At 41.7% G+C, this 72089-nt stretch overlaps 3 protein-coding genes across 5 annotated transcripts; all 3 read right to left on the bottom strand.

Moving 5' to 3' along the window:
* Nucleotides 1–5484: 5484 nt before the first annotated feature.
* si:ch211-117k10.3 (uncharacterized) lies at nt 5485–13970 on the bottom strand. Its single transcript, XM_004559890.3, has 3 exons — nt 13797–13970; nt 10099–11275; nt 5485–7903 (listed from the first exon to the last, which is right to left on the bottom strand). Exons 1-3 carry the CDS (start codon nt 13933–13935, stop codon nt 7735–7737), a joined length of 1485 nt encoding a protein of 494 aa, XP_004559947.1. The 5' UTR covers nt 13936–13970; the 3' UTR covers nt 5485–7734.
* A 3366-nt stretch (nt 13971–17336) lies between these two features.
* Nucleotides 17337–31033, bottom strand: slc45a3 (solute carrier family 45 member 3). Of its 3 annotated transcripts, XM_076883676.1 has the most exons (8): nt 30925–31033; nt 29200–29642; nt 28205–28446; nt 25039–25151; nt 24114–24583; nt 23770–24035; nt 22233–22502; nt 17337–19210 (listed from the first exon to the last, which is right to left on the bottom strand). In XM_076883676.1, the coding sequence occupies exons 2-8, from the start codon at nt 29357–29359 to the stop codon at nt 19067–19069; spliced, it is 1665 nt and encodes a 554-aa protein (XP_076739791.1). In that variant the 5' UTR covers nt 29360–29642; nt 30925–31033; the 3' UTR covers nt 17337–19066. The 3 variants fall into 3 exon arrangements, with proteins under 3 accessions (XP_076739791.1, XP_004559995.3, XP_076739792.1); XM_004559938.4 differs by lacking the exon at nt 30925–31033 and having other exon boundaries at nt 29200–30171; XM_076883677.1 differs by lacking the exons at nt 28205–28446; nt 29200–29642; nt 30925–31033 and adding an exon at nt 26432–26697.
* A 13279-nt stretch (nt 31034–44312) lies between these two features.
* Nucleotides 44313–69852, bottom strand: nucks1a (nuclear casein kinase and cyclin-dependent kinase substrate 1a). The gene is made up of 8 exons (XM_004559889.3): nt 69522–69852; nt 57013–57062; nt 55511–55595; nt 54517–54563; nt 54270–54419; nt 50196–50345; nt 48778–48927; nt 44313–46995 (listed from the first exon to the last, which is right to left on the bottom strand). Exons 1-8 carry the CDS (start codon nt 69536–69538, stop codon nt 46742–46744), a joined length of 903 nt encoding a protein of 300 aa, XP_004559946.1. The 5' UTR covers nt 69539–69852; the 3' UTR covers nt 44313–46741.
* Nucleotides 69853–72089: the final 2237 nt, after the last annotated feature.

Raw genomic sequence — 72089 nt, 5'->3', positions numbered from 1 at the left:
AACATCTAGATTTCAGGAGTAAGACTGCTGAATTCCACAGAAGCCTTACATTCTTTTAACATTTGGCACTGAAGCAAACCCAGCTTTTATTATTAAATATATTTTTGTCACTAGAGGGCAGTGGAAAAGGCAAAGGTCTACAGTTGTGGTAAATGGTCTTGTGCTTTTCTACCCCCAACTGAACACTCAGAACTTTTTGCTACAAGCTTCATTCACCCAATCACACACCTTCGTGCTTTTAAGCACTTTGATCTAATTCAGTTTAATTTATATATTTACAAATTACAAGAACAGTTACCTCAAGGTGCTTTATATTGTAATGTAAAAACCCTGCAATAATACCCCAATAATCAGATGACCCCTATGAGAATTCACCTGGCGACAGTGGGAAGGAAAATCTCCCTTTTAACAGGAAGAAACCTCTGGCAGAACCAGGCTCAGGACAAAAGACATACTGTTCACACAAACAGTCACATTTCAATGAATACATGGGAGAAGGGGGGGGGGGCACTTATGGTTCAGAATCTTGTCCAAAGATACTTTGAAATGTAGACTTGGGGAGCCAGGGATTGAACCACCGAACTTGGCAGACAACCCGCTCTACCACCTGAGCCACAGTCAGGTGGTCTGTCATCTCTGTTTATCTCACTGTAATAAAAGTAATTGCACACCACTGTGTTGGAATAGTCCAATCACAAGCCCCTAGATGGGGTGCTGGTGAGTATTTGTATATGTTCAGAGCAGCTGCCTGCTGCTAAAAGTAAGTAGATATGAGCTGTTAGAGAATCAAAACAGCAATGCTGAAAAGCAGGCTGTAAAATAAAAAACAATGTGCTTAAAGACACTAAAACAAGCTGCAGAGCTCAAGGGATACAATGATGAGAAATGTGTCACTGTAAAGAACATTTCATCACCCAAACTGGGAGGCTATAGGGTTTTTGCAGAAACATGACCGCTTACCACGTGACAAGGGTTCCCGGTTTAGCCGGGGCTATTGTGCTTGTGTCCAGTCACAGCCATCAGTGATGGCCCATCATGCACACCAGATGTGAGGATGTGCACCAGATGTGTGATTCATAAAAATAAGGTGCCGTTTGGTCCATTTTGGATGTGTAATAATCCTGAAATACGGTTTACTAAACATAGTAAACATATACTCTCTTGGAGGAAGTACATTTTCTTGACAAGCATCTTGCTTGTTATTTGGAAAAACTCGGCAAGGCATATGGATAGCCATAATTTTCCATCAGTGTGTTCTGCTGTTAGCTCCTGTTCACCGGTATTCACGGCTGTTACTGAAACTTTTTTTGAAATGGATTTGACGTTGGCAGACTCGTACTTAGCAAATAAACTCTTGTGATGTGAAAGTGAAATCAAACTGTTAATCAGAGGGAAATTAAGTTTTAGGATGCTAGAGGCTAATGTTAGCTTGCATGACTAGCTTGCATGGTTAGCTTGTTACGTTGTCGCTTAGCCATCTCTTGTTACCTGTCCAGAGACGGGAGGGTCACATCTGCTGACAATAACTCATTGCAGTAATATCAAGATTAAATAATTATGTTCATATGAGACTTCTTATGTTAGAACCCTAACGTTAGTTTAGGAGGAAGAGGATGAAATGGAGATGAGAAGGCGAGAATTGTGCTGGAGGAGGCAGACGAAGAAGAAATAATGAAAATATCAACGTAAAAATTTTAAATGGTACATATTGTTTGAAACAGATACTGGTTATTTAAAAAATTCAACTAACCCATAATTGTTATACTGTTATACTATTTATCTGATGCCTTTATTCATTTATTTTTTTTCTCGTATTCTTCTATCTAAAAAACATGATTAGAAAAAGATTTTCCCTCTGTCCTTGATTGTCCTTGATGATTACTGCACCTAACCCCGCAGCATGTAGGCGTTGTGAGGGAAAAGTAGTGATAATTTCTACGTAAACAACGGATTAGTGATGATTACGTCCAACATGGCAGACAGGTCTTGAGTGACGTGCGCATGACGTCCTCTGTATGTAACGCCTCTGTATGATTTCAGAATCTGCAAAACGTATTATTAATATCACAGTTGAAATTATCCTTATTATCTAGGTTTGATTAGTTAGCTGCATATTGTTTGTAGTATTCAGATCACTGACTTTCACTTGTGTTGTCTATTTTTCACACATCCTCTTAAATTACACAGTTGTTAAACACTAATCTTTCCTTAAGCTGTGTTTTTATCCCAGCATGGATTCTATTTAGTTTCCACCTAGGCTGGGTGATGAATGAAAGAAGGTAAGAAGGAATAAAAGGAGTAGTCTTCAACAAAGTTTCTTGTTAACAGTCACAAAGAATTGCTGCAGGCATCTATTGAGATAAACAGAAAGCCTTCTTCTGTGTTCTTCAGCTTCATGTTCTGGTCCCATTTACTGATCATAATAAATCTATAGCTTTTTAAAGGCCAAACTGTTCTGTTTTAAAGAGCAGCGCAGCGCTTTGTCCTACAGTAACCTCTGGTCATGACTGTTGTCGACTACTCTTATTACATTACAGCTTGTGGGCACATTTCATTTCTAACAGGAAACTCCCTCCTTGCTTCTCTCCTCCTCTTCAGCCCTACGTTCTTGCCAGATGCCTGCCTACAGTTTAGGAATCAAAACAGGACTCAGACGATCAGCATTTTTATGACTGCGTATTCAGGCCACATTAGCAAAAGTGTCCAAGAGCAGAGCAGGAAAGGAGGAAACTGTTTTTTTGCTTTGAAGCTGGTCCCAGTTCCTTCCAGGTGTTCCCCTCCCATTCCCCATGCAGTCAAGCACAGCTAGAAAACACTGACAGCCAAAACATGATATGTGTAGAGAGCTGTAGCTTCCTCTTAGCTTTGTAGATTACCGAAGTGAGAGGTGGTGCAGCATGCAGCAGGATTCAGAGTACTGGAAAGTAATTACAGGATTGAAACCTGCCTGCTGCTTTTTTTTTAAAGCCAGATTTACTGTGCTGTAATCCCTGCTGTCATTTAGCACTGCAGGAAATTCAGATTGGTGTCACTTCTATGAGACAATCTCTGGTATTATCAGAGAGCAGGTGACTACAGAGAAATGAAAGGAGAGAAGCTGGTAAATTTGCCTGCCAGTACCGCAAAACTGTCGATATTTGAAGATTCATGTTTCTTTCTTCCAAGATTTGTTGGGGAATGTTGTGCATCTGTTACTATCCTTTTTCAATCACTGTTTCTGCATGTGTATTTTTATATCGATGCTAATGTTTCCTTGGACTTGACAATTTTTTGCTGTGTTTCTTGTTGTTTCTTTTGATGTGAATCAATGAATGTTAGACGAGTCAAATGAAGTCTACTCATAACAGACCTTTGCATGGACACCGGACACAAAGGGAAATTAGCATTCAATTTGACATGTGATTCTGGCCAAATGGTGAATTAAAGTCAAACTTGTTTCCTATTTACTTATTTGTCTTCAACAAGAACATAAAAAGTCTCATTTAGTGCCAGTAAATAGATATATCAGACTATTCATGTAAGCTGGGACCCAAAAACAAAAACCCCAAGAAGACAGCTCCAAATAGCCCCTTAGCTTTTTTAAGATACCTTTGTTTCCCACAGTGCATTCGAAACTATCACTAAGAACAGTACTCAAGATTTCTGGTTTCTGTACTGTACACTGTACACAGATATTTCACACTATAAGCTTGTTATAAAAAGACTGAGTGTGAATAAAAATACTTTCACACCATTTCTATACTTGTTATTTTCTCACATGCTGGTACATTGTCACTGTAAACCTCGTAGCAAATGTTGATCTACAGTTGTGGTCAAAAGTTTACATACACTTGTAAAGAATATAATATAATGGCTCTACCGAGTGTCCCGTTATTTCTAAAACTCTGATTTTTCTATGATAGAGTGATTGGAACAGATACTTCTTTGTCACAAAAAACATTCATGAAATTTGGTTCTTTAATGACTTTATTATGGGTTAACAGAAAAAAGTGATCACATCTGCTGGGTCAAAAATATACATACAGCAGTGCTAATATTTGGTTACATGTCCCTTAGCCATTTTCACTTCAATTAGGCGCTTTTGGTAGCCATCCACAAGCTTCTGGTTGAATCTTTGACCACTCCTCTTCACAGAATTGGTGCAGTTCAGTTAAATTTGATAGCTTTCTGACATGGACTTGAAAACATGTGGACAATGCTGAAGAACAGCATTGTCCACATGTTTTCAATGGGGTTTAAGTCAGGACTTTGGGAAGGCCATTCTAAAACCCTTATTCTAGCCTGACTTAGCCATTCCTTTACCACTTTTGATGTGTGTTTGGGATCATTGTCCTGTTGGAACACCCAACTGTGCCCAAGACCCAACCTTCGTGCTGATGATTTTAGGTTATGTTGAAGAATGTGAAGGTAATCCTCCTTCTTCATTATCCCATTTACTCTCTGTAAATCACCAGTTCCATTGGCAGCAAAACAGCCCCACAGCATAATACTCCCACCACCATGCTTGATTGTAGGCATGGTGTTCTTGGGGTCAAAGGCCTCACCTTTTCTCCTCCAAACATATCGCTGGGCATTGTGGCCAAAAAGCTCAATTTTTGTTTTGTCTGACCACAGAACTTTCCACCAGAAGGTCTTATCTTTGTCCATGTGATCAGCAGCAAACTTCAGTCGAACCTTAAGGTGCTGCTTTTGGAGCTAGGGCTTCCTTCTTGCACGGCAGCCTCTCAGTCCATGGAGATGCAAAACACGTATGACTGGACTGTGGACAATAACACCTGTGTTCCAGCAGCTTCTAATTCTTGGCAGATCTGCTTTTTGGTGATTCTTGGTTGACTCTTCACCCTCCTGACCAATTTTCTCTCAGCAGCAGGTGATAGCTTGTGTTTTCTTCCTGATCTTGGCAGTGACGAAACAGTGCCATGCACTTTATACTTACAAACAGTTGTTTGCACTGTTGCTCTTGGGACGTGCAGCTGCTTTGAAATGGCCCCAAGTGACTTTCCTGACTTGTTCAAGTTAATAATTTGCTTTTTCAGATCCATGCTGAGCTCCTTTGACTTTCCCATTGTAGCGTTTGTGGGCGTTTGTATCCAATGAGCCCTATTTAACCTGTCTAAGAGAAGTCAGCAGCTGTAGTCACTCATAATCACTCACAAGTTAAGAGGCCATGCTATGAAGCTCAGTTCACTGACAACTTTGTAAGTCACCAAAATTGCTAATTCATGTTGCTGTATGTATATTTTTGACCCAGCAGATGTGATCACTTTTTTCTGTTAACCCATAATAAAGTCATTAAAGAACCAAACTTCATGAATGTTTTTTGTGACAAAGAAGTATCTGTTCCAATCACTCTATCAGAGAAAAATCAGAGTTTTAGAAATAACGGGACACTCAGTAGAGCCATTATATTATATTCTTTACAAGTGTATGTAAACTTTTGACCACAACTGTATGTCTGCCTAACAAGCATTACTAGAATAACAACATAGCAAAAGGATTAGTGTTTTTCTTTTTTCTTTTTTTTAATTTTATTTCTGCAAATAGGAAAATAGCATTTCTGGTATTCAAAAAAAACAAACAAACAAAAACAAAACAAAAAGAAAATATCGCCTGTGCTCAGGCATCACAGAGAGAGAGAGAATTGGATGATGATGATTAGGGAATACAGGTCTGGATGTAGGTCAGTAGAAGCAGCCTGGGGAGGCTCAGACACAAAGACAGCACTGGTTCAGACAGATAAACACGTCTGCCCGTCTGTTTCTACGCTACAGAGCATGGCTGCTTGGAAAGAATGAAACCTAGGGTTTCCAGAATGCTAAGAATCACAGATATAAGAACGATTGCTGTGTAAATAAGTGCTCTATTTTTGCGCTTATCCATAAGCACCAGTGTTGCTCCAGCTAAAGTTAAGACTGCCGGTAGTTATAAGTGCCTGTTCAACAGAGATAATCCAGCTATGTGAGGTGTTACGCTTGTAATTACAGCCTATTTTGTGAAGCACCGGTAGGTTAACAAGCACCACAATGTTGAGATCTAATAACACACGGTAATACCGACCGCCACGGGCAGTTGAACCTTCCTTACAAAAATTGCTTCACTATTTTTTTTTCGCATTTTGCTGTTCCAGTGCATTTTATGGAACTGCCATAAGAGCAGGAGTGTTTTCTGACTGTTTCTCACTTTTCACTAGCACAAGTGCACTTGAGACCAGCAGACTCAGCTTAATGGTTTATGTGAACGGGTAGAGCGGGACTCCAAATCCCAGAGCATAATCAGTCCGACATTCCACAGACTGATCGCGCTACAATCAAACTCACATAACAGACTGAAAACCTCTCCAGGAACACCACTGAATAGCTTAATGCGCTGATTGAAAATCCTTGGATTTCAAAACAAACAAACATCTATATAAAGGCTACAAGCTGTACACGTCATCTGTGTCCTTAATATTCAGTACACATTATATTGAATATGCTAATACAAATGATTGGATAGATGTTAGCTGCCTTTCCAGCTATTCATACTATTAGCTTTTCTTGCTGCTATAACCAAAAAAATAAACGTTTACAGTAAGTGCTACTGTAAATTTAAAAAAAGAGCAAAGTTTCACATCACTGTTGCACCTTATAGGCCCATAACTACTTTGTGTGTGTGTGTGTGTGTGTGTGTGTGTGTGTACGTGTATTTTTTTTAAGCCACATCAATGGGCTGCACAATGATTTCCAGAGAACAAAGAGCTTATAAACCGTATAAACGAAGGTGTCATTTTCATCCTTCCACAGAGGGCCAGAACAGGGATTTCAGGTTTGGCAACCCCGTGTTCAGAGTCACAGTTAAATAAGAGCAGTCATATGATAACAGCAGGCTCAACAGAGGTTTTGTGAAATGGACAAAAGGCATCGATAAAGAGATTAGGACATACTGGGACTGAGAAAAGGCATACAGGTCCAAAGCATTTTGGATCACGACTGGATGAATGCGATCAAGGCCAGAGGTGTGGTCCAGAAAACAGTGAGTTTTGCTCAACTTGGCCAAATTATCAGGGACACCAGCAGTTCAATACGACTAAACTATCTCTGCTGTGAGGAGCCTCGGCATCCCTCTGAAAGTACTTTCAGAAGAATTCAGAAATTGGGAGCGGGTTTCCGAACTCTCTCGCGCGTATCGCGTTAACGATTAGAACACATAAGTGCAACAACGGAAGCTTCATCTGAACCATTTGAACCCTGAAGTTTACCTTTGAGGAAGCAAATCGATTGCAAAAGTAGAAAAAAAAAGATTCTATAATTACAGATGCTCCCATTACTGGTTAGCACTCTACTTCCCACAGCACCTGGCAGCTTGGTAACTGGAGCAGTGGGGCACGCAGTGGTTACAAGAGGAGCCCTTATAAGAATGTCTGCTGCTCTGCATTCTGCCACGCATGAGTGCGCAAAGGCCAGGAAATCCACTTTGAGCTGACTTTTTCCTGAGGTGGCTGCTAGCTCGGTACAATATGAGCAGCTCACAAGGAGCACTGAAGGTAAAACAGAGGGGAGGAAGAGACGGGACAGAAACTTTGAAGTGAAACGGCAGCCAACTCCCGAGATTCTTCTGAAAGTCCAGCTCGTAAAGCACCAAAAGTCCTGAGGAGGCCCGGACCCTCACCGCGCTGCCCAAATCGAAGCTGGGCAAGGGAGGCACGGCAGGTGTGGGTGGGTGGATGCTGGGCAGGGGTCAGGTCAGCTGAGGGTATCACACGGTGGCTCTGATAATCCTGCTGGGCCTGGAGCTGCGGTGGACCTTTGTGTGTTTGGAGAGGTGGTCGCTGCGGGCAAACTTCTTCTCACACAGTGAGCACTCGTAAGGCTTGACGCCCGAGTGAGAGCGGCGGTGACGAGACAGTTCGTCGGAGCGGGAGAACCTGGAGACACAAGAACAGAGGGGTGGTGTTATCCACAGCTTGAAGGAGGTTTAGAGACACACCAGCTAACATATCCATTAATCGGGACATACCAAATCCCTTCCTCCCAATGATGGATAAGATTACACAAATTAATATTGGATTTATTATATGAATCAAATCCATTCTCATGTTTTGCAGTTAAAGATGAAATATTTGTAGAACTTCTGCCAGCAGATCTCCTGTGTGGGAGGTACAGTAAAGGTTCAGGAACTTCTGGGGCCGAGCGTGCTGATTGGTCAAATGTTTTTGTGCTTTTGTAAGTTTTTTTTTAAAAAAAACCTGCAGGTCATGTTTAGCATTCACAGAATAAAAGTGGGAACTGTGGCATAAAGAGAAGGATTTATCTTGTAATTGCTCACAGTCTGTCATTTAGTCCTGTAACAGAGAGAGTAGAACAGCTAAGAAGTGACTATTATCTTCACTGAGCTTCAAACTTAGATAAGGAGTTAAAACAAGTCTCAGTCCCTTTGGAAGTCCCTGACATCAATCCTCAAAGCTAAAAGGCATTAAAAGTCTTTAATGACACAAACGTAATCACCGTTCCTTATTAAGACTGAATAAGCTGGCAATGGGTAACAGGAGACTGAGAGGCTGAAATCAATATTTAGCAGATAAAAATGAGAAAATGATCATATGAAACAGTTTCCGCACGCTCAGTTACAAATGATTCTTTATTAATATGAAGCACTCCAGTGCGTTAACAGCCCTGGAAAAATCAGATTTTTTTACCTCAACAATCATTTAAGGCACCACTTCAGCAGCTGAGGAAGGCCTTGTGCAGACACTGTAGCACAGGCTCAAACACCCCTCTCTCTTCATATCAGTGAGACCACCCGGGGAGACCAACGTTTCATGTTTAATAACTACCATCTCAGTCTCATCGGTGATCACCATCACATCTCAGCTCACCTCACAGGTACTTTTCAACCACCTTTGCCCCGCCCTAAAACACACAATATCATAATAATGTATGTATGATCCCTATCTTACAGTTAACTGAACGCCGAATGGTGACCTTACAACTGCGTTCACCATGCGCATGCTTGTTGACGTTTCATGCACATTTGGTACGTTCATCTATTTTGTTGATGTTCTATATTTGTTAACGGTTTTTATCTTCGACAAAATAAGCCAGTGTAAAACTGCTTAAAAGTGCAGCAGAGCAGGCGACATCAGCATGAAGATAAGATCCCGAAGGCTGGGTGAGCATAATCATATCATGAGACACTTTCTGAAGCAACCTGCTGGGTATTAAATCCTCAATATCTATTTGATTATTTATGTTATTCATATTATTTTGATGCATTCCAAATTTCAAATAGTTTCACTGTTCATAATAAATTTGTTATATTTTTACTAAACTACATGCAGGTCTTTGCTAGCCTTTTAGATTTTTTCGTCAAGACGTCAAGATGAACATAATATAAAGAATCTAACATCATGCTGTTTTGAAGAATACTTGAATCTCATAAACTCATGAGCTAAACATTTACTAAGGCCACAGATCAAGAGTCATTTTACTGTGGGCTTCAATATAATCGGACTTCATTTTGCAGCCAGAGGTGCTGCCCCCTACTGACTGTTAGAAGGAATGCAGGTTTTAGCCACCTCTATACTGGCTTCACTTCCCAGAACTGGAAGCTTCACACATCTTTTAAGTAAACTGTTTTTACATGAAGGTATTCATATAAAGTTATGCTAATTTATGTGCATAATATTGTCAATTGACAAAATAGCTTTGACATTTGACTGCTGATTACCATCAAACCTTTGGAGCCAAAGGGAAAAAAACACTAGACAAAAAGCACTTCTAGACACAAAGCTTAATGGGCTGTTAACCAGGAAGATGCTTTGTTAAACTCGTAAAGTATAACCGAGATGGAAACTGAAATTCTTTGTTGCTATGAAAGTATTCTGTGAATGCATAACAAACCCTTGTGAATAAAGGAGCAGCTGAAATTGTTTATTCTTCTTCCGTTTCCTCATATTGTAATAAACGTACCGTGGCGTGTTTGTGCAAGGTCTGTTGCTCTAACTAGTCTTGCTGGATCAGGCCATCTGCTTAATCAGTGCCAACAATCAATCATGGGGAAAAACCCCTAAAACCTCATCTTAACTGTTAAACCTGCTACAGTCTGCATCATGTTCCATACCTCCACCCACACTCGGGCCAGCTACACGTGTAGGGTTTCTCTCCTGTGTGACGGCGGAAGTGAGCTTTCAGGTGGCTGCTTTTGGTGTACATCTTCCCACAGCCTGGGTGGGAGCACTTGTGGACCCTTTCAGTAGGTGGCACCCTCGTCATCCGAGGAGCCATTGCTTTTAGCACACCGCCTCCATGGCCCCCGACCCCAGTCAAGCCTGTGATCTCCAGAGTCCTCATAGTGATTGGCAGAGGGGCGATCTTTACATACTTCTGGTCAGTTGGCTTGTTATCACCACTGTTTAGTGATAACAGAGTGGTGTGGGTGGAGGGCACCTGGGGAGCCAGCAGGGTTACATTTTGTCCTGTAGCACCTTGAAGCCCCATGACCACATGGGTGAGCAAAATCCCACTTTGGGCCCCTGCAGGAGAGCCTGCTGGATTCTGGGCCTGGGCCAACGGAAGAGGCTGGAGTTGGAGCACCAAAGGAGCACCCAGGAGCACCGGTGGGGACAAGGTGGGTGGTGAGGGGTTAACTTGGGCACAAGAAGAAGGGTCAGCTGGAATGGGGCTATTTTTCCCGCCTTGAGTGGCATCTGAGCTAGACGTGCATTGGGAGGCATCAGTCTTTGGATCATTGATAGTCTCTGAGGAAGCAACCGGGAGAGCCGAGGCAGGTGGAGAGTCAGCGGAGCTGCATGGTTGAGGGGAGGCCTCCTCCTTTGGAACAACCATCCCATCTTTGACTATTTCCATCTTTTCCCTCAAAAACTCTTCGATGTCCTCCAAGGTTGGGGAAAACGGGGAACAGGGGTGGAACGAGAATTCAGGCAGCTTAGGCTCCTGACTGGCAGCTTCCCCTTCTCCCAATTCTCCCAAGAAAATATGGAGACGCTTTTCTCCATCCTCATCCTCCTCCTCTTCTTCATCTTCCTCATCCTCTCCTGGGCTGGAGCTGTGCAGAACCTCCACTTCCCTGGCTTCTGGGCTGTTGCAGGAGGCCGAACTGCCCCCCTGGCTGCGGTCTCCGTCCCCGAGGTCAAGGGAGAAGAGGCTGCTGCTGTCCCTGAACAGGTCATTTTCCAAACTCAGCATTCTGCTGCTGAGAGACACCATTGATCCTGTCCGAACGCTGCAGATGTAGGGGATGTAGAGGAAACTCGATCCAGAAGAGGAGACACAAAGACCTGCAAAGGCAGCAGTGAGACCAGATTTTATTACCCAGCAGAAAGTAAAAAGGCAGGAGGGCCTGAGGACCTCAATGACTCGATTATTGACTTCAAAATAAATATAGTCGATGCATTTGGCAACAAAAAACATTTTTCTCCTTCAGTTTTTCTCCTTAATATTCAAGTCAAAGTTATATTGTAAACTCTGATTATGTCAGAGGGTTAAAACTAATACTGGAACACAGAAAAAGAAATGAGCAAATACTCTAATGATGCGCTGAATCACACACATATCTGTATAAACGTACCAGGTGGTCCAATATCGATAATATCTAGAAAAACATATGCAGGGTAGTTGGGGTAATGGCATCATTTAAAATTTCTCTTTTAATACTGGATGTCCATACATATAACAAGTTTTGGCAGATGAGTGCATGGCATCCTCTCAGTCACACTGTTGCAAAACTTTTCATGCATAGCAGCATATTAGGACCCCTGCGGACAGCTGGGTCTAAGCCCCCCCCCCCCGAACCAATACACTGTTGGAGTTTACCGATCTATCTTATTAGCAGTTTTTAGACATATAAGAGTCTTGAAAAATCTCTGTGGTGATATTTCATAACAAATGTCCTGGGGATGAGCTGAATGATTTGCTGCTGCACGCAAACAAGGTTAAACATGATTGGGTGCTCTCCCGCTGGTACATGCATACTTTCTGGGCAGTTTATTTCCTGCTTCTGTGAAGAGAAAAGTAAGAATGTATGAGCAGGAGTGTGAGAATTCCTTGGTGGTGCAACGCAGAGTCTACTCCCAGTTAGTGTAAGTCTCTGGTCCTCACTTGGATAAATAAATACTTTGAGCTCTAATATAACGTTAAACAAGTCAGGTACTAAACGTGGACTCTGACAAAGGGCCCGTGCAGCACGCTGCTACAGCATCAGGGCACAACAAATCTGACTGTCATTGTACTTCAGCAAGGTTACCACCTTTCAACTATCCACTCGAGTGAGAACGTGGGAACCCCAGGGGGTGAGGGGTGGGGGTGGGGGGTGTTAGTCATTTGGGTTGAGGCGGCCCTTTAAATAGAGGCGCTGCTGTACATTTACAGTATTACTAAGTATCAATACCAAATTTTCAGACAGTTGATTGCTCATAAAAGCGTTTTATTTACTCAATGAATGCCACACACTGGAAATCCTGTTCCTGTGTGAGGATAACTCATCTAACCACAGCAGCTTATGATACAACTAAAACATTTTTATTGTCACCGGGCTATTTCCTGCCCAGTTATTTTAGTGACTAACAAACATGTCTGTTTATACTGCTTAGAATAATCCATGTAAGGCTACATGTTGCATTTTAGTTATATTTATTTGTTTACAAGCATGCCAATAATAAACCACAATAAACCTGTGGCTCCACTCTGTCGCCTTGGAGATGCACATGTCTGGAGATCCAACAGCTAGAAGCAAAAGGGCGGGCTACCAGGGGTGCCACCAATGGGGGTGCTGGGGGGGCACTGGCCACCCCCTCAAATTTTGCTGGTAGTGGCTTCCCATTACAAGACTGTCCTATGTTGGTAATTCTAATAAACGTGAGCACAAGAGAGAGGACGCCACCCTCTTATTTGATTTTCATATGTACCTATTTTCTAACTAGGCATAGAATTCTTCTCTTTTTTCCCCATATTTTTCAAGTAACCTATGTTTGACAACAGCATAATAAAATTGGAAATCATATTTTTGGTGTGCCACCCCAATATTTTTATGGCGACCCCTATGAAAGAATTCTGGCAGTGTGTCTGCTGTCAAACCAGGGTTCACATGGACTGAGGCCTCTTCTTTAACGCTACACCACAGGTGCCCTGTAACCACAGGCTGGCTTTTATTTTGTGTGCTTTTGCAGCTTTTATTTTTTAAAGTCATTTCCTAAGCTGCAGTGCATTTGACCTCTCACGTCCATCGCAGTGTTGGTGCTGAAACACAGAAAAAGCCTGATGTGAACGCTAAACGGTGTAAGAAACAGCAACCCTGTCTAGAGTTATGCAACAAGTGCTGGGACCCCAAAACGCATCGGGACTCAGATTTAATCCGATGGAGGGTCCCCGGGAGTGCGTTTACATCTCCTCACATGTCCGCAGCCCTTATGTTTAAAGCCAGCGTCCTGATCACAATAACCTCGTGTGCTTATGTAAAGGCTGTTTGTGGGTGCTGTCAGAGGGCACATGTGGCAGCAGGGCCTCGCTGCTCGCGCAGAGCACGGCCGCTTGCGCAGGGTAAACAAGGGCCGCACAGACGCGCCCACAAACACGCCAGAGAGCGCGAGCGTCGGATCACCGAGAGAGAAAAGATGGAAAATCCACGGCGCGACTGCCTGAGAAACGAGCGAGCGCTCCTCCGACAGCATGGCAGTACAACTGTGCCCACTCAGACATCCACGAGCCTCAAGTTCGCCTGGGTCATAAAAACTGCTCTATTTATACTCCTCGGTCTTTCCGGAGGAGTCGAGCGGCGCGATCCCGGCGGCTGCTTCGACCTACCGTGCTTCAGAGCGGGGAGAGTGTTCGCGGAGGTGGCGCAGTCCACGACTCTCCGTGTTTCGCCTTTATTTCTCGTCTCCGTCGTGTTATTGTCGTCGCGCACTCGCGTCCCGTCTTTGCCACGGGTCCATGTTGGCATTTCTTTTCCCAGCGTCACGTGACGGCATCGCTGCACAACTCGGAGGCACGGGTCCCTTTCCGCGCCTTTGATTGGACCAGCGCCGCGGAGGCTCGCCCAAAAAGGAACGCGCTGATTGGCTGCCGCTCAATAAATTCTGACTACCATGTGTTGTTAGAGGGGAAGCTATGCTGTTTTAACAGGATGCACCGTAGCCAGCAGATGTGCGGGGAAGGAGGTGGAAGTGGGGGTGACGGACACACTGATAAGAGGTCAAGATTAACCTGGGCCATCAGAACAACCTGCAGTTACTGCTAGAGATAAAGCTGCCGTGGAAGCACTGCTACCCAGTTGTCTAAGTTCCGTGAAGCGAGAAAATCAGGGAGGCACACAGAGCATCTGTTTATATCAAATAGCACAACATCCACCCATAACATGGATAGATGGATGGAACAAACATGCATGTGGACAGCTGGATGAAACCTGTGCAGGAACCAGAAGAACCTGCAGACTCAACACTCAGAGGCTCCAGCCTACCAGAAGATTCAAATCTTCCAGTTGTGGGGCAACAGTGCTCTGAATCACGTGACCGTGATTTACTCCACCTATGAATCTTTTTAGGTAAACTTGACTATCCCCTTCACACACGTTGGTCCAGAGCAAAAGGAAGAAAGAGCCCGATATTAGAAGTTTCTTTTTAATTTTTCAGTGTTAAAAATAAAACACTATTTAGAAGATTTAGAAGGGTTGTTACCAGTTTGGTAACTAATCCAGTGGAAATGTTGCCTGTGCTTCTGATTTCCAGCCAACCTGAATAACATAGTCGCTAATAGCAACTCGCTATGATTCCTTAAAATCACAGACATGTGTGATGCTTTCACATCTGAGCTCTTGAAGTCCAGGTGTTTATGAGTAAAAAGTGCACGAATTCATCATGAATGTAATGACAGGATACGTGTGACATATGTGCACATTCGAGAAGCTCCAAATTTACCTGAAATCAGGCAGAACTGTCACACTGTCTCATTCAAAAGAGGACAGAAGAGTAAATTGTGCCTATGTGCGCCGTTGGCTCAGCAAGTTATCATCTTAAATGCGAAAGAATAAGAACTTAAAATCCCCACAGAAGGTCTGCTGGCCAGAGGCATTTGGCATAAACAGATATGCAAAAGGTTCAAAGTGCTGCACAAAAATTCACAATGTAGGAAATGAAGCCCCTGATGATCTAAATCTCCTGAGGTAGGACTTCCATTATCCATCATTCACGCCTTCACAGTCGCATCCTTTTCATTTTCATTCTCCATGTTTTTTAAGTCTAACACAAAGTCTGCACATTTATTTTTCCCCTGTCAGGATGTTTTTTTGAACTCAGTCGAATTTGCCATGAAGCTACGAGTGCAGACATGAAACTGGCTAAACTTGGACTTCAGTTTTCAGAAATTCTGCTTTGGCAGAAGTTACTGCACCTTCGTTTACACGGAAATAACATTTTATTACCACCTTATCTATTTTTTTCCTCAAATTTACATAGATTAGTTATTGTTTCATTAAGGAATAAGCAATTAACTCATTACACAATAGATTATTTATGATTACAGGTGATTTAAAAAAAATGTTGTTATATGCAGGATCTCTAGTGATCCAAAGCATGTATCTGGTTAATGAATTAATGTTTTCGTGTTGTGCATTGAAAATTCGAGAGGGCAAAGTTGTAATTGTCACGCCGACCACACCGGGGCGCTGTTATGCTGCTGAAGAAATACACAACGATACAGAAGTGTGCTTACAGGATTAGTTCTCAACAGCATTTTGTCTGATACCGGAGACTTTTGATTACAACAGTGCTGCTGATGAAGATGTACCTGAGTAGTTAGTTTTGTGTCATCCATGAATCTGGTTAATTAAAAGCATCAGAAGAGGAAGAAACTGACACAGATGTGGATTAACCCTTCTTCTAGAATGCAAACTTTTTCTGTGGAGAACTTCCCTGATTTTTAAAATTAATTTCTGTTGCTGTTGTTTTCTGGGACCATTCTTAGTCCAGGTCTCGTTAACTTGCCAATAATGATCACAGCACTCTGAATGACTAAGTCTGTCCAATAAGCATCATTAGAGAAGTAAGGGCCGAGCTGTTAGTCAGATTAACTCTGCTGATACAAACATAGGTTTTCCAGAACACATTTCCAGTGTGAGAAGTCAGAAGATTTCATAGACGGGAAAGCTGTGGCTGAGCTCATGTGGCTGCAGAAAAGCAATGGCTTGCCAGAGGTCAGTAATGATGCAGCGAAAGAGGAATGCGTTTTCACTTTGCAACCTTGCTCAGGCCTCTTCCAGACACCAAAAACTGACTTGCATTTTTGGCTCAGCAGCACTACATCACTTTCTGTGGCTCAAAAACAGTTTCATTACTGGGGTGTTGATATAAAGGATATTAGAGAAGAGGGATTTCCATCCACTACCAGTGTCCACTGATCACTCAGGTGACCCATTACTTCTTAATATTCAAGTCTGTTAAAATATTCACAGCAGAAGTACACTATGACAGGCCTGTGTTGAACTGGGACTGTGTGTCAAACATAGATTTATATTCTGGTATGTTTTCAGTATTTAAGTTTGTGTGTCTTATGGCCATCATGCAAAAACTACAAGACCTACAGTTTCATGAAACTTGGTGGAACTTCTCCAGTTATAATGAGGATCTGGATCACTTCCCAAGTGGCCTTAGTTTTCTTTTATATTGAGTTCATTTGTCTGCTGTAAGACTGCAATCAACACTTTAAAGATAAATATATCATAAGATACTATTTTCTGTTTTCTTTAACAAAATTATTCATTGATGAAGTCTTTAATTATCAGAAAATAATCTGAAGACCAAATACACATACGCATTTTGAAACACTGACAGTTATTAGTAATATATAATACAATAAACATTATCAATTCAATTTTATTTATATGGAGCCAAATCACAGCTCAAGGTGCTTTATATTGTAAGGTAAAGACCCTACAATAACACAGAAAAGCACAACAATCAGATGGCCCCCTTTGAACAAGCACTTGGCAACGGTGGGAAGGAAAATCTCCTTTTTAACAGCAAGAAACCTCCAGCAGAACCAGAGTCAGTCGTCTACTGCGACTGGTTGGGAGTGAGGGGAGGAAGAGATTAATAATAACATCATAGTTCACGTTTTAAAAGAATTTTAAAGTCAAATGTGTTTGAGCAGTTCAAGCATCTCCTTGTGGAGATGTGAGAGAATCTCGGCACAAAGTGTTGACGTGCTGAGAATGATCTTCATGGTTTGGAGGAACTGATGAAACGCATCCTTCTCACTGCTAGGCAAAACCAAACTTCACACCTTGATTTATACTCCATCAACATGAAAGTTAAGATAAGATAAGATAAGATAAGATAAGATAAGATAAGATAAGATAAGATAACCTTTATTAGTCCCACACGTGGGAAATTTGTTTTGTCACAGCAGGAAGTGGACAGTGCAAAAGTTATGAGGCAAAAATTAGAATACAACATGAAAGCTGTAATATTCCACATTATTTTGAGGACATAAAACTTTTATTTAAAAAAAACTCTCAACATATCAAGATCACATTTGTTAATGCATGTACACTGTTAGAAGAATGAACATATAAAAGTTGACCTGCAAGAATACCTTCATGCATTTACACTTCATGCTGTGCAGCTTTTCTGTTGTGCAAAGGGGCCCTCTGGTGGTTTGGAAGGGCTACGGAACTCAGACAGAAGATGAATCTTTACACTAAACGTGACTAAAATGGGAAAATATTAAAGCCAGTAAAACAACACATTTATTCACATGTCATGGCTACATTTCAAAGTAAGACTTTTTAAACCTTCTACCATTCTTTAAACCTATAAGATTCAGAAAACAATTAGGACAACTTAAAAACAAAATCCCCCAAGCGAATTCCCAAATAACCTATAAACTTAGTGCAATTAAGTATCTCAAACAACTCAAACACATGTAAATATAAAAAGAAAAGAAAAATCTCAGTCAGAAGACCCCATCTCTAAATATATCCCAGAAGTATGACACATACAAAACATGTTTTGCGTCAATAACATTTCCAGCTGAGCATTTTTACACGCAGTTGTGTCATTTTCAAAACTATAACCTCCAATGGTGAAGAATTTATATATATATATATGGTGATTAGTACAGCTTTTCCAGCACGCCAGTCAAACACGTGGTGAACTGGGGAATCTGGGCTGCCTCCTGATTAATTGACAACAAATTACATGTCATGTCTACTTCAATAAATTAGGGCCTTATGGCTGAATACAAGATAATGACATGAATAAATACAAGGTACTGGCTCATTGTCCCTTTTAAAGGAATCCTTCAGCTGCACAATTTCCAGACAACTTTGATGAGAAAGATGACATCAGTGCAATATTTCAGCCTCCCTGGTTATACTGGATGCACACGTGGACTCAGAGTAGATAAGACTGCACAGATGTATTGTAAACTCAAGCTCAAGTCAATATTGATCTGTCCACACCCTCTTCTACAACAGAAGGACAGGGAGTGGAGAGTTCATTTTACCATAATATCTCAGCCCATCATGCGTAAGACTACAACCACTACGGCCGCAAACGGCTGGAACACACGGCTCAGAAGAAAGGTATTTTAAACATGCTTTCTAATCACTGGGTAATTAGGTTACATGCTAGCTGTAAATGAATCTCCATAGCAGCCAAGCTGAGCATATGGATGAGGAGACTGCAGCAGAATGCACCACACAAGGAGTGTCAAGGCTCCAGTGTTGTTTCTTAGCAACAGCACACGGCAGGATATCATTCCCTGTCGTTCCTTATCCAAGAATACAAAAAACAAAGTTATTTGATACAGTCTATTCTGTGTGCTGTGTCATTTCACTCACAATAAGAGTGACGGAAACACAGCATTCATGGACCTTATTGTATTAAAAAGACACTACATTTGGCATGTGGTATGATCTTAAAGTGGCAGCATGATTCTTCTGTGACTGCTTTATATCCTTGAATATCTATAAAAACCTGAAGAATGCTCTGTGTTCCCCCACACGAGAACACTCAGGATCCACTGTTTCCAGCACATGACTCTTGCGTCGGCTGATGTTCCTGATGGAGACTCGATCAACACTGGAGGTCAGCGTGGCTGTAGACAACTCTTCTGGCAAAGAGCAAAGCCAGCAGGCTGAAGCAGCAGGCGCAGGCCATGTACGCCCTCACGCTGTTAGTCAGCTGCACTATGGAACCGAGACACATGGCTGGCAGCAACTGCAGGTAAGCAGATGAAAAGAGCAGCATTTTAAATGCATGACCACAATTTAAAAAGCAGTCCTCTTGAGTTGTAAAATAGCCCATCTTCATCTCTCTGTTAACCGCAAAATTGTCTTAATTGCTTGACCTGATTAAACTGTCTAAAAGTATTTGCAGAGACATTATCAAAGAGAGGTACGGTATTCAGAGAATCCTGAATTCAAATCTATGGGAGGATTCTGCAGCAGCAAAGATGATGGTAAAAGTTTAACTTCCAGGGGGAAAGAAAGTTAAAAAAAAAACAAAAACCTTTTCACTTTTTAAAATCAGGTTTTACGTCCCGTGGAGCATTGAAGCATTGAAATGAAAGTTAAGATAATCTTTCAGCATGACTTCCAAAATAAGTGCCCAGGTGTCAGGGCTCTGTGATCCAGCATTTTGAGTTTGTTTTGTATTTTTGACTTCTTATGAGGTATTAGAGAAATGTTAAGTTCTAGTGTTTATAAAGTAGTTAGGTTTTAGTCTAGTTAATGTTATCACCCATGCTTCCTTTTTTAGGTGTCATTTCCTGTTCCTTCCTATGAAGGGCGGGTAGACCGGTAGTGAAATTGGACGGTCTAGCCTTCAGTTTTGCGTCACCGCTGTCTCGGTGGAGTTTAATAAACTATGGAAAGACTGCGGGGGCTGGCTGGGCTGCGCAATGAATCCTGGGATAGGTTGGGCCACGAAGGACACACCCGACCCATCCTTCAAATTCGGGAAAAAGGAGGACGCATTTGTCGGCTGCATTCGGAGGAGTCTGCGAATTTGGACAGCCTTCATCGCATCGCTGTGACGTAATCAGCCTACAAATGCGGCCTCAGGAGGATGCAGCCCATGAATTTGGACACCCCCATTGTAAAACTTTTAGTTATGTCCGTGCCCTCGTATGCCCTTGTGTTTCATGTCTGCATGTTCCATGTCCTATTGTCAAGCTCGTGTTGTCACAGTCTACGTCTCATCATGCTTCCTGTTTTATTTTGACAGTCTCTTGTTCCGTGTTCAGTGTGTTTGGTTTTGCTTCCCCTGTGGCGTCGTATTCATTTGTGTCAGCTGTGTTCCCCAGGCGTTTCCACTTCCCTCATTATGCTTCTGTGTATTTGAGTCCTCTGTCTCCCTTTGTTCATTGCTGGGTTGTCTGTTCATCTAACCTCATGCTACATGGATGTTTCTCTAGTCTTAGTTATCTCAGGTTCTGGTCATGTTCATGTTAGATTTATGATTATCGTTAGAATTCCATGTCCTGCGTTAGTTTTTCCCAGTTTTCTCAGTTTATCATTTAGTTTCTCACCCCTGCGCTTTTGTTTTGTGGTAGTTATCAGCCTAAATGAACGGCTCGCTTTTTGTTAAACTTTAGTCCTGTCCCTTGTGTATCTACTTTCGGGTCCACTCCTCAAACACACCAGCCATCCGGCAGCAGTGATGAGAATAACAGCGTTACAAGTAGCGGCGTTACTAACGGCGTTTCTTTTTGTCTATGTAAGCAATCTGCGCGCTACCGTGGACGGCAATCACTTTCTTGTAGACGATCACTTTTTGGCACAACACCAGAAGCAAAGGGGGCAAAACAATTGCATGAGTGCTGCTGTTTGACTGAGGAAGAATAAAGTAGTCGTGGTAAGCCAATCACATGACCACTTCAAGATGACAAAGCAACAAGGTGATATATACCAGTTTTTAAATTGTGTTGATAGGCCACGTAAAACCAGAGACATGATAAACAATATACACTGCATTTTTTCCTCAATAGTTTCGTCACGTTTACTTTCTAAGGACAGCGCAGCGAGCACTCTCTGCTTATGAGCAAAAAATAAAAAAACAAAACAAAAAACAGCCCGTTCGTGTTGGTGGGAAAATGCACCATGTCGACCAATCAAAAAATAATATGGCAACATGACATTTGGATGTTTAGGAAGAGGGGGAAGTTTTAAGAGTGATGGAGAGAGAGAGAGAGACAGCAGAAAAAGAGAGAGAGCGAGTTTTAAGATGTGAGGGATTTGTGACGTTTAGCGTGTTTGGAGTGTGTAGTTAATGTGTTGTCTTGTGTAGTTAGTGTGTGAGTGTTGTGGATAGTTTTGTGTTGTGTGTCAGAACAATGAGGCGACTGCTGTTTCCAGGTGAAAAACAGGAGGAGTGAGAGGAGCACCTGCTGTCAGGCCTGCAGGTATCAGGCTGTGATGTTCTCCTTTATAGTGGACAGAAATATTTGGAGTGGCACAAATAATTTGTGTGGCATCTTATTGAATGCAGAACAGCTGATTGTTCTGTAAATAGTTTGAAATGGTTATTAAAAAAGGGTAAAAGGCTTCAAATAACTTTGTTGTTTACAAAACTTGTGCATATGATTTTAAAATTGACAATTTATATTTGCATTTAAAGTTCTGAAATATGATTCAATAAACATGTTTGTGGTTGTAACAGTAAAAAAATCACTTTTTCTACTCTGACTTTATGTTTTTTGTCTGATTTTAGATCAATTGTGGTAATACAGTCAAAATGAAAACATAACTGTAAATTCACACACGTGAGGTTGTGCTGAAAACAATGATACCAAACAAGCAAAGTAAAGAGTTTTTAAAGGTGAAATGTAGAGGAAACATCAAAAGTAGTTAAAAATGGCCAATTATACCCTGGACCCCAGAGGGTTAAACATTTTTTTAAGAAACACAATAGTTACTTTTCAAGTAATTAATTACTTTTAGAATCTTGTAACTCAGTTACTAGCTCAGTTACTTTTTTGAAGAAATAACTAGTAACTATAATTAATTACTTTTTCAAAGTAACTTGCCCAACACTGTCCGGCAGTGACACCAGGAGTATTTCAAGAAGCCAACCAAGCGGCGAGATTTGGTATAATTTAACTTGATTAACTCCAACTGATTAACTTAACTGATCAATAAATGCAATTAGCTGTTCAAAGAAGATCTGAATATACTTTATATCGCATGAAATGAGATCAGGTACACCACCAATTAATTCGGCTCCAATTGCCCACCCATACCTGGGAGAGAAGGTACGCGCCTTCCAGTATTGCCATGTCAAAGCCCATCCCTCTGTTTGAGACTTGTGTGGAGTCTGCTTCAGCTCTATCACCTCCAGCCACCAAAAGTGATAGATGTGGCGACTCAACAGAGGGCTCTGCCACAGGAGGTATCAGCCCCACAGCTTGGTGCTTAGCAGGTGGACCACATGAGGGAACAGGCTTAGCAAGTGTTGGGTCATTACTTTCAGTCCGCTCAAGAGGTCTGGGTCTGGATGACTTGAAGAAAATCTTAAAGAGAAAAAGTTACCAATTACATTCACTGTCATCACTAAACAATATCATCTGATGTAAGGGGGACTTGCTATGTTTCGTGATTTTACTTGGTATATGTATGTGTCTACTAATCAGAGCATAAGTCATTTAATAGTCTGAATATCAAAGTAAACTTGAGCAAGATACTAAAGCCTGGGTTGCCCCTGATGCATCCATCAGAGTAGTGTGTGTGTGACTGTTAGATTACCAGCACTTAGGCACAGGAAATGGTGCTTGTATGAATGCATGTGAAAATGGGTGAATGGGGCTAGTAGTAAGACAGCACTTTGAGTAGAAAACCACTATATAAATACTAGTCCATTTACCATTCTAGCAATGTCCAGCCTGCTAGATTTAATGACTGAATAATTGACCAGACTGAACAGTGTGATTAAAGGCTGCGAAAACCAATCAACAGCTGAAGGTGGGTTGCTGAGGACCGATTGCTGGCTCCAATTTGAAGCTATAAAAAAGAAAATGCTTTAAAATAGTTTTTGATGTGTCTCTTCCTTTGTAATAATTTGGAAAACAATTATTTATAATTGTATATTAATTGCAATTAAATAAATAATATAAATTATGGTGATTAGCCAGTTGTGATTTACATCCAGTAGTAACAGAAAGTTGGTGGTGAGGAATCGTTAACAGCAGGCAGGTAGCTTGTCTCATGCTAACTGTTAGCTGCTAACTTGACTTGCCTTGTGGTTTCTTAGTTGTTGTAACAATGGTAATTATGCCCCAAAGATGCCTGACCCCAAAAAGGTCAGGCATATACACCCATCAAGTGCTGAAGCAGCATCCACAACAAGTTCCTGTGATGCCATGCTATACAGTAAAAAGACAATACACCCTCTGTCAGTTCTACCGTTTAAGATTTAAAAGGATGCATTTTCTTTTCACCATGACTGTAAGTGGTTTAATTCTCAAAGGAAAATGCATGCAATGGTAAATTTAACAGAGCTGTTACGAGCTAAATGTAAGCTTTAATTATAAATGGCAGCCAAGCACCGAATGTAAAATTCTGGATCAGTGCTGATGTTAAAAAGAACAACCTGACTGAGAGCAGATATTCATATTCTTTCTTTTGATTTTGTTGCTTCTTATTTCCAACAGATAAATATTAATAGATTTTTTGTATCCTTTTCCTCACAAACACTGGACTTCCTGAATATTCATTCTTCATTCTTGCAGATTTCCCACTATATCAAACACAAGGCTGCACACTGTGTAAGTAAGAACTAACCTTTCTGTCTGAGTGATAGAGACACAGCAGTGTGTATGGCAGCACCTGCAGGACACAGAGCGTGTACCCCGTCACAGCAGCCATGACAGTGACCATCATCACACTGTCTGTGACACTCATGACGGTGGTGGCCAACAGCAGAAGAGCCACCCCACTAGTGTATACCACTTTGGCTCCCAGCAGAGCCACCCAGCGGTCCATTAGCGTAGAGCACAGCACCGACACTGCACACTGCAGGAAGAGAGCCAGACTGGCCATGCGCACACCTGGACAAGAATCAAGTGGTTTTAATGCAAAACATAATCTCACTGACTGACTTCAACGGTTGGAAGAACTTACCCTACCTTCATCATAGTGTTTCCTTTCCTGTGATTCTGGATCTGCACCTGGCACTCCCTGGTACAATCCCTCCCCCATAAAGTCAGCGAAGAAGAGCATGACACTCATCAGTGCCATCCAACTACACACCTCTGCCACAAAAAGTCTCCATATGACCTGTGGCACATGTGTGCACACCGCATACAAATGATGCAGCATTGAAAGACCCTCTGCTGCACGTCGACACAGCACATCACGTAAACAACGAGGCCGAAGTAGGAAGGGGAACGGGCAGCATCTGCTCCCCAAACTTTTTAAAGGGGGATGAACAAGAATCTTCCTCTCTCCTCTGACTCCTGCTTCCTCCTTGATGCAGGTTGTGGAGAGGAGGCAGCCAAAAAATAGGAGGGTGAGCAGGGTGTAAACAAAGGCCTCTTGCCCTCCCAAATATACTGCTATGGGCACCTGGCTCCAGTCCACGGAAGGAAGCAAAAACCTGGAAAAAATACATTTTAAATGTTGAAATATTAGGTCTTTTAGGCCTGTTCACTTACTTGGATGCTGTGACTGTATTGTGCCTGTTGGAGAATTTTTTTAAATCTTACTATTAATACAGCTGTACCATAGGTACAACAGCTAATATAATGATGTGTCTTTGTCCTGTCTTTCTCCCCTCACCCCCAACCGGTTGCAGCAGATGGCTGCCCGTCCCTGAATCTGCTTCTGCTGGAGGTTTCTTCCTGTTAAAAGGGAGTTTTTCCTTTCCACTTTCTCGCCAAAGTGCTCACTTATCGGGTTCATCTGAATTTTAGGGTTTTCTCTGTATTATGGTAGGGTCTTACCTTACAATATAAAGCACCTTGAGGTAACTTGGCACTGTATAAATATAACTGAACTGAAATGAAGTATGAGACACAACCAGTTAGGAAGAAAAGATAATAAGTGGCTTACCCCAAGCATCCCCCCAGGCTTGTCATCAGGGAATTAACTGAGAATGCTTTTCGGTTTTCTTCCTCCCCGGGGAACAGATCTGACAGCAGGGCAAGCAGTAGGGTGAGACAGGCCTGAGGAGAAACCTGAGAGTTAGCTGATACATGTAATTATGATACTCAACCAAAGACTTATTCTTTCAGAAATAAAAATAATAATACAAGTGTTTAATTGCCAAAGTTATTAAGTGAACCAGGAAGGTCTAGATTTGATTTTAGGGGTACAAAAACTCACTCATAACTACATTAACTACAAATTTAGCCTCGGGACAGAGAATCTCATACAGTAAATTGATTAATTTAGCAATAAAATATTCTATCTTCTATATCTTCTTCTGACTGTACTGTATTTGCTGGATGACGTAGATTAGGTGTGTGTTCATGTGAATGTGTTATTGTACATGTTTGTGTGCCTACGTGTATGTGATGGCTGGAATGAAGAAAAACGAGTATTTCAGCATTCTGAAATACTCGTTTTTTTTGTGCAGTTGAAAACAGACATTCTGAGGCTACGTCCACATGTACCCGGGTATTTTTGAAAACGCAGATTTTTCTATGCGTTTGCACCTTCCGTCCACACGTAAACGGCGTTTTCGGTCACTGAAAACGGAGATTTTTAAAAACTCCGGCCAGGGTGGATATTTCTGAAAACTCCATTTTTGCATTTACGTGTGGACGAGAAAAACGGAGAAAACGCAGCGTCAAAGGTGTGCGCCTTTTTTGACGTCACACTGTGCGCCACGTTATTGTTTCGGTGAAATGAATTTCTACAATACTGTTACTGTTAACTGTACTCTCTGCAGTGTTTAAATGCTTACATATACACACAGTTACTGTCCCTCCACACATAAGACTCGGTTCTGCTTCTATGCCCCAGCCTTGTTTACTATTTCCCACTGAGGCTTCTAGACTTCTGATTGGCCAACATTTCTGCACGGTCAGTGTTGGGAAGGTTACTTTTAAAATGTATTCCATTACAGAATACAGAATACATGCCCCAAAATGTATTCTGTAACGTATTCCGTTACGTTACTCAATGACAGTAACGTATTCTGCATACTTTGGATTACTTAATATATTATCATGCTTTTTACAACAACGTGAATGTACTATTGCTGTGTGATTTATTACTATTACTGAAGGTCCGCGACTCCGAACTGTAGTAAAGGGACCTCTGACTAATACGGCGGGGTCCCTGTCGGCTCGTAGCCGAAAAATAGCTTTACTTTGTTGTCTGGGTCAACTCTGCTTGCCAGAGACAGAGAGAGGCGTTGAAAGACTGCTCCAACGGAACTTGTTAATTTCGGAGGAAAACAGGAACACGGTGTACAGTCGAGTCTTAATAGCTTACTTACAGCTGGGCTCGTCAGGCACTCTTCTTGGCTGCAGTGGTTATTATTATATTTACATGCTTCCAGCTCCGGTTTTTCCTCGATGACAACTCGTACCTTTCCACTTCCCTTTTTCTCCCTCCTCGCGCTCACAGACACATAACGTGTATGGCAGTCCATTCTCCCTGCAACACGGACTACACTGCCCATGATGCTACATTCTTTAGAGCTATGCTTGTAGCATTCTGCCTGTTAGCTTAGCACAACAACAACAACGAAAAGGCGCTCTCTCACCCAGGAAACACACAGTCGCAGAGAGAGAGAGAGAGCGTCGCCTTGTAACCATGGCAACCGTAACGCTGGCGCCTGGAACAACAGAACGTAGCTGTCAAACAAAACCCAAACAGTCCTGACCCGCGACAAAGTGAAACAGGAAAGTACCGCAGTGTAATCCATTTATTTCAACAAAGTAACTGTATTCTGAATACCACCTTTTAAAACGGTAACTGTAACGGAATACAGTTACTCATATTTTGTATTTTAAATACGTAACGGCGGTACATGTATTCCGTTACTCCCCAACACTGTGCACGGTTAGGAATCTAGCGCCACCTGCTGCTTTGGCATGTTCCTAGCAGCGTTTTCCTTCATTTCTATGTTTACGTGTGGACGGGATTATTTTTTAAAACGAAAACAGAAAATCTCCGTTTTCAAAAATACCCGTGTACGTGTGGACGTAGCCTCAGGGTGCAGATATTAATAATGTCCAGCCTAACAGCCCCAGGTTAGTGGCTCAGAGTTTTACTGCTCCATGAGCATTTTTATTGGCCTGTGGGAAAAAGCTAGTATTTTCTTTTTTAAAAAAATACTAATATAATTTTATGAATATATTTCATGTTATTTCACTTTAAATCTGAAAAACAATGTTATGAAAGTGTTGAAATAAATGGTAAATGGTAAATGGCCTGTATTTATATAGCGCTTTACTAGTCCCTAAGGACCCCAAAGCGCTTTACATATCCAGTCATCCATCCACCCATTCATGCACTGGTGATGGCAAGCTACATTGTAGCCACAGCCACCCTGGGGCGCACTGAAATAGTGTATGATCTAGTACCCATGCCCCACTTTAGATTCGCCCCTGCTTGCTGCAGGTATCAAAGGATGGCTGCTGCCAACCTTCAGCATGCTGCCTGATTTAAACATGGTTTAAGTTAACCTCTTAAGCCCCAACGCCCCCTGATACTGAGGCAAAAGGCAGGAGATCAGGTAGGCTTGGGGCTTAAGATATTACAACATATTTTATTACAACAGCTGTAGCTTCCCTTTTCAGTGTAAAACAAACAGCGGTGGATTGAGCAGCTACAAAGTTTACTTTTCTTCACGTCAGTGCTTGTTAAACAGGTTCTGAAGGACTGCCGCTAGCTTTTTCCCAGTAAAGGTTTTAATGGTGATTACAGGAACAAGCACTGCTGCTTTAAACAATATAAAAACATTTTCTTTCTCTACCCCTTAGCTCACTGACTTGCTAATGGCTCCACCTCTTTGCTCTTCGTGGGGTGAGTGTGTAAACAGACTCCAGATCCACGAAGCATCAAAGCAAAGAACTGATGTCAAGGATTTTTAAAAAAAGGACACGAGACTGTGCTCTATCCATGTTGGTTACCACTGGACCCCTGGAAGAGATCCCTGTTAATCCCTCATCTAGTTCCCAAGAAGCACGAGAATAAGAATTAATAGTATAACTGAGTATATAATTTTTATTTTTGTACAACTTTACTTGTAAAGTTTACTCACCTGTGCGCAGAACTCGACAAGGCACACAGCTGCAGCCTGCATGCCGGCTTGCACCCAGTGAGGGTGCTGTGGTGAAATCAGTAGAGTCAGCCGCCTGGCTTGGGGAATTATTTGCAGGCCTAGCAAAACTCCCAGGCTCAGGATCCAGATAAAGGGCATGCGTCGACCGAAGCGCCCTCTCCAAGAATCACTAGCTGAGCCGATCATGGGTATAAAGATCAAGCCCAAAACTGGAGTCACAGCTGGTAAAAAGAAAGACCCTGTTAACCTTCTTAGTGGTCTTTAAAGCTCAATCATTTACCAGGGAAGTATCAGATGGGATCTAGTCATTATTTTTTATGGTATAATGCACTTAAACTTCTGTTGTAGTCGTACTTTATCTGCACTGACGACATTACAGTTACCAACAGTCTGGGAAAGGTTTACAGCCCGCCCAGTGACAGTTAGCTAGCAAGAAAGACATTATTTACATTTTTCCGCTTAACTTAGGACTTAGGTGTATCCATTTGTTAGCTTAATAAATATTAGCTTTCTGCTATCTTGCTAATGAATAGCCACAGTACTCGGGGTTCTCCAGTGTTATTGCTTTTCTTGTTTTTGATCAAACTGCATTCTGTCAGTTTTAAAACCAGAGACGACCATTATTATCAGGCAACCAATATGGCAGCTGTGAAAAACCTCAATGTAAGGCTTAAAAACAAGACTTGACAAAGCAACAAGTGATGTCACACTTGCTACGCCCATCTTTGATTCTGTCCATGGATCAAAGTCGTTATTGAAACTAAGCTACCTAAGATCCGCTAGTTTTAAAAACATATGAAAACTATTGATAATGACAAATCTAAATGAAGCTATTTGAATACATTTCCTAGTTAGTAGTTGTAGACATGCACTGTCAGCACTGGTGCTTCAAACTACAAACAGATGTTTCAAACACACAAACGGAACATCTATAAAATTGTAATGCTCATGTGATTTTTTTCCCCTCCACTTACCAAGCATCATAGTCATGTAGCGTTCCTCCATGCCGGCCTGTAGCAGTAGAGGTGGGATGTAGACAGTCCCGGCAGCCATGCACACCTCCAGGCCACATGATAAAGTGTTCACCAGCAACAACTTCCACATCTGACACTGAAACCACTTTTTCACAACCATCTTGGCTCTTCAATTTTTTATTTAGAGACTTATTTGAATGTACAAATGTCTTTAGTCCTGATATGAAATATTAAGTTAATGTAAAGACAACTATTAAACAAAAGGGTTTCCCAGAGGGGTTTTGGCTGGTCATCAGTTTTGGACAGCTTCCTTGTCATGATGTGCTTTGTGAATGAAGCGGTCATCAGAGAACAGCAAAGACAACTTTCTTAAGTTTCCTTTTTATTTGAGGTTCCATTAGCGCCCCAGCAGAGGCCGGCATCTTCACCTGCCAGTGTGGTGTCTTCCTGCATAATTCAAAGAAAGCACAGCAAAGCCTGAAAAAATCGTTGTAAAATCTGGAAAAAGATTACCTTCTATATCTAAATGTGAAATGGGGAAAAGTCATTTTGTTCAATCTATTAGCAAAACCTCAACTCCCATTTTAGCCATTCACCAACTCACATCAATCTACTGAGTCATTTTCTGTTGGGCAGACCATCACTGTGAACTAAAACTAAACTTAGAATTAAAGAAACACTGAAGAAAAAGTACATAAAAACTAGACTTTTGAACAAGATGGAAACTGACTGAAACAATACTGTGCATCAAGGTATTTATAGATAACTAAAAACTAAAACTACACGTGAAAAACTTTTTAGTTAACTAAAATAAAAAAAAAAATAGACTTAAAAAAACCTCTAACTCTAAAAACTAATAGGAACAATTTCGTGAATTTCGAAAACGGAGTAAAATAAAAATGGAGGTGACATGCTTAGTTTTACTACCTGTATGTATCTGTATGTTAAAAAATGTAATACAACTTGTTTTTTTCTGTCACGCACATTAATAAAGGATATTTGTCATTTTAATGAGAAATCTTGTGCTTAGTGGCAATTAAAATCATTTTAACTGGTTCAGTATTTATTCCTGATAGATCTTTCTGACTTCCTTTCATTTTTTAGGAAGTATCATCACTGCTTAGAAATCTATAAACATTGCCATAAATGTGGTTTCAGTGTGTTTCTTGCTGTCTAGTGTCATTTACACTATTGTCTATAGATTTCAGTGAAGGTGTAAACATGACTGTAAAATCATCTGGTTTTGAGGACTTTTGAGGCTATAGTCTGAGCTCGTCCTATCCATAAGTGACATGTCCCTTCCCACACACCTTAGAAGCGCTTTGTTGTTTCTTAGGAAAATGAATAGTACCTTTAGGCGTTAGACGTAGAGAGGTATAGAATGTAAGGTGTGTCAGGGATATAGATGATTATTATGGTTTTAAGTGTTGCTATAAGTACACCTTATGGCTCTTTGAATTCTCACAATGTTAAAAATCCTGAGAATGAACGACAAAGAAAACTGCATAATTTGTTAATATGTAACAGTCTGTTTCTTTGTGGTATGTATGCCTCCTGCTTACTGTAAGCTATTGCACATAATTCATTCATTTCCTAATGATTTCATCTGGCACACTGTGTGCGTGCATGTGTGTTATTCACTCACTTGTTAAACCAGAAGCTCCTCTTTCTCTGAGACACACTCTAAAACATTAAGCAATAAACCACTAGCATTTTTATTTCCACTTGCCTCATCAAAGTCCTTTGATCTCTCTTCGAGCAGCAAAAGTTGTTTGAAAAGTCAGCAGTGGCTACTGGTTTTCTTCCTTTAAAGTTCAGTAGCCTGTGGTGTATACAGCTGTGTATGTGCCGCAAATGACAACAAAGGTGAGATTATTACTCACGTCACGCTTTCTGTTAAGGATGTGGGCGGGATTACAGGTAGTGCTGACATTCCTATGTTGGGTTTGTTTTTATATATGTGTTCATATGATTTGCTCAGCTACTGTTGATTTGTAAAGGCTGACACTTGTTGGGGCTACATTTGGAACAACTGAAAAATGTGTTCATTGAATTATTTTTTAAACTATTACTAACTTACTTTGAAACTCAGCACTCAGTAATCTATAGTGCATTTTCTTTTGTCACTTCCTGTAACTGTAGCGTAAGCCTGATGCAAATTATTGCATTATGCTCTGACTGGTTCAACAGTAAATATGAATAAATAAAACGGTCATTGTTTTTCGTGCTAGCCAATCAATCCAAACTCCTTATTTTTATGTCTTTTCTTTTTGTATTTATTTCTCTGTCATCACATCTTCCTCTTGGGTTAAGAGTTTTGGTTTCATCCTCGACAGCACTCTCTCCTTAAAGGCACACAGAAATAATATCACAGGGTCTTCTTATTTTAATCTTAGTAATTTTAACCGCCTTCGCCCTTCACTCACTCCAAACAGTACCACCATACCTGTCGCTGCTCTTGTCACATCTTGTTTTGGATTGCTGTAATTCTCTTCTCTATGGTAAATCATCCATAAACTGCAGTTAGTTCAAAATATTGATATTATATCCAGAATTGGATCCACTGAACAAATAACACCTGCTCTTAAACAGCTCCATCGGCTTCCAGCTCACCTAAGAGTGAATTTCCTACTTCTTACTTTCAAAGTGCTTCATAACCTCGCTCCTCCATATTTATCTGATCTTCTCCATGCGTACCCTCCCTGCTCTTCTTCAGCTTCCCTTCTGTCTGTTACAACTGCTTGCCTCACTACCATGGGGCTCAGAGCCTTTAGCTTGAGCGTCGAGTCCTTGGAATGCACTTCCACCAGATCTGCCAACTACAAACTCTCTGGTTTAAAATTACATCTTAAAACCGATCTATTCAGAATTGCATACCCTTTATTATGACTTGGTCTTATTGTGTTTTTTACCTCGATTAACTTTTATAGTTGTTTTTTATTTGCTTATCTTATGTTTTTATTTTGTTGTACTAATGTAAGTTGACCGTGAATTTCTTTAAAGGTGCCTATAAATAGAATGTATTATTATTAGTAGTAGTAATTATTTTTGCGTAAATGGCATAGCCCTTCTTTACGTTGGTACACACCTTAGCAACAGTTTCTTGATTCTTAGGAAAATGAGCAGTACCTTTGGGCTAGCAACAGTTCTTCATGCTAGTCGTGAAATGATGTCATACAGCTGAACAGGAAAATGCTAATAATGGCTGCTCTACAGAAGTGCCATTGGTATACTGCAGAGGTGGAAATGTTGGAGGTAATTGTGCTATACTTGTTCAATATAACAAAATATTATTTTAGCGGGGTACACCCTGCGACAGACTGGCGACCTGTCCAGGGTGTACCCCGCCTCTCGCCCTATGACAGCTGGGATAGGCTCCAGCGCCCCCCGCGACCCTAAAAAGGATAAGCGGACGCGAATGGATGGATGGATGGATTATTTTAGTCTGAAATAACTATGGCTAACTTGTCACATTAGTGTCTTGTTGCTATTACAAGAGGACAGGCCTGGACTGGTTATGCGGCATGTGGGGGATTTTCCCAGTGGGTCGACGTACTATGGAGTGGATGGAATGATTGAAGGGCCACTGCGCACCCACCCTTTGAGCACTGACAGGATCCATTTGTGCACTGAGAAATGCTCGAACCTATACATAGGAAACAGTCACTCCACAAACCCACGGCACAACATAGGAGAACCGGCACAACAAGACGAGACTCAGTGAGGAGGAGGAGTAATGTGCTTAGTAAAAAAATATTTATTTTATTTTAGATTACTCTATTATTTCTAGTGTCCCTTATTATTGTTTTTGCTAGCTGAGCCTGTAAAGCACTTTGGTCATTTATAGTTTTTAAATGTGCTATTATGGAGGCATGTGACACATGAAATAAGGGGCTCTAGTTTTACACTCCAACTTTATTCACCTCCAAACATGAACTGAGCATATTGCGCCCAAACACAGCAGAACCCTTCCTCCCAGCTTGGGTGTGAGTGGAGCCCTCTAGTGGGTCGCCACACTATTCAAATAAAGTTGAAGTTGAAATGAGGGAAAGAAAAAAAGGAAACTGTGGTTCAATTCAGTGAACGCACGCTTCAGAGTACGCATTTTGAGACCTATTACGTCACAGCGACGCAACGATCTGTCCCAATCTGAAGTGTACTCCAAATGCGGTCTCCAAATGCGGTCTCCAAATCCATCCATCCATCCATCCATCCATCCATCCATCTTCATCCGCTTTATCCGAGGCCGGGTCGCGGGGGCAGCAGCCTAAGCAAAGAGGCCCAGACCTCCCTCTCCCCAGCCACCTCCTCCAGCTTATCCCGGGGAACACCAAGGCGTTCCCAGGCCAGCCGAGAGATATAATCTCTCCAGCGTGTCCTGGGTCTGCCCCGAGGCCTCCTCCCAGTGGGACATGCCTAGAACACCTCACCCAGGAGGCGCCCAGGGGGCACCCTTGTCAGATGCCCGAACCACCTCAGCTGGCTCCTTTTGATGTGGAGCAGCAGCTGCTCTACTCTGAGCCCCTCCCGGATGGCCGAACTTCTCACCCTATCTCTAAGGGAGAGGCCAGCCACTCTTCGGAGGAAGCTCATTTCTGCCACTTGTATCCGCGATCTCGTTCTTTCGGTCACTACCCACAGCTCGTGGCCATAGGTGAGGGTAGGGACGTAGATCGACCGGTAAATTGAGAGCTTCGCTTTTACACTCAGCTCCCTCTTCACCACGATGGACCGGTGCAGCGTCTGCATTACTGCAGCTGCAGCCCCAATCCGTCTGTCGATCTCCGGCTCCCTTCTCCCATCACTCGCGAACAAGACCCCGAGATACTTGAACTCCTCCACTTGGGGCAGGAACTCATCCCCGACCCGGAGGGGGCACTCCACCCTTTTCCGGCTGAGAACCATGGCCTCAGATTTGGAGGTGCTGATCCTCATTCCCGCTGCTTCACACTCGGCTGCGAACCGTTCCAGTGCGAGCTGGAGGCCCTCACCCGATGAAGCCAACAGAACCACATCATCTGCAAAAATCAGAGATGAGATTCTGAGGCCACCAAAGTGAAAGCCCTCCGCCACTTGGCTGCGCCTAGAAATCCTGTCCATAAAAATTATGAACAGAACCGGAGACAAAGGGCAGCCCTGGCGGAGCCCATCACCCACCGGGAACGAGTCCGACTTATTGCCGGCAATGCGAACCAAGCTCTTGCAATGGTTGTATAGGGATCGAATGGCCCGTAGCAATGGGCCAGACACCCCATACTCCCGCAACACCTCCCACAGGACACCCCGAGGGACACGGTCGAATGCCTTCTCCAAGTCCACAAAACACATGTAGACTGGTTGGGCAAACTCCCATGCACCCTCAAGTATCGTCGAGAGGATAAAGAGCTGATCCAGTGTTCCGCGACCAGGACGAAAACAACATTGTTCCTCCTGTATCCGAGGTTCGACTAGCGGACGAACTCTCCTTTTCAGCACCCTGGCATAGACTTTCCCAGGGAGGCTGAGGAGTGTGATCCCCCTGTAGTTGGAACACACCCTCCGGTCCCCCTTCTTAAAGATGGGGACCACCACCCCGGTCTGCCAGTCCACGGGTACTGCCCCTGATCTCCACGCAACATTGCAGAGGCGTGTCAACCAGGACAGCCCTACAACGTCCAGAGCCTTCAGGAACTCGGGGCGGACCTCATCAACACCAGGGGCTCTGCCACCAAGGAGTTGTTTAACTGCCTCAGTGACCTCGCCCCCGGAAATTGGCGGGTCATTCCCCTCATCCCCAGACTCTGCTTCCTCCTCGGAAGACGTGTCAGTGGGATTAAGGAGGTCCTCGAAGTATTCCTTCCACCGCCTGACAATTTTCTCAGTCGACGTCAGCAGCGCTCCGCCAGCACTATACACAGTGCAGGTAGAGCACCGCTTTCCCCTCCCGAGACACCTGACGGTTTGCCAGAATCTCTTCGAGGCAGTCCGAAAGTCTTTTTCCATGGCCTCTCCGAACTCCTCCCACACCCGAGTTTTTGCTTCAGCCACTGTCCGAGCCGCATTCCGCTTGGCCTGTCGATACCTGTCGGCTGCCTCCGGAGTCCCACGGGCTAACCAAGCCCGATAGGACTCCTTCTTCAGCCTGGTGGCTCCCTTCACCTCTGGTGTCCACCATTTGGTTCGGGGATTACCACCACGGCAGGCACCAACCACCTTGCGGCCGCAGCTCAATGCAGCAGCTTCGGCAATGGAGACGCTGAACATGGTCCATTCGGACTCAATGTTCCCAGTCTCCCTCGGAATGCGTTGAAGATCTCGCGGACTGGGGCCTCTGCTAGACGTTCCCAGCACACCCTCACTACGCGTTTAGGTGCTCCAGGTCTGTCCAGCGTCCTCCCCCGCCACCTGATCCAACTCACCACCAGGTGGTGATCAGTTGACAGCTCAGCCCCTCTCTTTACCCGAGTGTCCAGAACATATGGTCGCAGGTCTGGTGATACGATTACAAAATCGATCATCGACCTACGGCCTAGAGCGTCCTGGTGCCATGTGCACTTATGGACACTTATGTTCGAACAGGGTGTTCGTTATGGCCAAACTGTGATTAGCACAGAAGTCCAATAACAAAGCACCGCTCGGGTTCAGATCAGGGAGGCCGTTCCTCCCAATCATGCCCCTCCAGGTCTCGCTGTCATTACCCACGTGAGCATTGAAGTCTCCCAGCAGGACAACAGAGTCTCCAGGTGGAGCACCTTCCAGCACCCCCCCCCCCCCCCCCCCCCCCCCCCCAGGGACTCTAAGAAGGCTGGGTACTCCGAACTGCCACTCGGGGCATAAGCGCAGATGACAGTCAGGACCCGTTCCCCAACCCTAAGGCGCAGGGAACAAACCCTCTCATCCACCGGGAAAAACCCCAACGTACCGGCAGCAAGCCGAGGGGATATTAGAATACCCTCCCCAGCCCGCCGCCTCTTAACAGGGGCAACTCCAGACTGAGACAGAGTCCAGCCCCTCTCCAGGAGACTGGTTCCAGAGCCCAAGCCATGTGTAGAGGTGAGCCCGACTATATCTAGCCGGTACCTCTCAACCTCACGCACTAACTCAGGCTCCTTCCCCACCAGAGAGGTGACATTCCATGTCCCTATTGCCAGTCTTGGCAGCCGGGGGGTCAGTCCGGGTTTCCAAATCGATTTCCCTAAATTTGAAGTGTGGTCCGGTGTACACTTCGTGGTCCCATATATCCCACAATTCATAGCGCGGCGGTGGGTGTGGATAATTTTGCCAAAAAATACGGCAAACGGCTGAAGCGGAGCGGCCAAAGAGTAAACTTTTAAAAGTAAGTACTGAATATTATGTCACTTATTTATGTGCAAATGTTTAATAATGAACAACATTAAAACATGACTGTTGGCCACATGTCGGCAAAGTTATGTGACATTAGTGATATTTGAACTAACTTGGTTTTAAAGCCTTCACTTTAAAATATACGCCGTTCGATAGTCGACCTTAATCTTACAGAGAATGTGATGATTCTATGGATAATTAAAGTCAGTCATATATCCACAAACACAACAAGCTGAAAGTCAGTGATGCTGCTCGGTTTGCAGTCCTGAATATCGCGGCACAAGCAGGATTCACTGCACTGTTAATGTTAGCTATGTTACATTGCTGCCTCTGTTCGGTGGTGTCGAGCCAAACGGACTTTAACGTGTGTTTGAACGAGCTGACGGTTCACTCGTTAAGCTGAAAGAAAGATGCTTTAATCACACACATGTGTCCACTGCACCATCTGGGAACTCTTCTTGTTTAGCACTCGTAATAACACAAACACTAAATCCTCCTTCTCTTGAGCTGTTTTGTAGAAGTGTGTACACCTGAGACTGTCACCTGTCTGTCTGTCCTGCACTCTCTGTTTCTTTCTCTCTGATTGTGTAATAAAAGTATGAACATGTGTTTATAAGTTACACTTGTGTTTGAATCCTGCAGCTTATTACACATTTGATTTCCATGTGTGACAACTGCAAGTGTCCAGAGTGAGGACAGACTGAGGGACCCACTGCTGCACATCAGCTGAATCAGTCTTATTAGGTAATGTTTAAATAATTTTATCATTCCAGTGTTTTCAGTGTGGGAGAAAGTACTCAGGGCCTTCAAGTTACACACTATGAAAGGCAGAAACAAGTTTAATGTTCAGAAACCTAAAGTATGTATCAGCAGCAGAATGGAGCTAAAAATAAATGTTTGTTCCAGTTCTATGAAGCTTTGAGTATTTTGGATTAGTAGTACTGCTGTGTTTGTTGCATCATATTGCTGTAATTGCTTATATGCTTTATATATTCTGAGGTAAGTTGATCAATAGTGTAACATCATATTCTATAAGGATGTTATGTGTTTGTAGACTTTCTGCCCAGTTTGACCCATTTAGCAGAAGTCAGCCTGTTTAAGGCTCTGATATCTATTCTGTATGACTTAAAGCAGTTATTACATGGTATGATTTTCTCACCCAATAAAGGAATATTTAATATATCGGTCTACTCTTCATTCTATCAGACACAGTTATCACAGCTCGTATGTTTTCTTTTTACACATATATGTAAGCATTGAGCCAAATTAAATAATGCCAACAAATTAAACAAACAATATTTGTCTCTTATATATGATACATCTATATATACACTGTCATAGATGCTTGTCTTTGAGTGATAATTTAAGGTGATAGGAAATATAAATAACAGCAACTTGAATCTTTGACACAAAGTTCAAGTTCACTGGATTGGGACACATGCAGCTAAAACTTTGTGGGAAATGTGAAATTGACCACGACCACGAGCTTTATTAAACCCGTACATTTATAAGAGAATTTTTTGGAACAATATATGCAGATGATCGTGGGCTCAGAGGGCCTCACAGCCCTATTTCAAAGGCTTCGAAACAATTCGAAATAAACATTTGGAGAACATGTTCAACGTATCGAGAGGAGGTTGCCAAACAGGTATTACCAGCCCCTTTCGTTGCCATTCAAGCGGATGATACAATACACAATTTGTTCATTGCGATCGGCACTGCTTAAACCTCATGCGACAGCTTGTATGCTCAGGAAGACTCTGACTTGAAAGTGTTTATTATCAGATTTATTTGTATCTTTTTTTCAAATTCGCTCATTACTCAGACATAAAAGGAAGGAGACTGATCCAGGATGGGACAGTGAAGTCTATGACATGTCTTTACATCTGGAGGAGGACGTGTTTCTACAGTTTTTGAAGTTTTTCTACAAGCTGATGCAGACCATCATCTGTGCAGTGCAGTACTACTTCAACAACAGAAGACAACTGAGAGAAAGAAGGGGAAAGAGAAGACACAGTAGCATGGAAGAGGAAGAGCATCGTGTCTAAATGACAAAAACAATGCTGCTGCTTTAATGAAGGAGACAGGTAACACTGTGGTTGTGCAGATACAAGAGAGATTCTGGAAAAATGGTCACCTTATTGCTGCACAACATCTGGACTTTGTCCCATGATTTCCCAGTGCTGTACTTGAATGCCCAATCAAAATATGGCCAACTGCAAATAAAGGGTAGGTAGAAACCGAACTGAAATTAATGTACAGTCACCTCCCGTTAGCCTCGAGTCAGTTTTGATCCACCCTCTGCCTGCCACATTCCTGTTTCCAAACACTAAAGCCCCTTTTCCATTAGTACCTACTCGGATCGATTCGGCACGGGTCGCTACGGTTTTAAGGGTTTTCCGTTAGGTCATAGTACCTGGTACCAGGTACTTTTCTAGTACCTGCTCGGCCAGGGTCCCAAGTGATTCAAGCAGGTACTAAAATGTGACATTGGCAGACTGCATGCCACAGGTTGGCTGGTCAGTAGCATCACTCGATGAGTCACAAGAGCCTCTCATTCACAAAACTCAAACCTGTCACTTTTGAAATCCAGCAATGGCTGCAAAAAACGATATCATGGTCCTAGAGTCTGACGAAAAGCCACAGACCGAGCAGCAGGTACATTTCTGCTTCGACGTCCATCTTTGTTGTAGCGTTGTAGCGTTCGTGTGCCATATTAATTACGTTGCGGGACCCACAGATGGGTTGCTATGACGACAATGACGCACATTAGGTAGTACTGAATTGTAATTGAAAAAAACCCCCAAAATGTGCAGGAGGGGCTTATGATATCTACTTTATGGCAAGCTTCAGCCATAAAGCAGCAACACCCCAAACGCAGTGGGGAGGTCAGGTCCAAGTTTAAGGGAATTGACTCACTTTTGTAGTCAGCCTCAAGTGGGCATTAGAGGAACTCTAACTGTTGGTTTTCTGTTTTTGTGTTTTTAATGTCGGCTTCATTCTTCAGATTTCCGCTTGGCTGACAGTTACTAAAAACTCTCCCTATCCCACACATAAACCCTGTAATAAACACAACTGTACACAATTACAAATGTAAAATTCATAAGCTTTTGATTCGCTGGTCAATGCAGCTTTTAAACCTTTTTGATAATTCCCCACGTTTTTAGCATTTAAAGTCAGTGACTGCAGCAGAGGTGTCAGCTTATTACAGCTTAGCAAAAAACTGAAAAACCAGTCGACTACTTATTTTTTTGTTTTTTCCTGACGTTGATAGGCAGAACTTCAGTTTTCAGGAGTGAATAAAATGCTGTTTTCTTTAACTGCCATTTTTAATGATAGCTTTATGACCTTTATATCTGTTTGAACTTTATACCAGTGTAACAGCATGGATATGTGGAAGTAAAAAACTCTATTGTGTACTGTCTGTGTCGGTTCTGTCATCCAGGTCATCTAAGGAGCTTGGAAAGAAAAGCGACTGGACTTCTTTAAGTTTATTGAAGATTTTCACCTCTCATCTGAGAAGCTTCTACAGTTCTGAAGAAGCTTTTCAAGCTCTGTAGTCTATTTACTTTTTATTCTACACATTAGAAAAGAAGTCCTAGAGCCCCAAAGCTACAGAGCATGCTGCTTTCTGAAGTGACAATAGAGGGAAAGAAAGCTGTGTAAGAAACACAGTGTTGGTGCGTTGGAGACAATAAAACAGCAGACAGTAAGAATAAAATCAATATTACTCACTTTGTTATTCCAAGTAAAACGAGCATGTTGCCATCTGGTTAGCAGTCACTGGCTTCTACCGCTGTGACCTTAAATACGACTTGGTTTGTGTGTTTTGTGTGTTCAACTCATAGTGTTAACAATGCAGCACTAAAAAGTGCTGAGGAGCCGAGATGTACACAAGTTGTAAAAAGGGAAGCTGAGAGAGAACATGTGCTTACGCCTTCACACAAAGAAGCACAACCACAGACAGTAGAGAGGGTATTGGTGCCACTGTTGTGTCAGAGCAAACATGGGGAGATTTAGTGTTGCAAGGTTGAGAACTCATAGCTATACATGCATAGATGCTGTCAGAATCATAGATACAGTCAGGCTGCATTGCCAGATGAATTGCTGTTAATAGTAACGGTAAGTTGACCTGCGCAATAGCACAGGTATATAAACATTTTCATCAGGAATCAGCAGAAAGATGACCAAAGAATTTGTCTTTATTGATACATACATGTGTGTTTGCATTGCCACTTAACAGGCCAAGAGAGGCGAGCCACACAGCATAAAAATGAAGCCAGGGCATGGTAAAAACTGCACTCTTACTAATGGGACCTTGAGGCTAGTTCCAAACAGAGTAAATCCCTATTGGCTCCCATGTTGAATTGACCAACTTTACAGCATTAAAAAGCATGTTTACAGCCTGGTAGAGACCATTGTTTTGGTCTCTTTGGACAGTTTCACCCTTTCACCCAACTATGAGGTGGCTGTTAGGAATTAGGACCATGGACAGTATTGCTGATAGCTGTCTGGAAGGCCTTGATAGTTGAACCTCTTCACTGTGTTTATGCAGTTGGTGTCTTTTCTAGCATTTTAATGACATTTTCTCACAAACAATATAGCCTGCCATTCATCCGAATTTGTATTTCAGTTACAGTGAACAGTCAAATTCTGTTACCTCACTATTCTACTAATTGGCTCTAATTGGATGCTACACATGGCTGTGTGTTGGATTTTTGCAGTTTATGGATGCAGCTTGCGAGCCAAGCTTGCAAGCATTAGTTGATACCCTGACACTTCACCATTTCTTCCTTAAAGTTTCATCTTCTTTGTAGATAATGAACAAATTCTACCAGAAACATTTAAAACATGCCAAGCGTGATCAAACAGAAATGAAAATTTAGGATAAGTAATTTTTTATTGATTACTTTAGACTACTACCTTCAAAAAATTACATTAAAATATTTTGTGGTTGTATGGAAGAGATACATTACATTAACCAAATATCTTCTCTAAAGTTGATGGCTAATATGTTACTAATGTAACTAACTATTAAGCATCAAACAGACACCAAGCAGGATAGCCTTCCTCTTTGAGTTGTTTTTGTAGACACGTGACATTTTGGGGTTTTTTTATTTCTCTACACTCCTTTAGACATTTCTGGACAAAAACCTGCTTCAACTAAATATGTAAACCAAAACACAACTCTTGAAAAGTTTTAAAAACCTGCCACAAAGGCGAGGTTAGCTCTGCAGTGCAGACAACAATATGGGGCACCGACACTACAGCTGCTTGTTCCACTGTCTGTATTAAAAAATATTGAAGATGAGCTTTAATTTGAGACATGCTGTTATACAATCAACGCAGCTGATTGCTGGTGATTCCATAAATGACATACCAGAGAGTTAAAAGAAAGAACACATAGACAAGACTACATAGACAAGTATTGGGCCATCTACACATTTCAGCTCCAGCAGCTTTTATGACATCTCATTCTACATCCGTTGGATTGCTCCTATTCCTTTGTAGATATTACAGCTTCCACTTTTCTGGGAAGGCTTTCTATGATTTTGGAGAGCAGGACACACTTTTGTCCATACATGAAGAAAGGAAATCGTAAGGTCCCACGCCATGAAGCTCCCAGCACAGTTTTTGTGCTGATGTTAATGCCAGGGGAGCTTTGGAGATGCACTATGGACTTCAACGACCCCTGTTTGTACCTACGTTCTTTACGGTGGTTAGGTTGCTGTGATTCCTCCACTTTCCAATATCACTCACACATGATAGTGGAATATCTAGGAGAAGCTAAATTTCACAAATTGTTCAACAGGGGCATCATTTTGCAGAACTATACCAAAATTCAGTGAGTCTCAGATAAAGTCACTGACAATAACTAAAGAAATGTCATTTATATACTATTTAAAAAATTTAAAGCAACACAAAGAAAACACATTAAGGTCTGGGTAATGTGTTAGGAATGAAACGATGCCACATCATTTTAGAGAAATGAAAACGATTAACCTTAAGACAGCTGAACTCAAAGAGTCCTTCTGTGGATACGCATCACGAGACCATCACTGAGCCAGTACCAAATTGGTCATGCTGAACCATGTTACAGTCAGCATAATGTTCTCCACGGCTTCTCCTGACCCTTTCAAGTCTGTCAGATATGCTAAGAATGAACCTGCTCTCATCTGTGAAAAGAACAGGGGGCCAGCAATGGACCTGTTAATTCTGATATTCTATGGCAAATATCATTTGGGCTCCAGAGTGCCTGACTGTGAGCCCACCCTCATGAAGCTGTTTTCTGACTGTTTGGTCAGAAACATTCCCATCAGTGTCCTCCTCAAGGTAATGTCATAGCTCTGGCAGTGCTCATCCTGTTCCCCCTCGCACTAGGGTGTAGATACTGGTCCGGCTGATGGGTTAAGGACGCTCTCCGGCCCCGTCCAGCTCTTTTAGAATGACTGTCTCCTGGAATCTCCTTGAGAATGCACAGTGAGACACAGCAAACCTTCTGCCAATGGCGTGTATTGATGTGCCATCCTGGAGGAGTTGGACGTACGCGACCTCTGCAGGGTTCAGATACCGCCTCATGCTGCCAGTAGTGACACTGACCCTTGCCGACTGGAAAACTAGACAACAGCCAGAAAAGATGAGAAAAAATGTTTCTTGGCCTCCACCTTTAAACCCATTCCTGTTTTGTGGGTTGTCTCATTGCTGCCTCTCTTGTGCACCATCTGTTAATCTCATTAACACCCCTCAGCTACTTCACTGACCAGATCAATATCACAAAACGTTTAATGACTTTATGCCACACTGATTAAAAAGTGTTCCTTTTTTCCCCATTTTTTGAAGTGTACTCTTGAGTACACAACATTACTTCCATTTTGGTTTGTATTTCAGTTACTAAACATTTTACCACATCTAGATATGGTTCAGTTTTTCTCAACTATAACACTGATTGCAACAAGGTGCAACACTTACACCAGGGGTCCCCAATCCCAGTTCACGAGGGCCGGTGTCCCTGCAGGTTTTAGATGTGTCCTTGATCTATCACAGCTGATTTAAATGGATAAATTACCTTCTCAACATGTCTTGAAGTGCTCCAGAGGCCTGGTAATGAACTAATCATGTGATTCAGGTGTGTTGACCCAGGGTGAGATCTAAAACCTGCAGGGACACCGGCCCTTGTGGACTGGGATTGGGGACCCCTGATTTACACCAAACTACCTCTGCACTTTATTTTAATCCTTATTTCCAATCGCTGTAGTTTTAGTCAGCCTCTGACCTTTCACTTTATATTATCAGTGTTCACTTTTATTATATCCTGTTTTATTGGCTTTCGAGGCCTTACTAAAGTTTTTGTTGTGTAAAGCTCTAAAGAGCTCAGGTGGCATTAGACTGATGGTTTGTGGCTGGGGCAATTATAATTTATTGTGGACCAGCTAAAAAAATAAACTGTACTGTGTTTTGTGTAAAATCTATTTAGATAGAAAGGTCCCACATTTAGTGTAAAATTGAGGGAATATATGCACACACACACACACACACACACACACACACAGATCAAATGTTCTTCCTACCCCCTCTGGGTTAGGAGTGCCTCAGCAGCACTGTCACTAAGCCCATCTAAATATAGCATCTGGTGACCAGACCTGATCAACATCTGAAAACATAGTGGTGCTGTTGAACACGCCGCCCCCGAGTGGTAGTCAGGGAGCACTGCAGTTTATTACCCATCAAACCCTTCTTGCTCATCCCTCCAGTCACCACCCACACAGAGCTCAACGGCACAAAACAAGTAGTTAATCTGTATAAAAAGTAGGTTGCCTTTATTAGAAGCTGGGAAACCAAAAACATTATCAACATCGTTGTTAATACTTTTTTTTTTTGTAAGACCACAATATTGCCATTACCACCATCATCATCATCACCGCTTCGCACTTTTCCACAACATGCAAAAAGATTCAAGAGTTCAGTGTTCCTTTTCCATACTACTGACAAAATCTTCTCCACTTGGTCTCCTGTAGGAATCACAACTTGGCTTACATTTACATTGCCAGTACAACTGAAGGTAGATTGAAAGAAAAACAAACAAAAAAAAAAGACATCAGAAAGAGAACAGAAGTTGTAGAATGAATGAGTGAGGAGAAATTCATAGCCTTATGCCATGTGGCTCCTGCGGGAAGATGATAGGAACGTCATTCAAGCCCTCAGTGCTGTGAACTACGAGCCGCTATCTGACCCTACCGCTAACAGCGTTAGGTTGATATAAAGAGAGGTTTGTTTTTTTTTAAGTTCCAATCAGAAAATGACAGTAGCTACAGATGGGTGCCAATTCAGGACCTGAACGTAGAAAGAACACTTTAACCTGCGAACGAGGACAGTCGGAAAACAATCGAATGTGCTTCTGAACCAGGGACTAGGTTCGAGTGGGTCCTGTACACATCCAGGACTGACGTTTACTGCAGCCTCAGACTTGATGTGAAAACACACTCCCAAGACCGCAATACACTTGTTTTTTTTTTTGGTTTTTTTTGTTTTGCTTTTTTTCTTTGTTTTTTCGCTTTGACATCAAACACTATTTGTTGCAAAAAAAAAAAAAAAAAGAAACAACAAAAAACGTTTAATCTCACAAGTGCTGCACCTGATCTCCGAGTCACTAGTTTTGAGATCGTTTTATGGCTTTGGATTGCTGATCGTACAGATTGTTGACTCGTTTTAAGCCTAATTTGCCGTTTGTAGCAAAGACCTAAAACTTGAGGACAGATTACATTCTCGGGCCTCCAGTGACGATATAATCAGAGCCACGACCGAAACTCAATGAAAATTAAGGCATTGACAGAGAAACAAATGCCGGATATATACCGAGCTGCCCGCTTTTAATCTACTCCCGAGTCGCAGGACTGTGGAAATCTGGAGTCAAAAAGGTGTCCACTTGTGGAAACAGTAATGTGGGCAAAAAAAAAAAAAAAGCCTCCAGGAAACATGGACCTCGCTAAAGCTGATGTGTTTGGGGGTGGGAGGGGGATGAAAAGGACAGAATAAGTCAAAGAAGGGATGGCTGATCAAACCATCAGGCAAGAACAGATTGGATAGGGTCGACATTTTTTTCTTTAAAATCAAGATACATTTTATTTCTTTTTCTTAAAAAACAAACATTACAAAAAAAATCTGAATAGAGAATTAGAACAATAACCAACAGGAGAAAAACATTCATTTTTTAACTCTGAAAAGAAAACATAAAGACAAAAGAAAAGAAAAGAAAAACACCTCTTTCTTAAAATAAAACGGTTTCAGGATGCCTGGCACAAGGGCTTGAGTGTTCAGAAGATGCTGTAGCCATGCAGGGAATAGAAATTGCGTGAGTTTTTTAAAAGGAGGTTATTAGAAAGCCTGATGTACAACAACAGAAACCATTTCACAAAGGCAGCTGATGGGCTTAGAGGAAAAATACAAAAAGTACCCCAATGAAAATTTAAGCGTGTATGCAAAGGCACACACACGCGCGTCTTCTTGAAATGTGCAACGGTGGCAGTCTGACATGTAGCGAACACAGCAGCCGCAAACTATGTAGATCAAAGTGTCTGAAGGAAGCGGAGCTAGCTTTAAAAAGAATTTAAAAGACGCTGCTCAAACTCAAAGAACCGTCTAAAACAACCACCTGGTGCCAAAAAAGCAAACCAGAGAGGGTGAAGGCTTGACCGCTGCCTGCACGTGCTCACTCAACGTCATGTTGCAAATACAGTGCTCAACTTACCGACACATATCAGTAAAAAAAAAAAAAAAAAAAAAAAAAAAAAAAAAAAAATAGTAAAGAGTGTGGCCAGTCATGCCTGATAACCGCGAGGAGGAAACAAAGATACACAGCAGTGAAGGGGTGTGTTCACACTCGGGACGGATGCCTGCTAGCGCTGACAGTTTTCACACGAAAATCCAGAAAGGATGAAGAGAAAATGCTAAGTCCTTACATATGCTGTACAGCCACAGGAGCACTATGTCCAAGCTGGAGGCAGCGAGAAGGAGGGGGGAGGTTAAAGAAGCACACCAAGTCCAAACCACTGAGCCAGGCCACCGGCACAAACCAAAAGAACCAAAAAAAAAAACCAAAAAGTCTAAACGCAGAGCAAAACAAAAAGAAAAAAAACAAAACAACAAAAAGAAGAACAGAAAAAACCCACTGAGAACAGACAGAGAGAGATGTGGAGGATGGGCTTCAAATGGGTACCATCTTCTAGTCTTCTCCAGAGGGTGCCTCCTCTTCTGAGCCATCCTCCTCCTCCTCGTCCTCCTCTTCCTCTTCTCCTCCTGCGGCCTCCTTTGTCTTCTTGGGAGCTGGGGAACTCTCCTTCTTCTCGGGCTCCTCCTCTTCCTCCTCCAGGGGACTCTCTGGGTCCTCCTCCTCTTCTTCCTCTTTGGGTGAGCTCTTCTCCATCGCCTTGGTGCTGGGGCGCCCCTTCCCCTTTCCTTTCATTGGGCTGGGGGTCACTTCAGAGAGAAGGACACAAATCAGTCAGTGACTAATCGCACAGGTAAATGCACACAGGCGGGCTGCCATGTAACTCTGACTCACAATGAGGAATATATTTAACACTGGTCGGTACCCACTGCTCTGCACTGGCACACACCTGAAGCAAAGGTGCAAAGCAAAGGCAAACCAATTCATATTTTCTGTTTCCATTTCTGATCAGGATCCACTCAGTGACACATTTTTGCACCATCAACCTTAACAAGTACTTGTTAATGTACATTGCATATGTGTAGTCCTGTAATAGCCTGCTGCAGTATTTCTGTCAGCAAGCAGCGACTTACTTTTATTTATGACTTAATGTCATTATCCACATTCATATTTGTACTTTTGGAAGAAATGAGCACTTTTTCCCTTTCACAAGACAAAGATTCAGATAAACACAGAGGGATGTGATGCTCACTGAGTGAGCAGTAAAGTGGTGATGTGCTGTAGTTTCATCAAGGTGGATTATTCTGAATGTGCCGGGTTGCACAAACTTGATCCTGACAGGAAAGTTTTTCTGACAGTATGAGGAACGGAGTGTGTTTTTTTTCTCCTGCATTTGTCAGGAAAATTTTGTTCAGCTCTCGTTTTAGAGCACACAAAACACGATGTGCACGACTATTCAATTCAATTTTATTTATACAGCGCCAAATCACAACAACAGTCGCCTCAAGGCACTTTATATTGTAAACCCTACAATAATACATACAGAGAAAAACTTAGCAATCATATGACTCCCTATGAGCAAGCACTTCGGCGACAGTGGGAAGGAAAAACTCCCTTTTAACAGGAAGAAACCTCAGGCAGAACCAGACTCAGGGAGGGGCGGGGCCGTCTGCTGCGACCGGTTGGGGTGAGAGAAGGGAGGGCAGGGTAATGACTAGTCGACTGATCGCCGCTATTGTCACTAGTACTCGACGCACTCGTTATTTAATCTATTTGTTAACATTTCCATTGAAAATGCTACAAATCGCCGTGTCCTAAATGTTACGTAGCCATCTGCCACCAGATGGAGCTGCAGCTTATTATCGTTCATTATTTTGAAGGCAAAAAATAAGACACAAACAGTGGAAATTAGGTTTCTTAGAAGGGTGACTGTCCTCTCTCTCACCGATAGGGTTCTGAGTTGAGTCATTCAAGAGGGGTTCAAAATAGCACTGCTACTTGGAGATGGTCACCCCCTGGGTCAAATCCTAATGGGACATGCCTAGAACACCTCACCCAGGACTCAATGAAAGGATTATATTGCTTGGCTGGCCCGGGGATGCCTCCGTGTTTCCCCAGATAAGCTGGACATGACTGAGGGGAAGGCTTGGGCTTCTCTGCCTGCAACCCAGCCTCGTATAAGCATTTAAGATTGTAACTTTTGAACAGGATTCACAGCCAGCATGTCAACTTACTTAACATATTCATTTAATATTCTGACAGTTTCTAAAATAAACAACTTGGGTGTAAAAACTGAAGGTTTTGTGTGCTCAGAGATACACAGATATACAGAGGGAAATGTTGCAGCTGTTTGAAAACTTTGTGGGGGAAAAAAAAACACTTGGAAAGTCGTTGTTTCCGGTTTTGACTACTTCTCTTCCTACATCAGCATTTTTGTGGTTGTACTGTCTGAATGGCGGCACCTATCGTTCAGGAGAATACTGCAGTGACCTCCTGTGACTGCACAATGAAGTTACGGTGAGCAAGGAAGCCACGTCACAGGCATACTGGGACCCATCTTCCTGCACCTGTATTCTGATTGGCTGCCTCACCTGTGGCCTTTAGCCGTGGCTTGGGGCTTTTCTTCTCCTTGTCTGTCCGTCGCCGTCGAATCACCTTCTTGCCTCTCTTCTTGGAGTGACCGTAGTCGCTGTCATCGTCATCCTCCACCATGAAGTCCTCATCGCTGCCAGACTCGTCAGCTGCAAACAGGACACAGAAGAATCTCAGAGAGCGAGCACAGAGGGTATCCAACTGAACAAGAGTCACTGTTTACATACATACACAGCATGCCTGGAATATTAAAGCCTCCCCAGCTTCAGTTTAAAACAAAAACCATTTCAAACACTGAGGTACTTTAATGTCTTCATCCATTTCCAGTTCCAGTTAATACCATGATAGCACTGCGGCTTTAGAGGATGATTCCATTTCCAGTTTGACTGTTGTGGCTCTCTGGGTCACATCCAATTTGCAAGACTTGGGAGTCTACTGATATCACAGACAAGTGATACCACAGACTATACATAAAAGATGGGAGTAGTGACCTCAGCGTCACCTATTGATTAGCAGCGTCCCACCAAGAAGCAAACCAGGCATTTTGAAACTGAGGGGTAGGTCTGCATGTTCATGATCTAAAGACTTGTCGATCCCAATGTAGCTCTGCCCCCAAACTCAACCTGCTTTATCGTTCTACTAGAAACATACAGGGAGCAAAAACACAAGACTAAAGACTACTAAAACTAGTAATAGAACCAATTAAGTTATGAGAAAAAAGCTTACTGAGCTTAGCTTAGCTGACAAACTCTGGTGAGTGAAAACAACTTGAAGTTCAGTTTGTAAATTGTGGAGATAAACACGCTGTTGAACATTAACCTCCAGGACACAGGAGTTATAATCAAATGCACTGTTTATGTTAGCAGAAAGGGACCAAATATTGTATCTGGGTGTTTTCTAATGCCTCCATTTTCCCATCATGTGTATATGTTGTGGAGAACACAGTGAATTAAAGTAAACACCCGGCTATTTCCAGTGTGAATACCTGGATAGAGTGAGGTATGTACAGTGGCTTATGTGCTGGATGAACAGCTAGATGAATGGTGTCTTGTTTTTGTCAAGCTTTTGAACTGCATGGCTTCCTGTACAGTTTCAAAAGAACCAAATCGTTCCAGGCTTCAAACAAAAGCATCACTAACACGATGGTTTATCTATGGTTTAAAGAGGCCAGAAAAGGTGCATGCATGCTCACAGTATGAGTACTATTGCCACGAAGAATGGAGGCTATAGATCAAACTAAAAACCAGACCTAAAGTCTGAAAACAATTACTAGTTAAAATACCATTTAAGCTGTGATAAAAATTCATACTACAAAAACAGCTCACTGTTGCCTGTGTCCTAGCAAATGAAGATACAGGTACATTGTTTTTAGTGAAGACATGAGCTGCTGTATCAAAGTGTGCTGTGTTCTACATACGGTCCATGTAGGGCTCCTCTTGATCTTCATGTTCCTCATCCTCGCTGCCTCCATCTCCCAGCAGGATCTCTCTCTGTTTGGACACGGCCTTTGAGGCCGCCTGACGCACTGTACGCTTTCGACTCACTTCCCTGTCGTCATCGCTGTCATCTACACAAGAACACACACAGACAGTTACACAACGACTCAGAGGATGATGGGTAAAACAAACAAGTGCCTTAATGCTGCTCTGTATAGTGCTTTTATTTGATCTCCGGTATCATGCAACTTTATTTCTATTCAGACGTAGATCTTTCCACTAATTCCACAACAAATCCTCCACATCAACTGGTCGTAAAAAACAAAAAAAGGACAGTTCTACTGTCCCATCCCATCATTCCTCTGCGAGATCAGCAAAAACCAAAACAGCTGCAGCCATGCCAGTGCAGGCTGGTGGTTAGCATGCACCCATTAACAGTGCCATTGTGCTCGACTTGTTGCGTGCTCAGATTCTTGCAATTGGGCTCATTGCGCTGTGGCCGCCGCCGCCGGGTTGAGGACACGAGTGCATAATCATGCCGGCTATTCCCGCCATTTTAATGATATTCCAGCTCAGGAGCTCAGAGACCGCTTGGAACAGTTTGAAAACTTCAGCGTTTGTGCCCCCTCTCCAAAGTCTTAGCTTTGGTATTGACTGTCTGATTGGCGACACCTATTGTCCAGGTAATTACTGCAGAGTCTTCCTGTGGTTGCTGCGGTGAGTGAAACGACCATTACAGCAGGTATATTGTGGCCTTTAGGCGGTGCCATCCACCCTCCATGATGTATACCGAGTGCCCCAAACACAGAAAACTTATTACTGCTGCTGTTGAGGAGTCACTTCCAGTATGAATACCACAAACGCAGGCTACCAGCATGAGCGCACGGTTCACATCCATACTGTAACTAATGAACATACGTGAGGGGATACTGCCTAAACAGCTTAGCAGCAAAGCAATACAACACAAACACAACATGTACAACCCTGATGTGTAATGAAAAGTCACAGTGGAGCATTGCAGGTAAGCCATTTATGCCATGTAGGACATCTGAAGGCCCACATTGCTGGCTCCACTGCACACGCACACACACAGAGCTCTCTGTGTGTAACTACTCACTTGTTTGTTGATGAGGCAGAAATATAAAGGCTGATTTAAATCAGCAACATAAAGTTGCTCCGCTATAACTAAAAAGTGGGCAGCAGATACGAACAGGATATTGTCCGGACCATCAATTAATTAATTAATATATTAATTACAAATACCGATATGTTGTCAGTATTTATAATCGCAGCTCAGCAGATGACAGTGACTGATCAGCCTCGTCCACCGTAGCTTCCATTCACAGTAATAATAAATCACAGTGTCGGGGACCGTTGTAGGACAGCAAACGCTTCAATCAGTTGAAAGTGTGGGAGGAATAAATGTCCAGGAGAGCACATCCAGTGCTCTCGAGCTGTGGTGGGCTGAGTGAGATATCCTCCAGCTGGATGTGTAATGTCAAGCGATCGATGTCAATGATCTCTTTATCGTTTAAGATAAAACCACGAGGATAACATTGTGGAGTCTCCTGAAGCTATAACACACCGCCATGGCTACACAGAACAAAGCTGATAAACTGACATCCGCCTCGTTTGGTCACATCTAAGAATACAGACAGAGCACAACCGATCAAACTTTAGACAGTTTTGACATTTTAGCTGCCAACTCCTTTGTTTCTTTGATGCGGCTAAAATGTATAGCGCCACATCTGAAGCTCAGACTACAGCCTGTTTCTGAGAGTTTAAAAAACTAAACATAAAGGTAGAGCTGGGCGATAGAACGATAACGATATGTATCGCGATATAACTTTTACTCGATAGAGAAATTAAGCTATCGCGATAGACCTCGCCGCTCTTGTCCTCTTAAAAAAAAAAAAAAAAAAAAAAAAGGTCAGCCAATCCAAATTAAGTAGCGCAGAGCCGAACCAATCACAGCCGCAGCGTCACGTCGCGTGACTTGTTATGTACAGCACAAGTGCCAAGCCGCACGTGTGTTTGTTTGGGAAGCAGCCAGCGGGTAATGGAGGAAATGAGTGTGCCGACTAGAAAAATCAACCGAGCGTGACCGAAGAGAAAACAGATGATGGTTCCAACGCCGGAGAGATTGTCGAACGGAAGAGCCATAGAAGTTCCGTAGTGTGAAGGTATTTCGGCTATTTCAAGTCTGACAAAAAACAGAGTAGCGTGCACTGTAAATTGTGCCGAAAGCAAGTCTGGAAATACAATAAACTGGTGCATGCGTCACACTGTGCGCCACGTTATTGTTTCGGTGAAATGAATTTCTACAATACTGTTAATTCTACTCTCTGCAGTGTTTAAATGCTTACATATACACACAGTTACTGTCCCTCCACACATACGACTCGGTTCTGCTTCTATGCCGCAGCTTTGTTTACTTTTTCCCACCGAGGCTTCTAGACTTCTGATTGGCCAACATTTCTGCACGGTTAGGAATCTAGCGCCACCTGCTGCTTTGGCATGTTCATAGCAGCGTTTCCTTCATTTCTGCCTTTATGTGTGGACGGGATTATTTTTGAAAACGAAAACGGAAAATCTCCGTTTTCAAAAATACCCGTGTACGTGTGGACGTCGCCTCAGTCTCTGACTGGAAGCGCTAATTCGTCATTCGGCTTTTGTCAGACTAAAGTAACTGTTAAAACTGTTTGAAAAGCTCAGCTATACAACAAGGAGAGATTGAGAATTTCCTTTTAGTTCTCAGTTTATTTGATATTGACAAAAGTTAGTCAGTTTTGTCTGTTCTTCTGTAAAACAAACTAAGATTTATTTTTAGAATTAATATTTTGTTTCTAAGTGGAATTGACAATTTAGTCTGTTTCGTTTGTTCTATTTTAAAACTTAAACGCTTTAGCGGCTGCCTTTTGTGTAGTTTGCAATATTTGCCTTTATTTATCTGAAAAAGTCTCATGTTCCTTAAGTACATCTACCCTGTTGAATTTATTGTGGGAAATAAATATTTAAATAAAAACAAGCTGCTGATTATTTCACATTTTACTTGTGAGCAACGGCACATTTAAATCTTACAAATATAGTTATTTGGCTTATATCGTGATAGATATCGTTATCGCCTGAAATGAAAAAAACATATCGTGATATGAAAAAATCTCATATCGCCCAGCTCTACATAAAGGTAGAGCTTTTTACCAAGAATGAGGCTCTTGGTTAGTTTTTCCTTTAGACCAGTTACCAGGCGACCAGTAAACAGTCCATGACTAATATCAATCTCAAAACTATGACTTATTCCTTGAGTGGTTTTGTTTTCTCAAGAAAACACTTTGTGGAAATGTTAAACACATGTGCCGCTCTCAGAGGTTGAACCTTTTTTACTCAGAGGGTCGACGAGAGCTGAGCAAATCAAAATCATGTGCTCGATCACTCAAACTTTTTTTTATTAGTCCTTTATTTATCCAGGTAAAAGTCTCATTTCCAAGAGAGACCTGGCATTTAACAGATAAATAACACCTCAATATCTCCACCTAAACTCTGATCCAGACCTACCTCGATGCCACAGTCTGGATCAGAGCTTGTTGGATCAGTTAGACCACAAACACATTCACATCAGAACGTTGTTTCTTCCTCAGCTGTCATTAAGTGATCTGAATTTTATGCAGAAAATGAGGAAAACCTACACATTTACCGTATGATTTTTTTGATATGATTGATTGCTTGTTTTCCGACCACTCTTGCAAAGGTTTGCTGGTCATTATTTGATTTGTTGCATTCTTTTGTTTATAAATTAGCATAATGCCAGTTGAAGCCCTGAGAGCATTCCCAGATCTTCCCATTCTCCATCACCGCATTCCTGAGATTGCGAGCGCATCATCATTTGCCCCTCTTAGTCAATCTGACCGTGTGTGTGGATAACACTGTCCAAAGTAAAATTCCATATACAACAAACAAAGCTGATCAACATTAAAAGCTGCATACGTCTTCAGTGTTTCATGCTGCCAGAGTTGTAGCAGAGAATTAGAAGTAGCCTTCAAACAAACTTGCGTTACCTGCAGCCCGTTTTCTCTTCGGCCCCCGCTTGCTGGGCTTCTCCACCTTGGCTTTCTTTCCCTTTTTCCCTCTTTTTTCTTCATAGTCACTTCCTCCATCTTCATCCTCCTCTCCAAAGTCATTGTCTTCATCATCGCTGCCAAAGTCATCTTTAGTATCAACACAGAGGAAGTCAGTGAGCGTTAATCAAACTCCAGCTGTTTTCAGAGAGAGTCAACCTTTTTCATGTAGCTCAGACTGACTTACCTGCTGAATCATTTTTGGGTTTGGAGAGCTTGTCATCAGAGTCCTCACTGGGGAGCAGAACAAGAAATAAACAAAACAGTGTCTTCAGGAAAGGCAGCCAGGAACTCTTCAACAAGACAGACTGCAATGGACTGGCATGGATGAAATAATATGGACGTAATGTGCTGAGGACTGGTCTGAAAGATGTCCTGATGAGCTCCAGCCAGTGTTACTCTCACTGATTCAACATTATTCATTCAGTGGGAAGCATGTTTCATTTTGCCTACTGTTGCATTACTGAGTAAAAAATGTAAAAATACAAAACAACCATTTTCTCCTCTATTCAGTCTCTCAGACTTGACTAATTTATTCACATAACTGTGATTTTATCTGCCAAATAACACACCAACATGCCGATTAAACAGCGCGATAATCACACATGATAGAGAGAATAAAGGCCACCTGTGGTGGGCTGGGCCACAGGTGGCAGCAGCAGTAAGAGACTGAGCAATCAGCACTATAACTGGCACTTGCTTTGATATCCAAGAACTATTAAACAAATTCATAAACGGTGCCAGTGTTTGTCTCTGGCACAGTTAATATCCTGCCACTGAGCTCTTTCACTAACAAAAATATGCATATTCTGATATCCTGATTTTTCCTATGTGTCAACTACATGATACACACAACATGTGATGTACTTTGTCCTCCCTTCTTCCAGCCCTGTATGAAAAACTGATAACTGTTACCTGGATCTCTCCTTTTCAAACATATATTAAATCAACAATTTATTTGAAAACAAAGGAACTGCGCATGCGCGTTTTACTCCCATTCTATCGCGATATTTCATTTTCCTATCGTTGCCTAACATTATACCGGTATTACCGTGAACGGTATAATATGGCCCAGCCCTACATCCAAGTGATAAAGTGTAAAATTGATCACAGTGTCTGACGCTGCATTAGAAACTGTAACCAGACACAACAATCCTACCAAATCTCCACTTAGGGCTCACCTGTCATCTTGCGAGTTCTTTGAGCGCTTGTGCTCACGAGGGGCTGGTCGCACCTTCTTCGGCTTGTCGTCACCATACTCCTCATCTAAGGAGAAAGCGCACTTTTAACCTTTAAGACACACAACTCAATATCATGCTAGCAGCTCTACAAGATACCAGTTAAGACATCACAGTGCTTTGAGTTAAATGCTAAAGTCACCACCCTAAATTACTCTCAATGACTTCATTTTTTTTATTTTATTTAACCAGGAAGATCCCACTGAGATTTTACACAAATTACACAATTAAACAAAGGCAACAACACACACACACAAATAAATGTAAAATATTCTGGGGGGGGGTTAATAAATAAAATAAAATTCAATTAAAATGACGAGCAATCTAATTGAAACAGTTGCATGTTATGGAACTGGCCTCAAAGATTCTTAGTTCTGATTTAAAATCACTTAATAAATGAATTCTGTTATTTTTTTCGTTGTTCTGCAGCTCGTTCCAAACAGAGAGTTGCTAAATGGACTAAAGCTCTTTTGCCAAGTTCAGTTCAGGCAAATGGAACAGAAAGCAACAAGTAACCATGCGGACGAAGAGAATAATGACCAGCATGTTTCACTGCAACCAGGGAACGTATATAGGAAGGCAGCAATCCGAGTATTGCCTAATATATAAAACCGTATAAATGAGACTGACTGGCCAAAGCAGGCCATCATACCAGAGGGTATAACTCACGGTGGTGAGTCTGAAATTTACGGTTTGTGCTGAACCTCAGAGAAGCATGAGACACAGTATCAACCATCCAGAGACACTGAGCAGAAGCATTCATATATAGAATATCTCCATAATCCAGAAGAGGCAAAAATGTTGCAGCAACAAACTGCTTCTTTGTATTAAAAGAAAAACACTACCAGAATAAAACCAGCTGTTAGGCTCAGTTATTGCTAGCTTGCTTATACTTAAAACTAACAGAAGACCATTAGTTTTGTACTTGTTGCTTTGGCTGGATATCGTAGTAACGATTGGTCAGGAAGGCAGCCGTACCCAGCCACCTTCTCGCCCCATGAGCCAAACCAGCACCTGAAGTTACACTTTGCCTCAACTTGGAAACTTGGACCATGATTTTCTCAGGAGACTGAATATCTTTTAGATTCCAACTGATGAAGCATTTTAAAAACCAACGTTGATATTTGGGGATTTAAAATCTGATATCTCAGCTAAAATTCTGTTTACTTTCAGACACAAAACTGGAACAGATTTGTCAAACATTTGTTCTGCAGAGGTATTTATTTACTGGTCGACACAAAGTAAAGAGAAACTGTGCGCATATAAATGTACCAAAACACAGTATCGCCTCACAGGACAGGTTTTTTTTTTTTTTACCTCATACTTTTTACCTTAAATTGTGTCATTACTGTGCACTGATGCTAAATATCTATAGCAGAGACTAATCTGTACATTGCCCTTGTGTCACTCCATTTGTAATGAAACACATCTGAAGCCTCACTTACCTGCGTCATCAGACTCGTTGAATTGTGAGTAGTTCACCACCTTCCTGTTCCTGTGAAGAAGAACACACTGCATTAGATTACATTAAGTTACTGCCATTAGGGCTGCCACAAACGATTATTTTGATAGTCGACTAGTCACTAGGGCTGAACGATATATCGCATTTGCGATAATATCGCGACATGATCAAGTGCAATTTTCTAACCGCAAAGGCTGCGATTATACTGCGATTATATTATACAATTCATGGGCTGCATCCTCCTGAGGCCGCATTTGTAGACCGATTACGTCACAGCGACGCGCCGAAGGCTGTCCAAATTACTACCATATCCCAGAATTCATAGCGCGGCCCAGCCAAACTCCAGTTTCCAGCAATGGCGGCCGCTACTAAGTTTTAAAATTACTCATACTAATCTTTCTGGGTCACAAAATAAACTTTTAACATATTTTCAGGCAAGAAAGTAGTTGTGTAAACATCAAATATCTGCTCGGTTTATCAAGATATCCCATATTTGCAAAAGTGCTTCGACGTTTTCAGAGGCGTCTGCTACCCACCAGCTCGACAGCTAGCCGGGAGCTCGAGGATTACTGATGCGGCCGAGAACGGCACAACTCCCGGCACATCATTTTCAGATCACCGCGGAGTTTCGCTGCTCGGGTTAAACGTAATATATAAGTCACTTAGACAACCTAAAAATGTTATTGTTGGGCTTTTTTCAGTGTTTTGTTTGTTCGTGAGTAAATCGGTTTGGCTGAGATTAAAGTTATTAGATTAGATAAAATAAAACTTTATTAATCCTCCGGGTGGGTTCCTCCTTGGTTTTCACACAGCTGACTAAACGTCAAACAGAAAACTTATTAAACAGAAATATGAGACAGTCGAGAATTTACACCAGTGTCTGGTTATATTTTAGATAGCAAGAAGCAGACGGCCGAGTTTATTAAACTCCACCGAGACAGCGGTGACGCTAATCAGAAGGCTAGACCGTCCAATTTCACGCCTTTAAACTTTAAAGGCGTGTTTGTGTGTGTGTTTATACAATTGCTATTATGTTTGCACTTTATGTGTAATGTTACTGACTGCAGAGATCAGTAAGATGTGTGTATTTTTTATTTATTAGTTTTATTTATTTAATATTATTTTTTAATTGAATGACTGTCTAGTAGTTCACAGATGTCGAAAAACTGAGTGTGGTAAAGCCACTGATTTTTTTTATGTATATTTCTGCAATCTGCACATTGTACTGACTTTCATTTTAATGTTTACACCAGGGTTCCTTGTCAGCACTTTATGCTCAGATGTTTGTAAGCTAAAAATAAACTATTGTGTATGTTCAAATATACTGTTGTGATTGAAGTAGTTAAATAAAAATGTCAGTCATCAATTCATGCATCACCTCATGTCATCATAACAGAGGTCTGTCTTCCAGGAAAGAACAGTTTAAAATTAATGTAATATAGTATTGGCCATACTATATGATGTATTGCTTGTCTTTGTTTAATAATACAGAAGACAAATACCTTAAAAAAATAATCGCATATCGCATCGCAATCGCAATATTGGGGCAAAAAATCGCAATTAGATCATTTTCCATAATCGTTCAGCCCTACTAGTCACCGATTATTTTTGCGATTAGTCGACTAATCAGATCATCATCCATTGGACGTACAGCGTACAGCTTATTGCACCAGCAGCATCTGGTCTTATATAACTATCATTAGCTTACAGCTTGAAGTGTTTGTGCTAACTAAAAATAAAGACAAGATGGTAGTTTATTAATTTTTAATGAAATTTGCAGATTGTTTCGGTGAAGTTTAATAAACTCCTTGCTTTCTAAAATATAACAGGACACCGGAGTATATTCTCCAGCGTCTCACACTTCTGATAATCAGCTGTCTGCTTGACAGTTTTAGCTGTGCAAAAACTATAACTTTAATCTCAGCCAAACCGATTTACTCAGGAACAAATAAAATACTAAAGAAAGCCAAACAATAACATTTTTAAGTTATCTAAGTGACTTATATATATGTTTAACATGACTAGCGAAAGACGGCGGTGGGTTTGAAAACGATTTGCCGGGAGTCCGGTGTTCTCACGGCTCTAGTTAGCCTTGCCCCCGCCTAGCTAACGAGCTAGTGGGTAACAGACGTCTCCGAAAACGTCGGAGCGCTTTTGAAAATACGTGGTGTCTTGATAAACTGAGCAGATATTTGAGGTTTACACAGCTACATTCAAGCCTGAAAATATGTTAAATGTTTATTTTGTGACCCAGAAAGAATAATAAGAGTAAAGTTAAAACTAACTAGCTGCCGCCATTGTTGACAGCTGCGCTATGAATTCTGGGACACAGCTTCTTCTTCTTCGGGGTTTAACGGCAGCTGGCATCCTTGTACATGCAGTGCTGCCATCTTCTGTTTCAGTCCGTTATTACACTCTTAAATCCTACTACCGGTACTCATTCCTGCGTCCTTTGTGATCTTACAAAGCTTCAAACGATGCGTCGACTATTAAATTAGTCGTCGACGATTTTAATAGTCGACATAATCGTGACTAGTCGACTAATCGTGGCAGCCCTAACTGCCATAACCCGATATTAGACAGTGTAGACTAGAGTGCAACAAAGCTATCATATGTAATGTCCAGCAGTTCAGGTGGTGCAAGTGGCAACGTGCTGGCTGTGTATGAATGTCTCGATCGTATTATTTGGTACGAGACATAAAACGCCTTCCAGCCAGGGGGCCCTGAACTGGACACTGGTCTACCTTCTACAGTTACAAAGGCTAATTGGGCCAAGTGTATGGGGGAAGTCTCAGTGACAGTATTTGACTGCACTTCAGGTAGCACGCCCTTTGGAAAACTGAAGAGCAGCACTGACCAAGACAAACAGACAGTTCAGGTTAAAATCATTGGGAAAAAATTTACCCCTGAATTAGGGGTGGGCAGTAGAGCAGGGCGATATGACCAAAAATATTTATCACGATATACATTTGAAAATTTGCGATAACGATATAACTGACGATATAACTGACACTAGACAAAATACTTTACAACTCCACAACTTTATTAGTGCAAAAAAACCATCAATGTATTTTCACTTAAACAAGCATCTGTTTTTTATGTGCATTAAAGTTATATAAAAACGTAACAGTGCAAATTCCTCGCTGACAGTTTAACCAAAAGGCATTTCCAGTGGAAACTGGCTGACATATCCTCAGCATAAACATGTATAATATCCACAAAACTTAAAAAGAGGTTATACACACACAATACGGTAATATTATGTTGAAGCACAGTACGTATCACTCCGCGAGGCGCCTGCCTACGATAGCCGTAATGCTCCGACAATCCATCAAGCAGTGCGGGTTCGTAGCTTAGCAAAGTCGTACTAAAACATTTGACAGATTTTCGAGCGCCGTGTACCACAGAAAATTGTTTCGAGGTCAGTAAACACAACCAGAATTCATACATAAGGCACACGGGATTATAAGGGGCTCTGTCAATTTTCAGAAAAATCAAAGGGTTGATTTTAAGTGTGCCGTATTTTCCAAACAACATGGTAATAACGACGGCCCGCTAGCAAGCTCTACCAAAAACAGTGCTTTGTTGTGTATCTGACGGACGAAAGCTAAACCAGTTCCACACCACTGAAGTTGCAGCATTTTTACAAACCAATTCTGGTTCATCCGTTTCATTAAACAATCCGCTTTCGCTCTTCTCATTCTACGTCGCCGCCATGTGCGTATGTAAACATAGGCACTGCGCATGCGCGTTTTACCCATATTCTATCGCAATATTTTATTTTCCTATTGTTGCCCAAAATTACACCGGTATTACCCTGAACGGTATGATATAGCCCAGCCCTAGGGGGCAGTATAAACGGTATACGGTAGAAACGATATAAATCTGGCCAACGGTAGAGATTTTGACTATACCGCTCTACCGCGATAGCGCATGTTGATGGGGTCATCAAGCTGTGCCTGTTTTGGTCAAAAGCATTGCAGCGGCTGCAAACAACATCATCTGCTAATTATGCCGGGCAACAGTAAAAGCAAAGAGACGAAGCAATTTTGGAATATGAGGAAACCTGCGCTCCCTCCACTTCCCTATCATTGATTCATTAATGTTGAATTCTCTGGCAGCTGCTCTATTCCCATGTTGTTGCAGTATATTAATGGCTAACCTCGTATTGTGGATGGATTATTTCAGTTGTTCTCCTGACTGAAGTTTGATCCGTTTATAGCATCCTGCCATGCAATTGCATTTGTCCCTAACCACCAGAAACCCTCACTTAACTTTTATCGAGTGGAAAAAAGTTAGCGTTCATCCTCCAGCTTCACTGTGTTTATATTATGCTAACATTGCTGTGTCGCTAGCAATCACGTAGCACATCATTATATACCAGCTAGCCAGAGGTGTGGACTCGAGTCACATGACTTGGACTCGAGTCAGACTCGAGTCATTAATTTTATGACTTTAGACTTGACTTGAAAAAATGTTCTAAGACTTGTGACTTGACTTGGACTTTTACACCAATGACTTGGGACTTGAATTGGACTTGAACCGGTTTACTTGAAAAGACTTGATATTTTACCCCAAATATAAAATTTAACATGCATATTATATAGAGATTGAAAATGTGACGTCATTCACGGGTAGAACCGCAAAGGATTCTGGGAACTCGTGGCAAGAGGTACTAGCCAACGCAGGCTTTCAATTGAAATCAGTCACACAGCGATAAAAAGAAACACAAAAATGTCAAGAAGCCGTTGTATTATTAACTGCAATAGCCGGTCGCATGACAGCCACGGGAAGCCGACGGGTAAAGAGATCGGTTGTTATCGGATTACGTCGTTGAAGAGAAATTGTTCTAGCCATGTTTCCGAAGTAACAAAGAGGCGACTGGATTGCAGCCATTCAAAGATCAAATATAACGTCCCAGAACCCTCCAGCTCACAGGTTAGTCTGCTCCAAGCATTTACACGAAGGTCAGTGTTTTTTAGTAGTTAATACGTCATTTTCATAACATAATTGGTGATATAGGTTACAAGCAAGTCTGGCGCTGAACAGAAATTGTCGCGCTATGCTCCTTTGTTTATTGTGCATAAATAGTGAATTGTCCTGACACAATATTGCGTTTCGCTTCTGTTATTATGGTACATTGACAAAAACATATACTTTTATTCACAGGATAAAACAGGTTTTTTGTATCACTAATTGCCCAGTACGATTACAGCATACAATATTGTTGTCACTGCTACATTTCTGTGATGGGTACCAGAAATTATTTCCACTGCTATTACCATTGAGCTCAAAGGTCCTATTAATAAACGGTTAACGAATGTGTATTTATGACGACGATTTGTGAGACTGGTAAACTTATGATACGTACGATGGTCTTTCGTTCTACACGGTGCATTTCAAGGTCCTGCACCCATTCGTCGGTAAACTGTACCTGGACTTGTTGCAGTGACCTGAAGTTACTAAACTTCATGAGTGTGTGCACTCATGAAGTTTAGTAACTTCATGAGTGCACACACTCATGAAGTTACTAAACTTCATGAGTGTGTGCACTCACTCCAAGAACCGTATGATTATAAATATGCATATAAATATGCTACGATGAGATCATGACTTCATCTAACTAGCAAATGTTGTCCAGGCTACGTTGGTGATACAGTTTTTTTTAATGTGTATGATATTTTTGTCATGCGATTTTAAAGCCGGTCCTACAACCGCATCCAAGAATAACATGCAGCTTATCTCAGAACTGTCGGTGAAAATTATTCTTGGAGCTAGGTTTAATTGAGCTGCATTTTATAGAGGTGCAATTTCACAATTTGTGTATATTTTCTAAGTTCACTATTTTGTCATGTGTTGAGAAAAACACAGATTTAAAAATTACATGGTCTAATATTTACAGTTAGCATATAACTGCAACATTCTTTTTTCGTTTTTTTTTTTTTAAAGACTCGAAAGGACTTGAAATTCAAAATTTCAGACTTGTGACTTTACTCGGACTTTTACACCAGTGACTTGAGACTCGACTCTGACTTGCCTGACATTACTTGAGACTTGACTTGTGACTTGAGGATAAAGACTTGAGACTTACTTGAGACTTGCAAAACAATGACTTGGTCCCACCTCTGCAGCTAGCCCAACTTCAGTAACCCTACAAATGTCACTGCTGTTTAGTTTTCTGTCTTCATTTATGTTTGAAGTGACAGCAGAGCTGTACGTTTTAATTTGTTTCAGAAATCACTCAGTCAGAACATGCTATATCATGTTTAGGTGGAAGCTAGCGAGCTAACTTCCCGCTAACTTCTAACTGAATTTAATAAATTCTGTTTTCATGGATGCCTGGATGTTAAACTTAATTGTTACACCTGGTAAAGCAGCAACGCTGATCATTTTATTACAGATGAAAGAAATTAGACAGTTTTTAACTCTCAGTGATACCGTAGTGTTCGTTTGACTTTGGGACCTGAAACGGACGGAGTTGACTACGGCAACTTTCCCAGAGCAAAACAGCAGGTCTGTCCTGAATAAGATCAGCAGTGGGATTTTGCCTTTTATTAAACCGGTAATGTTACTTTGGTGAAACCTAAAACGGTACAAAATATGGATACAGCAAAACAATGTCACCAACTGATATTAGAAATCTTGTTTTGAACTCTCTGAAGATTTTAACAATGCCATCTTGGTGTTTTGAAACCAGATGTGAATGATAATTGGCCAGTGCCTTGTCAATCAGAAGTTTCTAACTAATGAGTATACCGTTGATACACAGTATTACCCTGAAACACGGTATGACTAAGTATTACAAAGCGGGCTTGATATTTTATTCAACACAGCCTGAAAATAGTAACAGACCACAAACTTAACAGGAAACTACTTATAGAAGTCAAATCAGAAAGCCGTTTTCAAACAGACAGGGCGCCAGTATACCCTGTGCATTGGTCACTTAGCTCGCTGCCACGTCATCATCACACAGTCACCTGTATCACTGAGCTTCTGTACTGGACCATCATTAACATGATGAACACTGACACAATCGTACTGTCTTCAATCCAGCTGTGACGGTCGTGGTACAATACGCCAGGTTACAAAAATGAAGCGGGGCACGACTGACTGAAGCACCTCAAATACAGTGGTGCACGCAACGTGATGTAACATCAAAAAGATCAACACATGCTGACTATAAAGGGTTGGCAGTCTTTTTGCAGCAACTGTATCTCCCCCGGTGGCCATTTAAAAGAATGCAGCTTTTATACTGCCTATGAGTAAAACTACCAGCTGCATTAAAAAAAATAAAAAAATAAAAAAAGGAGTGCAGCTAGCAGTTCATACAAGAATTAAGGCAAACTGAGCTCCAGTGTAGCATAATGTGGCATAAGTATAATGAATATCAGACTCAATCTCATGTTAGCATACAAGCACAGATGGTAGACAAAGAATAATTGCTACCTCCACTAATCTACAACAGAACCCATTATAATTTCAGTGATAAAATAATGTGCTCATAAACAAGCAGTGTTAAGATATAGATAACCACACAGTTTATTAGGCTAAGTAATTTGACAAAGCTGCTACAGAACTGGTCATTTGATCTGACTGAATTGGCATATTTAATTCAATTCATATAACGCCAAATGACAACAACATTCATCTTGAAGTGTTTTATATCGTAAAGGTAAAGACCCTAAAATAGACTACTCCTGTAAGCAAGCACTTGGTGATAGTAAGAAAGAAAAACTCCCTTGTAACAGGAAGAAACCTCCAGTAGAATCAGGCTCGGGGGGGACAAATCACGATAATAATAACAGTCAAACACCCTGTACACAGGCTGACAACCCTGGCTGCTGGTGCTAGCAATGCTGACATTAGCAATATTTCCAAATTAATCTGACACTGTGTGCGCAATGTTATGCACAACGTTAGATTTTGTTTATTAAACAACCAAATTAACAGTTGTAAACAGCTCTTAATTACACAGAATAGCTCTCCTGACTTTACTGACAGCTTTCGTTTTCTTATGGTGTTTTTATTCTCGCCACGTGACCCACCGTGGGTGGCCCGGGACGACTTCTGACGTCACATCATGTAGCATGCACCACTGCTTTTGTGGCCATCTGACTTGCTGTGCGCCTCTTAATTTTTAGAATCTGGCACATTGTGCCATTGTCGTCACAGCTGGGTTGAACACACAAGTGTACAATTGCATCTTTTTTTTTTTCTTGTAAAAACACCATTTTAATGATATTCCAGTTCAGGTTACGGCGTAGGTCAAAGTGTAGTGTATTTCCAATCGAACCATTTTCTATGGTTAAATTCTGTAGCCCAGTAGGTCGTGAAAATGTAAAGCTATGCTGCCGAGGTCTAGGTGGAGCTCTTGCCTCCCCTCCAAAAAAAAGATACATGAAGTTGGCTATATTAGAGTTAACTGATAAAGCCTCGCTACCAAAGCAATGCATCACCATATACTGCAGTTGTAGACACAGCGCAAGGTACCACGCTTCTCACTAATATTTAAAACATTTGATTATCAAGGAATGTTATAGTCTCATGCAATTATTCCTTGTTACTACTAGTTTAAACTACTAGTAAATTATTGATCAGGAGATTTGAGCATTAAAAACAATAGCATGAGTAACACAAGCAACATACCTGTAAAGAATGTGTTCAAGATTTTTTTGGGTGGTGCTACGCAACAAAAAGAATATTTTTAAGGTGTCTGAGGTATAGCTGTGCTTCTGCTGACATGGCTTCTAATTTCATTTCTATTCAAACAGAGCTGGTAAAGTAGGCTGCTATCATTTCTGGCAGACTGTAATGTAATGTAATGTAACACACTATAGGCACAAATAATTGCATTATGTTAAAGTAACACTGTCTATGAATGTTACAGATGGGCAGAACTGACAGCGCCTGCAGCATAGCTCCCATATTAATGTATTATTTTACTATTAGCCACTAGGGCTGCCACAAACGATTATTTTGATAGTCGACTAGTCACCGATTATTTTTGCGATTAGTCGACTAATCAGATCATCATCCATTGGACGTAAAACGTACAGCTTATTGCACCAGCAGCATCTGCTCTTATATGACTATCATTAGCTTACAGCTGTAAGTGTTTAAGGTGCTAACTAAAAATAAAGACAAGATGATAGTTTGTTAAATTTTAATGAAATTTGCAGATTGTTTCGGTGAAGTTTAATAAACTCCTTGCTATCTAAAATATAACAGGACACTGGAGGATATTCTCGAGCATCTCACACTTCTGATAATCAGCTGTCTGCTTGACGTTTATTCAGCTGTGTAAAAACTATAACTTTAATCTCAGCCAAACCGATTTACTCAGGAACAAATAAAACACTGAAAAAAGCCAAACAATAACATTTTTAAGTTATCTAAGTGACTTATATATCATGTTTAACCTGAGTAGCGAAAGACGGCGGTGGGTTTGAAAACGATTTGCCGGGAGTCCGGTGTTCTCACAGCTCTAGTGAGCCTAGCCCCCAGCTAGCTATCGAGCTAGTGGGTAACAGACGTCTCCGAAAACGTCGGAGCGCTTTTGAAAATATGTGGTGTCTTGATAAACTGAGCAGATATTTGAGGTTTACACAGCTACATTCTCGCCTGAACATATGTTAAACGTTTTTTTTTGTGACCCAGAAAGAATAATAAGAGTAACATTAAAACTAACTAGCTGCCGCCATCGTTGGAAACTGAGCTGGGCCGCGCTATGAATTCTGGGACACAGCTGCTTCTTCTTCGGGGTTTAACGGCAGCTGGCATCCTTGTACATGCAGTGCTGCCATCTTCTGTTTCAGTCCGTTATTACACTCTTAAATCCTACTACTTATTCCTGCGTCTTTTGGGATCTTACAAAGCTTCAAACGATGCGTCGACTATTAAATCAGTTGTCGACGATTTTGATAGTCGACGTAATCGTGACTAGTCGACGTAATCGTGGCAGCCCTATTAGCCACTGTCGCTAGCCACCACGTTAATGAGGATTTAACAGGCAGCTAATGTAGCTATTGGATGGCGGCTAATAGCTAACATTAAAATGTACAGTGGCAGGTTAGCATTTATTATAACTCTGTAATGCGTCAATGTTGGTGAAAATGGAGCTTTACAAAATTCCTCAAAGTTTTTTTAAATGTCAACTATTGTTCATGTGTTTAGCTGCTAGTGAGGGGAGGGGCTGTGTGCCTGAGTATCTGCAACAGTGCTGTGTGAAGCTGTCTCGGTTGAGGGACAACACTTTTGTAAATGAGTATCTAGTCCAACAGTCATTTTTAGTATTGACTTTCTGGCAACCTCAATAAAGAACAAAATGCAAAAATCTTAACTGCAATGACTTCATCAATGGATCTGTGGAAGTGTCTAATCGAGTTGATTTTTTTTATTTTTTTTATTTTATGTGTAGAAAAAAAACAAACAAACAGAAAAAATATGCTATTCCCAGCAGAGCTTGCCCAAGGTATCAAATGCCCTTTCTATGTAACGCATGCTAATTATTTGTTTTGCTTTTTTTCAGCATGAAAGTATTTATGTTCCTAAAGACATTTTGTCCTGTTCTACTGGTCGTCCTCGTGACTTTAAAATTATAACTCAATGCTTAAACATTTTTGAGTTTTGCTTTTTTTAATCGTTTTGAGAGCACTAGTCTTTCATCCTTTTCAGGTTTTATGTTGGCGCACATTGTCCCAAATCTTTCACAGTGCAGCACTCTTAATTCTTATCTCATGTATATATCTCATGTATATCTCATGCACATATCTTTCTACGTAGCACTTTTTAATTCTTATTCCTACTTTTATTTTTTCATGTCTATTTAATCGCAATTTATGACAGTATGTTTGCACTGAAGCACCGCAGCAATTTCCTAATGTTGTAAACCTGCTCAACATTTGGCAATAAACCCCTTTCTGATTCTGATTCAGTTATATGAGGCAGCCCTGCAATCCATCACTTACTGCCAGACAATGACTATATGGCATGCAACATTTGGATGGCGCACATGTTCAAGCTTTGTTAAGTAACAATTCCAATAAAGTTTATTCAAATGTGATTGCTGTGCTCTGAGTGTTGACAAAAAGAGTAAGGCAGTGTTATTTTGTCCAAAGTTCATTGACTTCACCTGTCTTAATCGACATGTTTAGTTTTGTTTTATACCTGTTGAGGGCTCACGTACAGACTTTGTGTTTAGCATGTAAAAAAAGAAAAAGTAAATATTAAAATCCTACAAAGCATATTTTAACATTGTTACGTTCTTAGTCTAGGCGTGTCTTGAACGCAACAAAAAAAATACCTCAAGACATTTTAAATCCAACTAAGCCCTTATTTTTACAATTTATTTTAATGCAATGCCTTTAAAAGCTTATAAACTCTGAAAGGCAGAAACCCTGTTTTCTCAACCCGAATATAAGATTAAGAAGAACATTAGTTAATGTCGGATTTCTTTTAACTTCACAGCTTTTTTTTTTTAAAATAAGGAGTAATTTTCATACAGTCCCTAAATATTCACCCAATTGTCTCTGCGAGAATGACCCAGTAAAAGATTCCAATGTTGTCGCCACAAAATTTCGAGAACTGAATTTACATTAGATTAGCATTAATGTGATTTACAGTAAAAAGGCATTTTAATCTGAATAAAAGGTCTGAATGCACCTCGTGCGTTATAATCACAGCGGGGATCTTGCAATGGGGATGGGGGTTGGAGGGGGTGTGGTGACTTCTTGTAGTTCTCCGCCTTCCTCTGACATCAGCCAGCAGTGTTAATTTACTGCCAGCTCTGTAAATGTAGACCCGCTCTCAGTGCTCTTTTTTCCTCCTCCCCCAACAACAACGACATTTTCGTTGGCTGACACCATTTTTAAAAATGTTCTCAAAGTACGAACCCCCCCCCCGAAATGCGATGTAATGGCGACTACAACACGACACGCACAGTCTGCGCGGTAACAAGATCAAATCCCGAGGCCGACCACCACCTCCTCCGGAGATTTTTTTTTTCGTGTGGGGGTGTATTGGCGTTTCTGGAGCCTACCCTGGATGAATGGGTAGCCATATTCTCATTCTCAAACAAAATGGGGAAAACGTTATCTGAACTGGCTTAAGTAAGCCGTAAAACGTAGCTGGTTAAATCACACCGACTAATTTTCCGCTTGGCCTACATAGCAGCCAACAATGCACATCATGGATCCGTTTAAAAGCATGATAGACACGACACGGCGGCGGGCTGCGCGTATCTCCACACAAGACATGGCGAACAGTCCACAGCGCTGGGATCCATATTAGAAAAAATGAGGGTGCACACGCGAGAAGAGAAGCGCACATACACACACGCATGCACACATTCCCATTATTTTTTCATGAAATAAACAAATTCCCAGTTCATAAAACACAACATGGTGGAGACGTGCACGTTATCGGCTACGCCAGGCGCCAGCACGGGGTCGTTATTAACTCGGAGAGAGCAGAAGACATATTTAGCACACCTACCTCACTGGTCTTGACATTTTGCAGGAATACTGTGGAGGTTAAGGATGTGAGAAAGGGGGAGAAGAAAAAGCACAGGGGGGGGAAGGAATATAGATTCCCGCTCTGCAAAACACCGAGGGGAGTGAGGTTGACGCACAACTCCACCGTCCGAGCTAGCGCGTGAAAATAAAAGTACGGCAGCCAGTAGTCCTCCTAACGCAAAAATTCTTATATATTTTTTTTTTTTACCTCCAGCTACCTTCAAAATGGTGAATAAAACAAACTGAAACTGCAGCCTGTGCTCAACCAAACTACGCGGCCTTGAGGGGTGGGGCCTCCCCGGCAAGGCCCGCCCCCCAATGAACCATGAGAGGCGCAGCGCGGTGCTCCGCTGCTGCCATTGGCTGATTTAAACGACGACTTTTCTTCTTCTTGGACATTTTAGCTGCTCATCAGAGCATTTTTAGCATACAGTTCCCCGCCTCCGTTAACAGGCTCGGTTGAAATGACACTGTTAAGAAAACAAAAAGAGGCCCTCAGGTTGGATACATACATTCAATTCAGTGTGGGTCCCACAAGACCATAAAGCAACGTTGCATCAATAGGTTATAATGTGCATGTATGTTCATATGAACATATATCGTATTTCACTAATCTCTTTGATGTGGCTGTTACTAAGACAAGCCTTTCTCTCCTCTGTTTCACCTGGCAGACCGCTGCAGCATGAAGCGCAGGTAGCGGTTGCATTTATACATTTTTAGCCCACATGTCAGTTAACATGTTATCCCTGTCTCAGTAAAAGAATTTATACTGCTGTGCATATGTTTCATTCTCAGACTGCTGTGAGAATCTAGTAGCCTCCTGGATGTGAAAACAGATTTCTTCTCCAAACTACTAAATAAAATCCACTTTTATAATGCAGACTGAGCCCTGATAAGCCTTTCTTTTAGGTTCTTGTGACTGGACTGGGCTGTTCAGGCTACGTTTAATAGCCGTGTTTCTGACCTGGGTTTATACTTGTTGCTGACTGCTCCATTTTGGTTAAAATTATGATTAGAAATATTTTTTTTCCCTGCTATTCAAAAACCAAAAGTAATGTTATTCTATTCTTGTTTAGCCTCACCAGTTAACACCCCCCCCCCCCCAAAACAACAACAACAAACAAACAAACAAAATTGAAATTACCTCAAACTATTAGAATATTTCATTTGATTTGACTAAATTACTGTTCAAAAAGTTAAAATAGTGTGTATCTCTCGGTCTAGTTATGTACATACAACCACAGTCATGGGGAAGACTGATGCCTTGACCAAGTTGTCCAGAATACAATCGGTTATTTTACGGATCTTTGCTGAAAAGCATTGCTGTTCACAATGTGCTGTATCCAAGTACATTAATGGAAAGTTGTCTGGAAGGGAAACGTGTGATACAAAAACAAGACAGATGACCGGAGCCTTGAGAGCTCTGACAAGAAAAATATATTCAAAAAGTTGGGGGAACATCACAAGGAGTGGACTGAGATCCACCGTACACAGACATCTTCAGGAAGCATTCGTAACATCAAGCTGCTCCTGAACCAGAGACTTTAAAGGTATCTTGCCTGTTGCTTAGTGGTCCAAAGTCCTTTTTTTCAGATGAAAGTAAATGCTGCATTTCATTTGGAAATCAACATCCTAGAGCAGGGGTTTCTAACTCCAGGCCTCGAGGGCCGGTGTCCTGCAGGTTTTAGATATCACCCTGGGTCAACACACCTGAATCACATGATTAGTTCATTACCAGGCCTCTGGAAAACTTCAGGACATGTAGAGGAGGTAATTTAGCCATTTAAATCAGCTGTCTTGGTTCAAGGACACATCTAAAACCTGCAGGACACCGGCCCTCGAGGCCTGGAGTTGGACACCCCTGTCCTAGAGTCTGGGGGACAGTGGAGGGGCACATAATTCAGAATGTCCCTTCTAGTTCTCATTGATATTCTTCACTGGTATCAAATCTACAAAACAACAAAACAGAACCAAAAAAGGCTTTTAACAACCTGAAATACCCACCATGTATATGATTTGAAATAAAATCAGAAGCCAACTAGTGTTATCTAATTAGGGATTGTCCTCTTCATTAACACACATTTGAATGAAGGGCACACATGCAATACAGTGACAGCCCATGTACATACAAAAGCTATGATGAATTTCTGTTTCTGTTTTCTTGTCTGTATTGTAATGTTTTTTTTTCAGATATTTGCTGATCTTTACATTCTCTTATTCATGGGTCAAATTACCAGAATTAGTCAGTTGTTGATGTAAAAAGTCTATAAAATATAGATATCAAATTCAATGTAGTTCCTTAAGTGATGGTGGATCTGCTTATTGCTATTAAACACACATTTTGGTCAGGCAGAGTAAGCAAACCTCTAATGACCAACTCTATTGACAGAATATGTAATTGAATGATTACAACAATGTAATATTGCCAAATGAACCACACTTTCTCTTTTTCATTGATCTGAGTGATCTAAAAATTCAGGTACTTTCTCTGAATATACCCAATGTACTTGAGCCATATAGGTACGTGAAGACACTGAAAGGTAACAAA

The sequence above is a fragment of the Maylandia zebra genome, linkage group LG5 (genome assembly GCF_041146795.1).
Source record: "Maylandia zebra isolate NMK-2024a linkage group LG5, Mzebra_GT3a, whole genome shotgun sequence".
NCBI lineage: Eukaryota > Metazoa > Chordata > Actinopteri > Cichliformes > Cichlidae > Maylandia > Maylandia zebra.
Note: the sequence above shows the minus strand (reverse complement) of the source record. Positions and strands in the feature narration are given on the sequence as shown.

What these genes read in the sequence shown, in the direction of transcription:
- si:ch211-117k10.3 (XM_004559890.3), bottom strand. Translation starts at nt 13,935, where the DNA reads ATGCCAACATGGACCCGTGGCAAAGACGGGACGCGAGTGCGCGACGAC. An exon ending in TCTCCCCGCTCTGAAGCACG is followed by an intron (nt 11,276 to 13,796) that starts GTAGGTCGAAGC and finishes CTGCCTTTGCAG; the next exon opens with GTCTTTGTGTCTCCTCTTCT. An exon ending in TGGCCCGAGTGTGGGTGGAG is followed by an intron (nt 7,904 to 10,098) that starts GTATGGAACATG and finishes TTGTGTCTCCAG; the next exon opens with GTTCTCCCGCTCCGACGAAC.
- slc45a3 (XM_076883676.1), bottom strand. Translation starts at nt 29,359, where the DNA reads ATGGTTGTGAAAAAGTGGTTTCAGTGTCAGATGTGGAAGTTGTTGCTG. An exon ending in TTGTCGAGTTCTGCGCACAG is followed by an intron (nt 25,152 to 28,204) that starts GTGAGTAAACTT and finishes GTTTCTCCTCAG; the next exon opens with GCCTGTCTCACCCTACTGCT. An exon ending in AAGGAAACACTATGATGAAG is followed by an intron (nt 24,036 to 24,113) that starts GTAGGGTAAGTT and finishes ATTCTTGTCCAG; the next exon opens with GTGTGCGCATGGCCAGTCTG.
- nucks1a (XM_004559889.3), bottom strand. An exon ending in ACCCAAAAATGATTCAGCAG is followed by an intron (nt 54,420 to 54,516) that starts GTAAGTCAGTCT and finishes TTGATACTAAAG; the next exon opens with ATGACTTTGGCAGCGATGAT. An exon ending in GCCACGGCTAAAGGCCACAG is followed by an intron (nt 46,996 to 48,777) that starts GTGAGGCAGCCA and finishes TTCTCTCTGAAG; the next exon opens with TGACCCCCAGCCCAATGAAA.